The sequence below is a fragment of the Dermochelys coriacea genome, chromosome 1, assembly GCF_009764565.3.
Source record: "Dermochelys coriacea isolate rDerCor1 chromosome 1, rDerCor1.pri.v4, whole genome shotgun sequence".
Lineage (NCBI taxonomy): Eukaryota > Metazoa > Chordata > Testudines > Dermochelyidae > Dermochelys > Dermochelys coriacea.
Window position 1 is genome coordinate 74,068,303 of NC_050068.2, and position 72,089 is coordinate 74,140,391.

Consider the following 72,089-nt stretch of genomic DNA (forward strand, 5'->3'; position numbering starts at 1 on the left):
CTCTACCTGTGTTGTATTGACACTTTGAAATACTTGTTCTGTTTTCCTTTTCCAACTGAAGGTATTTAGGCAAAATAACGGATCAAAATATAGCCGTTTCAAGTAAGACTGGCTAGGAAACAAAAAAATTGTGATGAAATTCAAGGTTGTAAAATTTGTTTTCCTCCACACCAGAATGAAGCTGAGATCTTTTCAGAGCAAGAGTCCCCATCCCAGAATAGCCAATAGCCTGAATACATAGCTGGGATAGAGGAGACCCTGGTTTAAGTTTCTACTCTGCCTAATTGGGTGAGTGCCCAAATCACCAGAATATAGAGCCAGTCTCTCAATCTCTCCTGTTGGAACTGTTCTACTGTGTGTAATGATTAAATATTCATTGGGCCAGAAAAAAAAAAGACTGACTATATTGCCTGATGGTTAAGGCCCTGCCTGAATCAGACAGAGAAGGGACTTGAATCTAGTTTTCCCATATCCCAGTTGTATGGCTTAACCCTTTCCCCCACCTCCTTTCCTCCTCAGAAATTCTGTCCCGGACTTGAGAAACATTCCAGATGAAAGTTTTGTCAAAACTGATCCAGCTCCATGAAAAGTTTCAGTTTTGATTATTTAGAATTTTCAAATGAAAAACTGTTTTACTGAAAAATTCCCAACCAGCTGTTTTCAACATACCATAATGTTTAGTACAGTTAAATGCCAACAACTTAAATGAATTCTGTTACATAAATATGGTACTTTCACATTTTGCTGGCAGAAAGTTGGGATAGGGAGAAGTAGAAGTTGGGGAAGGAACAAGAAAGGGAAAGAGGATGGGATGAAAGGATAGTGTTTTAGATCCAATGTCACTGAAGTCAAACAAATTCATTAGGGATTAGGTCCACTGTCACACTATTTTTCATACTTATTATGTGTCATAGGGTGGCTGGCCCCAGTAAATGAAGTTTGTCCACCTTCCCTCTGTCAGAGCAAGTTCTCCAATTTAGCCAGTTAAGACAGCAGGGGAGTATCTCGGGCTATAAATGATCAGGGAGAGAGCTTGTGAGAGGGAGTCCCAAGGAGTCAGAACTGACTGGTTTAGTCAGGAAGGGCAGGTGAGAACTGCAAGAGACCAGGAAACTAGAGGAGTCCTGAGAGGATACAAAGGTGGTTCCTGGGAGAAGGCTGAAGGCAGGAGAACAGCAAGAGGGGTTTGCTGGCCTGTGCTCCCAAGCCAGGGAGAGGGGCCTGGAGAGGGATGAAGGTAGGAGGTGCATCAGATGGAGTTATCTACTGGCTCTGAGCTGCAGAGCAGAAGCCAAGGGTCAGAGACGGCTGAAGGGAGGGGAGCAGCAGAAGAGCTGACCCACTGATGACTCCAGAGTCAGAGAGATGGATGGACCCAAAGAAACACTGAGAGAGCCAGGATGAATGAGGGATGCTCTTCTGGCAAGGATGCTCTCAATAAAGAGGCCTTGGGGGTTCTTGATGGGAAGAGCAGGGTTGCCTTCCAACTGGAAGGGCTGGGGTGGCTGCCCTGGTGCAAGGACAGCAGAGGACTGACAGAGCATCCAGTCATGGTTGAAAGTGCTGGTGTATAGTATGTGGTGCATTAAGAGATGAGAGGTCTTGGGTTTTAATGACTGCTTGGACTGATGAGAGAAATAGTTAGCCTGCTTGGAACTTTTGTTATGCCCTGTTTGGTCTATGCTGAAATAAACCAGCCTCAAGGAGGGGTAGTTTTGAGACAAGAAAGCCTGAAGTGAAAATATCGGCTCACCTGACAGGGGAAACTGAGACAGCATGACTGTTATGTTGCAGCTTGCTGCAGAGTGGCTTTTCAAGTAGAGCTACCCTATAATAATACGAAACTGAATTAGTGCCAAATTTCAAAACCAGCTTTTAAAGTTATTCCTAAAAATCAGCTATTTAGATATTGAGATCCTGTTTGGATGAAATTCAGCCCAGTCTGAGCCCAGTGTAATCCTTCAGTCCCACTTAATGCTCATCCATGCAAATTATTTTATTTGCACCGATAATCTTGAAAATATGGGAACCAACAAACACATTCCATAGGCATAGATATCAATGGAAGCAGAACTATGAATATTTCTGGGGAAAGTTGTTGGACTCGATCATCAACTTGGGGAAAAATAATTGCCCACATCCAGATCAGTTCATAGCCCTTGTTTCAGGGCTCTGCTTATTGTTTAATACAAAAAAGGAAAACATAGTGTTGATCTTGTCTCACGTATTGTTATAACGTGCTATAAGTAGAATGGCACTACTGGGATACAATATTGACAGGGGTGTGCTCTTATTAGGCTGAAACATATTTATAAGGGGGCAGGTAGGGAACACACATTACTGGATTATTGGGTTTTGCTATGATTAAAAGCTTGTTTTATTGGAATGAGGCCTTGTGGAAATAGTCATGCTAACAACTAAATTTCAGTCAGACGCTTGCAGGCCCAAGAAGTTAAGCCTAGGGTATTAATTCTGCACTCTCATTCTGAGCAGATAAACAAGTAAACCACAAAGGGTACAGCACATTGGAAATTCTGCAAGAAGGGAGTTTTTGTGAAGGGCTGTAGCAATCTGGTTACTAGGCAAAAACTAGGTAGTTGGGCAGCAATAAGTATCGGAATTATTAAGAAATAAATGTCATAGGTTATTAATATTATTAAGAGTAGGCATATTTATAGAGGCCTGGAATGTTACATATGGATAATAGGTAAGTATTAATCTTGTTATGGTAACAGAAATTGATCGAACATTGTGATGTGTCTGTGAAGTTAGATAAAGGAATGGTACAAAAGATACTATTCAGTTCCTCTTTTTTGGGAGCTTTTCAGGTTCTGGAACTAGTATCAGCTAGATCCCTGTCCTTCTGAGGTTCTCCACTTTGTATTCATCTCTTTATTTCTTCTAAGCATTGTAAATAAGCTTTGATACATTTTTGGCATAAAGCTTTTGCTGAGTATATATTTTGATGTGGTTGCTTATATTAACAAGTAGAATTATATGTTTTTTCTGTAAGAGTATAGTTGATTACATATATATATATATCTCACATCACTCCAAACCCATAATGGAAGCAAAACATTTGTAAGAGAAGTGTATGATTATCAATCAACATAATAATTGTGGAAACTTTAAAGTTTCATTATTGACAGGGCTACAATAGAGTGATAACATAAGGTAACAGTCCTATTCCCAACATCCGTTGTGGACTCCGTGGCCTCTGGCAGCTTAGTGGTCAGGGTTTCCACCCAGCCTAGGGATGTCCGCAGGGCCTCCTGTCCCCTTGAAGTTCTCTTCTGCATTGCCTGCAACCTGGACTGCAGTTACAGGACACTGTTCTTCCAGCCCCCGTTCCATGGAGCTGGGGCCCTCAGCTCTATAACATAGCTGGTTGTCATCACACACAACCTGACATTGCCCGGCTGGGTCAGATGATTCCCAGACTTCTGAGCTCCCTCTTCAAAAATGCTGGGTGCTCCCCAAACCTTCTGCCCCTTTTCGGTAGAATGCTCCATTACAATTCCATATTAGGAGCTGGGACTGCTATGGCTACAGTATTGCCAGCTGAATTATCTGCTGTGTGCAATGGAGACATGGAATTTCTGGTGCATTTAGGGCCTTGCATGCCGGCTTAGGTGCAAGGCAAATGTCTGTAAGGCCATGCACATAGTTCCATTATTTTTAACAGGTCTTCTTCTGTGACTAAATACTGATGGAATGGGACTATTTTGGGCCTACCTTTGCAACCAGAAGAAACATTAAAGCTAGAACAATTATTGACTTGAAGATAATTTTTTGGAACCATCAGATGTTGAGAACAGCTGATGTAGAATATTAACTGTGCAGAGGAAAGAAGTTTCCATGCTGCAGGCTGAATGAGATCACAACTGAAATTTGTTGTGAATATAATGATTATTATATTTATTTATTAGTCTTTGTCTCTGTATTTTATTTTGTTCTATGACATGTGACAAGAGACACAAAACCATTATTGTCAGAATTGTACAAATCTAGTTACTTCACGGTACATTGCAAAGAAAGGATGCGCACATAATAATTCTGACACATGTCTAGGTTCAAATGATAAATTGGTTATGAAAGTAAAGATGTGAATTCAGTGAGCTGTGAAGATGTGTATCTGTCTATAAATTTATTATGTATACCATTAAGCAGATAGTAGTTTGAGCACATTAATAATGTACTTGTAAATCAGATAACTGGATTATCTATCTTCACAAAAGAAATTTGAAACACCATGCAAAGAAACACATTCTTTCATTCAAGCCATGGCCTATTTCACTCAAAGAGTTTTAGTGTAAGAATAAAATAAACTACTATGCATGCAAAGTGGTGATTGGCATGCACAATATGTTCCTTTCTCTATTGTGCAAAAGCAAACTGCTTGTTTTGCATGCAAAGTTATTTGTTTTCACCCACACATACACTTTGCACAATAAACCAACTGTTTCTGAAACTGAGATTTTGTTGATCATCTAACCTAGGGCCTTATCCAGAAAGTTTCTGAGTTTCTCTTGTCTGCTGCTCAATATCTTCAACTTCCAGTGATGTCACTGTTACTCAACAGCTCTCATGGGGCACGTACCATCTCAGAGGATCAGTCCCTAATTGTGTAATAATATATGTGCATATATGGCTTGCTTCTACATCTGTTGAAGTCAACAGGTCTGTGGCTATTGACCATATTGGGTGAATGATGAGATCCATTGTGTTTTGCATGGCTTCCAGCATTAGCAATCATTACAGTCCTTCTCAACAGAAGAAAAATGGATGAACTAAACATACAAATTTGAAGAATTGGAAAAAAAAATAAACAGGGTAGATAGCAGTATGCCAAAGTACCTCTTTTTTACACAAAAAGCTAAATGGGCCACATGTCTTAATTGGTACGATGATGGACTGAGCTGCTACTCACCCTCTGACCAGAAAGGTGATGTGTCAGGAGAAGTTACTCCTAAGAAACTCGATGGGCAAGATTGTGCCTTGAGGGGCACCGCCCTGCATTAGCAGGGCTCGAGATACATATTTCGCAGGAAGCGCCAGGATTTACCCTGGAGGACACAGCCAGAATTCTTCCTGGGATTTGCAGCGAATTGCTTGTAGCAGCAGCACGCTATTTTTTTCAGTGGGTGCACTGACCTCTCCATCCTACACCTAGCCCTCTCTAACTCTGGTTTAGATGGTTGTAGGATCACAGACTCACTCTCGCTCCGCTCCTTGGAGGGGGAAGCATGCTGCAGTGACTTTGCTCTCCAGTTGTATTGTGGCGAGTCCTTGGCCAAGAGATGGAGCACAACATAGACGCACCTCGGGACAGAACACTGGATACAATTTTCTAATGATTTGGTGCTTGTCTTTTCAATCTAACTTTCTTTTATTGCGGTTTTGTTGTGTGTCATCTCTAAGTATTCTAAATGTAACAACATTTACACCAGCTGCAGATGTGGCCCATTCAATCTAGCAAGTGTAGAAAACCTACATATACAATTATATTTAACTCTGTGATTTAACTTTGATGAGCATCTGCTACCTGGAAATGTCATGTTCATATAAGAGGGAAATCCTGGCTGATGATTAGCTGGAAATATTGTCGTGTTGAGCTGTCTATCCTTAATATACTCAGATTTCGCAACAGATTGAATCCTGATCAGCTGCAAATGAAATCAGTTAAAGCTGTTGCTCACCACTGATAAGCCAAATAACATGGGCAAATCTTGGCTTAATTTATTGGCTGATCAATAGTTTGCATTTTGCTTCTGCTCAGAGGAACATCAAAGTACATTGGATAGCACATGCCTGAAGCTCACCATAAGAAATCCTACTCTAGGATCACGGATACCTGTTGCAATGGTCCTATCTGCTAATCCTTGCTGCACTAAGCACTTCTGCTATGTGCAGTAGTTAATCCTTAGAATGGATGTAATTAAATTAGCTGCATATAGATATTTTATTTCAGGGAATATCAAGAAATATTTTCCCTTGCGATAACTAAATCAATATTTACCTTTGAGGATAATAAATCTTGATGTTCTTCTCAACACAGTTTACTGTCTAACTCAATGGACTGATCACATACAAGTGATTTGGTCTGAATTTATCTTATTCTGGGCCAATTTTTTGGATTGGATTCTGGGCAATCCTTAAGCTATGTCTATACTACAGACTTTACAGTGGCACAGGTGTACAACTGCAGCTGTCCTGCTGTAATGTCTCCCGTGTAGCCAATCTATGCCGATGGGAGAGAGCTCTCCTGCCAACATAATTATACCACCCCCAGTGAGCGGCGGTAGCTATGTTGCTGGGAGATGCTTTCCCACCGACATATAGCTGTACACACCAGCAATTTTGTCAGTGACACTTATGTCTGTCAGGGGTGTGTTTTTTACACCCTTGACTGACAAAAGTTTTACCAACAAAAGTGCTAGTGGAGACAAAGCCTGACTCACACTAGAAGACCAATGGCATTAATCTGAAAGGGTTGCAAAATTGGGCCCTCTGTTCATCAGTTGTGATATCTGTGAAAATAACCTTGTCAGTCCCAAGAAATAAATAGCAGAGAGTGTGTGCTTTTATTACTACCAGAAGACCTAATTTAAAATTTTAAAACTTAGGTGCTTCAGTTAGGCACCTCAAACCATACTTAGGTCCACACACACATCCCTAGAAAAAAGTGGTCTGATTTTGAAAGGTCCTAGGAATACTCATCTCACATTAACAGAAGTAGGAAATAATGGGTGCTTACTTAGCACCTTTTATAATCAAGCCATTTTTAGTTAGGTGCCTAAAGGAAAGACTCAAGTGCCTAAAGTTAGGCACCTAAAGCTTGAGAGTTTGGGCCTTGAAGGGATATTTTCAAATTGTAGCCTTTGCCTATGACAGAGTTGTCTCAGCTAGCAGGGGCTGGGTTTGATGATCCAGGAGTCCTACATTCCTAGTTCCTACGATTGTTTGTGCATTTAGGGCAGATTCTCAGGTAACAAATTGGCATAACTCCATTGACCTCAATGGAGCCATATCAATTTACACCAGCTCAGGATTTATTCCCAAAGGAACAGTTTATACACACAAAGACATGCATGATTTGTGTATACAAAGAAAATACATGCAAACACACGCGCACCCCAGTTTATTTAATGACCTTCATCTTTCTCCTCCCTTACAGATGAGGGAACTGTAATGTAATGAAGGCACAGAAAAAGAAACCTGGGAATAAGAAAATAAACACAAAACACAATTGCTGAATAGATCCTTCCATTGTTCCACTACCCAGTTTAATGATGGAAGCTATAGTGTACTTGAAAACACTGGGTGGGAATTTAAAAAAAATGTATATTTTATACAAATTCTCATAGAACACACAAAAAAATCCATGAGATTTTTTTTAGTTTATTTTGGGGGAGTGGGGGTGGGAGGGAAATGTCTTCATATTGCAGTGAGAAATCTAGAAACTTTTTCAGCATTTTAGAAATTCTTCATTTTAATTGACTGTGCTCTTTGGAATATGATATTCCTGGTAAGACCTGTAAAGAAGAAGAGTGCATCAGAAATTGTTCTTGCTGTTCAATTGAGTTGATTAAGCAAGGAAAATAGTGTTTACCTATAACCTCAGCAACCTCAAAACCCTTCACCAAGGGGAAAAAACCTCCTTTGAATATTTGCCTTAATTTATTGGTTTATTATTATTATGTAGGAAAATAACAATACATGATAATCACCTTATAAAAAAGTGTGCTTTTCTTCAGAAGAGTTTCATAGTGCCAGTCTTCTGTGCTGTCAGCTGATTTAACTGTAATCCTCCTCATTAAGCATCTCTCCTGTAATTAAGTAGCTTCTCCAAACTGCTTGAAAATGAATAAACTAATATTTCTCAAATTATTTGCACCTAGAGCCTATTAGATTCCAAGCAATTTCAGAAAGATAAAATGGTCACTTCCTAGAAAAAATATGGCTTAATAGTGGAGTAGGGCTGATATTGTATCACATATTTTTCAGAAATTTCATGAGGGCAAGGATAGGATTGGGAACCCAGGTAGCAAATTAGATTGATGTGTTGTCCTCGATATACTGGCATTTTCATTTCTGAAGCCTAGCGAGTCCAAAACAAAACCATTTTTTATATTTGTTCAAAATCCCAAGAGGAATGAGTTCAGGTGGTCTCAGCCCAGTTTCTCATGTACAAGAGGACACATCAAAAAGCTGTCTTGGGTTGATAGTAATTCATCACTCTCAGCTGTGAAAAGCCAGGGGATTATGAGCATAAAAAAAAAGTACTGGTAACAGCATTTTTTCCACCAGGTAGGTCTCGCTAGCCTATGTTACATGAATATATGAGCAGACCTAGCTACAGAGGAAATGAAGACCATGTCTCTGTGATTATCAGGCACTGTTCTTAATTGACCTTCCTTCCTCTATTCCTTGCCTGTGACAGAACATCAATATAATGAGACAAAATCTCAAAAGGACTGTGGAAACTGGAGAGCAAGAACACAAACAATAGAAACTATAATTTCCAAAAGGTCAGATATTGAAAAAATATAAAGCATTGAAGGACACAGATGAAATGTTAAAAATGTAATCAAGCAGCATGTTCCTATGTATTTTGTAGTTCTTTCCATTTCTTAAAACAGCCTCAAGAAACTTAGGGCCCTTGAGAATGCTGCATCCTCAATAAGCCTTTTTCCCTCTGGTTTATCTAGGAAGACAGAAAGGAGATTGATTTGATTATGTTCAAGTTAAAAGATTTCTCTGAGGAACATCTGTATTAAGAACAGTGTTCAGTTTTCAGCAGCATCAGAAATACACTTCTGGAGATGTGGCAATGTCACACCAAGATGTGCAAAACTGTTGGCAGTGGCTGTTTTTTATCCCTGCTGTTCTCTCAGTCCTCCAAGAGTAAGCACATTTCATGTAGCTCTGTTGGAAGGCAAGGGTTTCATCAGCACACTAACCAGAGTGAGAAAGCACTGCACCAATCAAGATTTTCCAAAGCTGTGGGCCAAAACACAGGGCGCAAGCAAACTTATTAAAAGCCTTCATTAAAATGATTGCTATGGGCTTTTGTAATAGAGTGCCTGCTTATTAAGTGAGATTTGTGAGCAGCATCTTATAGATATAATTACAGCTGGGAACTTCTAACTTACACCATTGTTTCAGGATCCCTTCATTTTGGGCACACAAGATATAAGGCTCAGTGTAAGCATCTTACATAGGATGGGGAGGAGGTGAGGTAAAGAGGAAGAAGAATAACCCAAATCCTTAAAAGTACTTCAGCACCTAACTCCCATAGAAGTTACGTTCCAAAGTACATTTGATGATCTGGGTCAAAGTCCTTTTAAGCAAGAATATGTTTTCCTTCAACTGACAACATCATACTCAATGCAACAATGACTTCCCATTAACTAACACAGAAATAGAGAGATGATTTTAACAGCAATGTATTATAGTATCTGCCTGAGAAGAATGAGCTCCACTAATAATAAAACAATGAATGTTTGTTACAGAGACAGAACACTGCATCCAACCCTTGAAAGTGCTTATTCTGACAGTGTGTGATGTTTAGAAAAAGCACAATATAATCTTTGAAAGTATTTGAATATGTGTAAAATGAAGTAATTAATACCCGGTTCACTAAACATGCTTTTCAATAACCAGGATGCAGGCAGTCTTTCTAAATCGTATATTTGAATTAAAAATTCAGGGTTGCTCAGTAGCTTATCAGCAAATAAGCAATTTCCCCAGTAGATAGGAAAGAAATTCTCAGACATATTTTGCAAATAGATCTTGAGAGAAAAGTAATTTTCACCCACAAACACATAAGATGGGGTAAGTAATAATTCTAATAAATTCACAGTATCAGGTATACACCTCTCATGGTAATACCCCTCAAGACGAAACCTTCACATGCCAGTGTCACACTGTCTGGAGTGGCTCATGACCATGAATGCCTATCTCAGAGTAGATTGTCAAAAGCAGGACAGTCACCCCAAACTGGTGCTATGATCTATAATTAGATTTCACCAACCCAGTAACAAATGTGAACTCCTGGATCACTGTAACAGTCTCACCATGGAGTCACAGATAGTCCCCTTGGACTCTCCAATCTATTTTGCCACTCATACAACCTGGACTTAGTGATAAAGGTCATTTATACCCAAAATCACATCACATTTAGGTTGCCAACAATCACAAAATATTCAGGTTGTTTCCAGTCCCAAGAGACCAGTCACTTGCCTCAGACCAACTGGTATCCTATATCTTATCCAAAGACAATACCTGTAGCCAATCCTGTAATTATCTATAGGTTTTTTAACTAGGAAAAAGGCATTAGAGTGATTGAGAGGTTAAAGCAGGTAAAATATATGAACAGGTGAGTCACAATCTAAAATTTCAAAAGGTAGCAGAGCTGTAGTAATCTGCCAGTTTCCCAAAAGTCTTTTAGAGCTACTCAGAGTAACTCTGGGGATCTCAATCTTCTTCTTCTTCAGTTATTCTGCCCTGTTAGAATTCAAGCTGTCGAGATATAAGGAATTCTTCCTTGAGTTGATATAGCTTCTTCTCACAGAACCCAAGCTGACAGAACAGTTCCCACACAGGTCCCTTCTTCATGGATGGAGAGGGAAGAACACACTTAAAAGTGTCTTTTGTCCTTGATCTCGCACACTGGCTCATTTGCGTTTAGTAAGCAAGGTTTAGAATCTTATTGTAAGAGACCATCATTTGCATTAGACAAGACGTCTTTCTTGTTTGATGGGTTAATTAATTATAGGGGTATATACAATGCAAATGTTTGCTGTTACATTATAACAATACATGTAGCATCCTACAAACATTTTACAAATGACTAAACACATTAGTATCAACTTAACATCTAATTTTTATTTTGGTAATGCTAACACACAGGTAAGCAAGACTAGCTTTTAGCTATGCATTTGTAAGTGTTCAGTGAGGCCTGGGGCCTTGGCATGGTCTACTCGTGTCACAATCAGTTTCTCAATGGACTAGTATCCCAAGTCAGTGTGATACAAAGAATAAGACTTGGCTTTTTTATAATCCAATGCATTTGACTATAACCTTTTTTTCTTCTTGTAACCCTTTTGCATTTTAATGGTTTTGTATTTTTTTATAGTTAACAATAACTCCCAATCACATCCCTTTCTCTTTCTTTCTTTCTTTCTTTCTTTCTTTCTTTCTTTCTTTCTTTCTTTCTTTCTTTCTTTCTTATTTAAGGCTATTTACTATTATTATTACTAATACAAAGGAACTAAAAATGGTGAGCATATTTCACACAAAAAAATGCAACCAATTGTGAAGAAGAGAGTGTGTGTGCACGACATGTGCACACAAACACAAAAGCACACAAAGTATTTGCTTCAGGTTGGGGGACTATAAGCGAGGACTGGTCTGTTTCCCAACAGGACAGGCCCAACAAAGAAAATAACAGAACGCAACTAGATATCACCTTCAGGCCCCAACTAAAACTTTTCCAGCGCATCATCAAAGATCTACAACCTATCCTGAAAAATGATCCCTCACTTTCACAGATCTTGGGAAACAGACCAGTCCAGATGGCAATTCACAATTTAGATACTGAACTTAGGTAAGAGTGGACGTACTGTGCCACACCAATGATTCATGTAGCCCAGGTCCATTTATCTTCTGACAGTGGCTGCTGCTAGATGCTTCAGAGGAGTTAACAGAACAGGGCAATTTATCCAGTGATCTATCCCCTGTTGTCCAGTCCCAGCCTTTAGTTGTCAGAGGTTTAGGGACACCCAGATCATGGGGTTGTGTCCCTGGTCATCTTGGCTAATAGCTATTGATTGACCTATCCCCCATGAACCTTTTAACCCAATTATACTTTTGGCTTTCACAATATCCTCTTTCTAAAAGGATGGCTGCTGCTACTAAGCTGGATGTCTCTCCACTGAAACTCAAGGACCTTTTAATTTTCACTTTCATATTAATCTGAAAGGGCCTGCTTCTGCTCCCCATGGAATCAACAGTACAATGTTCATTGTGAGTCTTGCCAAATCTCACAGTTTTATCATGGGTTTAGCAATATTCTGTGTTTTTCCATTAAAGTTCTTCCGGAGTAATGCCAAATCTCAGCTTTGCTTTTGTAAAGAAAGATAAGTTTTTATCATTCATTGTTGCAGAGAAAAGCTTCAAAACAAAAACCTGAAAATGTGCAAACCAGAAGATAAATCAAAAGGACTCATCAATATCCTTTTTTAAATCTCATGACTCTGAGGGACCTGACTCATGATTTTTGAATGTTTGGGATTGATAAAACTTCCTTAAGTGTAGTGAAAACTAGAGCCGGCTTCCAGAAAAGAGGAAATTTGGGTAATATGGGGAATAAAGGTACAGGAGAAAATTAAAAGAAAGAAAAAAAATGAAGGGATGTTCCTAAGGTCTTGCGTTATTTTATGCCCTGATTCTATCAAGGGATCTACATTGACACACCATTCTATTCATATAGAGATACATTGACTTCAAAGAGTCTTTATGTAGGTATAAGGAAACACTTATGTGGATCACTTTGTAGTACTGCGGCCTAAAACTATACAATTAAAAATACACATTTTAAATAAGAAGATTATACCAGAGAGAGTGTAAACAACTTAATATATTTTATTTCTAGTGTTTTATTTATAAACCTTCCCACTACCAAGTTATGTACTTAGTAATAGGATAACTATACAAATATCAGCGTTGACAATTGTATTTAAAATAGTATAAATACTTAAAAACATGTAATTACAACACATTTGTCTGTGATATGTGATAGTGCAGTGATGACGTGTCTGGACCTTGTGCATAATTATGCCCCAACCACAGACAAATCATTAGTTCCCAGTAACTGAATCATAGAAATTACTGGAAGGGACTGGAAGGGAACTCAATAAGTCACCTACTCTAGTCCCCTGTACTGAGGGAGGATTAAGTATTATCTAGACCAGTGTTTGGGTTCCTCGGCCCGTGCCATTTCCCGCAGCCCCCATTGGCCTGGAGCGGCGAACCACGGCCAGTGGGAGCCACGACTGGCCGAACCTGCAGATGCGGCAGGTAAACAAACCGGCCCGGCCCGACAGGGGCTTTCCCTGAACAAGCGGCATCCCAAATTTGGGAAAGACTGATCTTGACCATCCCTGACAGGTGTTTGTCTAACCTGCTCTTAAAAACTGCCACAATCAGTGACAAAGACTCCACAATCTCCCTAAGTTATTTGTTCCTGTGCTTAACTTTCTTATAGTTAGGAAGTTTTTTGTCTAACCTAAATCTCCCTTGCTGTAATTTATGCACATAACTTCTAGTCCTGTCCTCAGTGGTTAAGGAGAACAATTTATCACCCTCCTTTTTTAACGTTTTACATACTGTTACCATGTCCATTCTCATTTTTCTCTTCTCCAGACTAAATAAACCCGTTTTTTCAAACTCTCCTCGTAGGTCATGTTTTCTAGATGTTTATTCATTTTTATTGCTGTTCTCTGGATGTTCTCCACATTTGTCCACATCTTTCCTGAAGCGTTGCACCCAGAACTGGACACAAGTCTCCAGCTGAGGCCTTGTCAGTGCTGAGTAGAGCGGAAGAATCACTTCTTGAGCCTTGTTTATAACACTCCTGTTATACATCCCAGAAAGATGTTCTTTTTTTTTTTGCTACAGTATTACATTGTTGATCCATAGTTAGTTTGTTATCCACTATAACCCTTTAATCCTTTTCTATAGTACTCCTTCCTAAACTGTCATTTCTTATTTTATATTTGTGCAATTGATTATTTCTTCCTAAGTATAGTACTTTGCATTTGACCTTATTGAATTTAATCCTATTTAATTCAGGCCATTTCTTCATTTCTCAGGATTATTTTTAATTCTAATCTTGTCTTTCAAAGCACTAGCAATCCCTTCCAGCTTGGTATTGTCAGCAAACTTTATAAGTGTACTCTCTATGCCATTATCCAAATAATTTATGAAGATATTGAATAGAACTGGACCCAGCACAGATCCCTGCAGTATCCCACTCAATAGTCCCTTCCAGATCAATTGTGAACCATTGATAACTACTCTCTGAATATGGTTTTCCAGACAGTTGTGCACCCACTTTACAGTAGTTCATCTAGGCTATTCTTCTCTTGTTTGTTTCTGAGAAGCTCATGTGAGACAGTATCAAAAGCCTTAATAAAGTTGAGATATATTATATCTACCTCTTTCCTCCTAACCACAAGGCTTCTTACCCTGTCAAAGAAAGATACTAGGTTGTCTTGACATGATTTGTTTTGACAAAACCATGTCAGCTGTTACTTGTTATCTTATTTTCGTTTAGGTGCTTACAAATTGATTTTTGAATTATTAGCTCCATTATCCTTCTGGGTACTGAAGTTAAGCTGACTGGTCTCTAATTACCTGGGTTGTTCTTACCCCCTTTTTTACAGATAAGTAATATGTTTTCCCTTTTTTCAGTCCTCTGGGATCTCTCCCGTCGTCCATAAGTTCTCAAAGATAATCGCTAATGGCTCAGAAATCTCTTCAGCCGGTTTCTTAACTATTCTAGATATATTTCAACAGGCCTACTGACTTGAAGACATCTAACTGGTCTAAGTAATTCTTAATTTGTTCTTTTCCTACTTTATTCTCAGATCCTACCGCATTTACACTGATATTCACTGTCAGTCATCCAATCACTGTTAACTTTTTTTGTGACAACGAAAACAAAAGAGTCAGTTAACACTTCAGCCATTGCTTCATTTTCTGTCATTATCTTTCCCTCCTCAGTTAGTAATGGGCCTACCCTGTCTCTACTATTCCTCTGGCTTCTAATGAATTTGTAAAATGTTTTCTTGTTACCCTTTATATCTCTAGCAAGTTTAACCTCATTTTGTCTCTTGGCCTTTCTAATTTTGTCCCTACATGGTTATTTTATATATATAAATATAAATATATTGTGCGTGTGTTAGAGAGACCCTTCTGCCAGGCAGAGCAGGCAGCAGCCAGGGCAGGTTCAATATCTAGGGGTTCCTTTTCAACAATACAACACAGAACTGGCTTGAGCCCCCACCCAGGAACCTGGGAAAATTACACATGATCCTGGGCACTTCTGAGAGCCAATACTTCCCCACTCGCAAGCACAGTGTCTGAGTGCAGAAAATAAACTTTTAATGAAAGGAGAGAAGTCACCCGACATTAATTAGGGAAAATTCCGCAAGCAGGATTCATAATAATAAAACTGTGAGCAGGGTACCCACATCCAGAATGTATGGGGCAGAGTCTTCTGCCTCATGATCTTGAGTTCCACAACCAAAAGTTTCTTTACTGTGCCCCTCTTTGTTCCCTCACCACACCCCACTCAAAGTGATTGTCCTTGATCAGAGAGGACCCAGGGTGCAGAGCTACATCTGTGTGAGTTCATCTCCCACCAGGGGAAGAAGGTACCTTGCTTGCTTCACTATCTGAACACTTGCTCTTGCTGGCCACTCTGCCAGTTGCAGTTCCTCTCTGCTGGCTGCCCCGTCAACCATGGTTCCTCTCTGGTGACCTCACCACCCTGCCTGCTGCTGTTCCTCACCACCTGACCACCCTGCCAGCTGCTCCTACCAGCTGAATAATTGTCACTTTGCCTGGCTCCCTGCCTCTCTGCTGTGACCTCTGTAGGTCAGTCTCTTAGTGATTTTTAGCTCTCAGCAGGCTGGGCAGAAACACTGCCCCACCACAAGTAATTACAGCTCTTATTGAGTACTTGAAACAAGAAAAGGCTCCTGACAAAGCCTATTTAGCTATATCTTTGAACATTGGGGAGGAACGGTTAAACCAGACCAGGAACCCTTAGGGAGAGTCCAGAACTCCTGGCTGGGACACCAGTCCCCACCCCTCTTACTTTCACAGGGGTCTGGCATTAGAGACCCGGCTTAATGAGGACCTTTCATTCGGGACATGTTAAGCACAGTTCTGCCCCCTTTATTCATACAATAAAGACAAAATTGACAATAAAATTTCACTACCGCTGAATTCTGTACTAAAGTGATTTGTAACCCAGCACCAGCCAAAGTTAATCACTTTGAGTAAAACAATTCTATCTGCTCCTGAAGTCTCTTCTCCTCCCCAACTAGCTGTCTGAGGAGAGTTCATTCAGACACTGCTTTTATATATATATATATATATATATGTAAATTCATCCTTTGTAATTTGACATTGTTTCCATTTCTTGTATGACTCTTTTTTGAATTTCAGGTAATAGAAGATCTCCTATCTTTCCTATACAATGGTATAGTTTGCTCTTGTGTCTTTAATAATGTCTCTTTAAAAAACTGCCAACTCTCCTGAACTCTTTTTTCCCCTTAGACTTGCTTCCCATTGGATCTTACCTAGAAACTTTCTAGTTTCCTAAAGTTTGCCTTCTTCGAGTCCATTGTCTTTATTCTGCTGTTTTCCCTCCTACCATTCCTTGAATCATGAACTGAATAACTTCATGTTTCAGAGTAGTAGCCGTGTTAGTCTGTATTCGCAAAAAGAAAAGGAGTACTTGTAGCACCTTAGAGACTAACAAATTTATTTGAGCATACGCTTTCGTGATCTACAGATGAAGTGAGCTGTAGCTCATGAAAGCTTATGCTCAAATAAATTTGTTAGTTTCTAAGGTGTCACAAGTACTCCTTTTCTTTTTGTGAATAATTTCATGTTCACTTTAACCTAAACTGCCTTCCACCTTCAGATTCTCAATTAGTTCCTCCCTGTTCACCAGAACCAAATCCAGATTAGCCTTTCCCCTAGTCGCTTTCTCAACCTTCTGTACTAAAAGTTTGTTTGCAATGCAATCCACAAACTTGTTGGACAATCTGTGCCTTCCTGTATTATTTTCCTAACAGATGCCTTGGTAGTTGAAGTTCCCCAGCACCACCAAATCCTGTGTTTTGGATGATTTTGTTATTTGTTTTTTAAAAAAAAGTCTCATCCACCTCTTTTTCATGGTTAGGTGGTCAACAGTAGACTCCTACCATGATATCACCTAAGTGTTTTTACTCCTTTTATCCTTATTAAGAGACAGACTTTCAACAGGTCTGGCTCCCACTTCTATCTTAACCTGAGTACAAATGTAATTCATATCTTTAGATGTACTATTGTTTAATTGAAACAATGCCTAGTTTTAAATTTCTTTTATTCATTATTCTGTATTTCAGAGGTAGATGCTGATGTGGAAGGTTGAGTAAGGCACAAACTCGAGAACAAGGGGACATCAGAAGTAGGGAAACAGAGCAGGAATTGTGGAGGAAAAATTACACACACACAAAATAAAGTAGCAATTCCTTTTCAAAGCAATTTTCTGTCAGGAAGGTGTGGATTTGCAAATGTTAGTGATAGCATGAGTGTCACTGATTGTATGAAACTGCCAGTGGAACGGACACCCAGTGTTACAGGACAGACTTAGCTGTGATTGTGTTAACAACAAAACGAGGTGTCTCTTTTTCGCTACTTATTGCTATCAAAATATATTTGATCCTAACCTGTCCATTCAAACAATGAATAACCCTGTACTGTAGTTTTGAGAATATGTGGACTGTGTCTTTCAAATGGTAGCTGGAAGCCAGACAGGATAGGGAGTGGAGAAGGTTCTACGCTGTAGTTCTTCATAGAAAGAGTGAGGGGGAGGCTTTAGAGATAGTCATTTTCTTCTATCACTGAACATTTATTATCATGGAACTTTATTAGAATGAGGAAAACAGTACTGTCTGTCATCCTTTAATAGTCATTCTTTAAACTTTACTTTTCATGGCAATCTGAAATGATGTCAGAAGCTGACTTATTTTAAACAGCATAACTAAGAAAAGAAAATACCCAACTTCAATCCTCAACCAGGTTTGTAGTTTGATAATCCTGCTGTTTGGTCTGAGTGGAAGGAGCACTTCATCAGATACTGAACTGCAGGAAAGCTAACCACACATGCTGACAGAGACTCAGCTAGTGTAAATTCACACCTGAGACATCGATCCTTTCGTCAACCCATGACATCCAAGCACCCTGCTGCCCCAATGCAACACATACAGCTCTGTCCTGCTGCAAGCATAACTTATCACATCAACTCTCTTACATTGTCACTGGCTCTGCCTGTAAGTTAAAGAAAAAGACTCACACATTATTTAAACATATTAAAACATAGATCTCTGGTCACAATGGGTACCCACACTACTGTAGTGATCCTAGCACTACCCCTGGAGCTTGGGCTGCCAGCAATTGCTTGGTTTAATATTGTTTTAAAACAAAATGTTAGCAATCACCAGTACATTGGGGAATGAGTGGTGGGGAATTTATCATTACAGAGCTATCACACCCAGTCTGGGGCGAAGCATCTTAATAGAAACTTTTGAATTTGTACACTTTATTTGGAGAGTTTTATGCACTTTGGATTCAATAAAATAGATGAGAATTGTAACTTGTCCTCTTTAGAATAAATTCCTACCACTCTGGTGTTCCATTCTTTCAGGCTCTGGCACCCCTGTATATTATCTGCAACCTTCACCACAGACTCCCAAGTCACACTGCCTCAAAAGTCTCTCAGTAAACCAACCGGCACACTTTTACTGGCTTTACCCGCACAGTCGTCTTCTTGATCAATACAGTCTATTCTCTCCTACAAAGAAAATGTGTAACCATAACCACCTGACAGAAAATTGCTTTGAAAAGGAATTGCTACTTTATTTTGTGTGTGTGTAATTTTTCCTCCACAATTCCTGCTCTGTTTCCCTACTTCTGATGTCCCCTTGTTCTCGAGTTTGTGCCTTACTCAACCCTGATTCTTAGCTTATTCCTGCTGAGCAATGTCAGCTTCTAATGCACAGGAACCTCTCCCATAGAGACTGCAAATATGCACCAGAGTGCTAAATTGTACTGCTGCTATTGGCAGTACACTTCACGCTTCAGTGCCAATTTTCATTCCAGAAGAAACAGATTGATGATAAAAACAGACTGATATGCAGGTAAACATACAAATTAGAGCACAAAATAAAAGTGGAGGCTAAACATATGAATCACCAAAACCAAACACTCCTGGTTAAACACATTATATTGTTGGGGCCTGGAATCTATCTTAAAGCAGAACAAGTAATTACAAAGCTAAAAGGAGAAATTTCTAAGTGCTCTGTGCTCCCCTCCACAAAGCAAAGGGAAGCAGAGAAAGTGAAAGAAATAAGGAGAACCTACATAAGACCCTCTGTCCTGACACTGTGGTTAGGAGTTTGTGGTTTTATGGGTGAGAGGAAGGGGTAGGGAGCAGCTACTTTATACTCCACTTTGCCCAGGAATCCTTTGGAACTTTTTGGCTAGATAAGGCTAATGCCATTACGAGGTTTACTTTTTTTCGGGGGGGGGGGTGTATGAGGTGGAGAGGAATTAGGCTACAGGAGTGACTAATGACAGCCTGATTCCTGAGGACATTGCCTGGGGATACGGGGGAGAAAAGCTTGGAGAACAGTGTGGAGGGACAGGACTTCAAGAGGGTTGCCCTGAGATTGGTTGGGGCTTATTTTTTCTGTTGGAAAACTATGTAGTGAATTGTGTTAGTCAAATACATATATTAAACAAAGTTAGCAAAATGAATATTACATATACATATATTAGAGAAAACAATAAAGGAATTTTTGCATCTGCATGTGTTTCTGCCGATGCAGCACTCCAGAACTTAGCTAAAACAGCTTCAGGGTTGTATAAATCAAGAAGCCTGGTTTCTCTCTCTCACCTTGGACTGCGTAAATTGCAGGGTGAAACAGTATCATAAGGGAATTGTTAACATTAGGTGCCCCCCAAGACAAGCTACCAAGCAAAAGCCCAAGGCCAAAATATGGACCAGTAAGATAAATATAACCGGAAGGAGCTGGTGGGATTAACAGCTGAGAACAGATGATAGAAGTACACAGATAAAATTAAGTTTTAGTAGGGTAAGCAAAAATGTCTCTGGGTTTGGGTTTGGATTAGTTATTGTGATTTATGCATAAAAATGTGTAGTCAGGGGTTTAGCATGGATAGGTAACAGATGAGGTAGCTTAATAACTGAGTCTGAGTAAAGTTACAGAACAGGATATAAAATATTGTGATTGACAACAAGAAAGTGCAGAAGACATATAGGAAGAACGAGTAGTGGATTAGCCACTGGGCCAACAGGGACCATGCTCAGGGCCCTGCGCCCATTGAGGGGGCACCTGGAAAAATGGACACCCCCACACCCCAATCCACTTCTGGGAGAGCAGAGGGACTGCGGGTAGAAGGGGTGGGTAGGGGCTCCCACTTGCTCTGGCCCTGGGCCCCATAAACCCCTAATCCACTTCTAGGAAGAACATAGCAGATACCAGATATTGAAAAACATCACCTTCTCCCAGTGATGAGCTGCCAAAATCTCAACAACCAGTTCCCTCCTCACCCCATGAGGGGGTTGTGGCCCACCCCCCGCCCCCGGAACCCCTGCCCCATCCACCCCCCGCCCCTGACTTCCCCCCAGAACCGGGCAGGAGGGTCTCATGGGCCATGGTAGTGGGTGCCGACCCCGCCCCTAAGAACCAGAGGGACCTGCCGGGGGGTGAGGTGGGGAGTCCCGGCAGTGCTTACCTGGGTCAGCTCCTGGGAAGCATCTGGCAGGTCCCTCTGGCTCCTAGGGGTGGGGTAGTGAAGCTGGGGGTGGGGACAGGGAGAGCAGTCACTCCCCCCACTGATCACATCAAAAGTTGTGCCTTAGGCACCTACTCCATGGGTGCTCCGGGGCTGGAGCACCCACGGGGAAAATTTGGTGGTAGCAGAGCACCCACTGGCAGCTCACCACTCTGCGTCCAGCCTCAACTCACCTCCGCTCCACCCCCGCCCCTGAATGCACCGCCCCGCTCTGCTTCCCTGTGCCCCCACCAGCTTCCCACGAATCACCTGTTCCTGTGGGAAACCTGGGAGGGCTGAGAAACAGGCAGTGGCTTTGCACTCAGGCCTAGGGAGGCGGAGACGGGCTGGAGCAGGGAGCTGTTCCCCTGCGCGCCCCCCAGGTTACTTGCTGTGGTGCGGGCAGCCCTCCTCACGCCACCCCCCCCCGCCCCAGCTCACCTCTCCATTCCACCTCTGCCTCCGCCTCCCTGGGCCTGAGCACGAAACCACAGCTTGCTTCTCAGCCCTCCAAGGCTTCCCCCGCCAACAGCTGATTCGCGGGAAGCCGTGGGATGGAGAAGCAGAGCGGGGCTGCGCGTTCAGAGGAGGAGGCGGAGGCAGAGCGGAGGTGAGCTGGGTCCGGGTGCGGGGCGGGGAGCTGCCGGTGGGTGCTCTGCACCCACCAAATTTTTCCCGTGGGTGCTCCAGAGCCTCGCGAAGCAGCTGAGCGGCAGCGAACCAGCGGAGCAGCGGGGACAGCAGAGCAACTCACAGCAGGAGTTTGCCTGGGAGTTCGCCTGGAGTGAGCCCAGTGAGGCTTACATCTTGCCAACGTCTCTGAGGAAGCTCATAGTAGGTAGGTGATATGGAAGGGGGGGGTTCAGCTGTTGTGACCTGCACTGGATGTGCCATGTTTGTCTTTCTTCCACAGGACAGAAGCGACTTTGTCTGTACAAAGTGCAAGCTGGTCTCCATATTGGAAGAGAAGATTGAAGGTCTGGAGCAACAGGTAACGACCCTGCGTTGTATACGAGAGACTGAGGATTTTCTGGACCAAACTCAGGATAGGCTTCTAGGGGCACAAAGCTCTAAAGATATAGAGCAGGTTGCACAGAGGAGCCAAGAGGCCAGTGAAGAAGCTTGGCAACATGTGACCTCCAGAAGAGGTAAGCGGAATGTCCGGGTTCCAGTAACACAGACACAGGTAACTAACCGCTTTCATGTTCTCTCCACAGGTACCATTGCGGAGAGTGGACCAGATGATAGGTCTGGGGGGAGAAAGCAGAAGGAGACTCCGCTGGTTGGGAGGCATGAGATGCGATGTCCTGAGGTTGGGGGTTCCACGACCACCACTCTCAAGAGGAGAAGGCGGGTGGTGGTGGTCGGGGACTCTCTCCTCCGGGGGACTGAGTCATCTATCTGCCGCCCTGACCGGGAAAACCGAGAAGTCTGCTGCTTGCCAGGGGCTAAGATTCGTGATGTGACGGAGAGACTGCCGAGACTCATCAAGCCCTCGGATCGCTACCCCTTCCTGCTTCTCCACGTGGGCACCAATGATACTGCCAAGAATGACCTTGAGCGGATCACTGCGGACTACGTGGCTCTGGGAAGAAGGATAAAGGAGTTGGAGGCGCAAGTGGTGTTCTCGTCCATCCTCCCCGTGGAAGGAAAGGCCTGGGTAGGGACCGTCGAATCGTGGAGGTCAACGAATGGCTACGCAGGTGGTGTCGGAGAGAAGGCTTTGGATTCTTTGACCATGGGATGGTGTTCCATGAAGGAGGAGTGCTGGGCAGAGACGGGCTCCATCTTACGAAGAGAGGGAAGAACATCTTTGCCAGCAGGCTGGCTAACCTAGTGAGGAGGGCTTTAAACTAGGTTCACCGGGGGAAGGAGACCAAAGCCCTGAAGTAAGTGGGAAAGCGGGATACCGGGAGGAAGCACAGGCAGGAATGTCTGTGAGGGGAGGGCTCCTGCCTCATACTGGGAATGAGGGGCGATCAACAGGTTATCTCAAGTGCTTATATACAAATGCACAAAGCCTTGGAAACAAGCAGGGAGAACTGGAGGTCCTGGTGATGTCAAGGAATTATGACGTGATTGGAATAACAGAGACTTGGTGGGATAACTCACATGACTGGAGTACAGTCATGGATGGTTATAAACTGTTCAGGAAGGACAGGCAGGGCAGAAAAGGTGGGGGAGTAGCACTGTATGTAAGGGAGCAGTATGACTGCTCAGAGCTCCGGTACGAAACTGTGGAAAAACCTGAGTGTCTCTGGATTAAGTTTAGAAGTGTGTGCAACAAGAGTGATGTCATGGTGGGAGTCTGCTATAGACCACCGGACCAGGGGGATGAGGTGGATGAGGCTTTCTTCCGGCAACTCACGGAAGCTACTAGATCGCATGCCCTGATTCTCATGGGTGACTTTAATTTTCCTGATATCTGCTGGGAGAGCAATACAGCGGTGCATAGACAATCCAGGAAGTTTTTGGAAAGCGTAGGGGACAATTTCCTGGTGCAAGTGCTAGGGGAGCCAACTAGGGGGAGCGCTTTTCTTGACCTGCTGCTCACAAACCGGGTAGAATTAGTGGGGGAAGCAAAAGTGGATGGGAATCTGGGAGGCAGTGACCATGAGTTGGTTGAGTTCAGGATCCTGACGCAGGGAAGAAAGGTAAGCAGCAGGATACGGACCCTGGACTTCAGGAAAGCAGACTTTGACTCCCTCAGGGAACAGATGGCCAGGATCCCCTGGGGGACTAACATGAAAGGGAAGGGAGTCCAGGAGAGCTGGCTGTATTTCAAGGAATCCCTGTTGAGGTTACAGGGACAAACCATCCCGATGAGTCGAAAGAATAGTAAATATGGCAGGCGACCAGCTTGGCTTAATGGTGAAATCTTAGCGGATCTTAAACATAAAAAAGAAGCTTACAAGAAGTGGAAGGTTGGACATATGACCAGGGAAGAGTATAAAAATATTGCTCGGGCATGTAGGAAAGATATCAGGAGGGCCAAATCGCACCTGGAGCTGCAGCTAGCAAGAGATGTCAAGAGTAACAAGAAGGGTTTCTTCAGGTATGTTGGCAACAAGAAGAAAGCCAAGGAAAGTGTGGGCCCCTTACTGAATGAGGGAGGCAAGCTAGTGACAGAGGATGTGGAAAAAGCTAATGTACTCAATGCTTTTTTTGCCTCTGTTTTCACTAACAAGGTCAGCTCCCAGACTGCTGTGCTGGGCATCACAAAATGGGGAAGAGATGGCCAGCCCTCTGTAGAGATAGAGGTGGTTAGGGACTATTTAGAAAAGCTGGACGTGCACAAGTCCATGGGGCCGGACGAATTGCATCCGAGAGTGCTGAGGGAATTGGCGGCTGTGATTGCAGAGCCCTTGGCCATTATCTTTGAAAACTCGTGGCGAACGGGGGAAGTCCCGGATGACTGGAAAAAGGCTAATGTAGTGCCCATCTTTAAAAAAGGGAAGAAGGAGGATCCTGGGAACTACAGGCCGGTCAGCCTCACCTCAGTCCCTGGAAAAATCATGGAGCAGGTCCTCAAAGAATCAATCCTGAAGCACTTAGAGGAGAGGAAAGTGATCAGGAACAGTCAGCATGGATTCACCAAGGGAAGGTCATGCCTGACTAATCTAATCGCCTTTTATGATGAGATTACTGGTTCTGTGGATGAAGGGAAAGCAGTGGATGTATTGTTTCTTGACTTTAGCAAAGCTTTTGACACGGTCTCCCACAGCATTCTTGTCAGCAAGTTAAGGAAGTATGGGCTGGATGAATGCACTATAAGGTGGGTAGAAAGCTGGCTAGATTGTCGGGCTCAACGGGTAGTGATCAATGGCTCCATGTCTAGTTGGCAGCCGGTGTCAAGTGGAGTGCCCCAGGGGTCGGTCCTGGGGCCCGTTTTGTTCAATATCTTCATAAATGATCTGGAGGATGGTGTGGATTGCACTCTCAGCAAATTTGCGGATGATACTAAACTGGGAGGAATGGTAGATACGCTGGAGGGGAGGGATAGGATACAGAAGGACCTAGACAAATTGGAAGAATGGGCCAAAAGAAATCTAATGAGGTTCAATAAGGATAAGTGCAGGGTCCTGCACTTAGGATGGAAGAATCCAATGCACCGCTACAGACTAGGGACCGAATGACTCGGCAGCAGTTCTGCGGAAAAGGACCTAGGGGTGACAGTGGACGAGAAGCTGGATATGAGTCAGCAGTGTGCCCTTGTTGCCAAGAAGGCCAATGGCATTTTGGGATGTATAAGTAGGGGCATAGCGAGCAGATCGAGGGACGTGATCGTTCCCCTCTATTCGACACTGGTGAGGCCTCATCTGGAGTACTGTGTCCAGTTTTGGGCCCCACACTACAAGAAGGATGTGGATAAATTGGAAAGAGTACAGTGAAGGGCAACAAAAATGATTAGGGGTCTAGAGCACATGACTTATGAGGAGAGGCTGAGGGAGCTGGGATTGTTTAGTCTGCAGAAGAGAAGAATGAGGGGGGATTTGATAGCTGCTTTCAACTACCTGAAAGGGGGTTTCAAAGAGGATGGCTCTAGACTGTTCTCAATGGTAGCAGATGACAGAACGAGGAGTAATGGTCTCAAGTTGCAATGGGGGAGGTTTAGATTGGATATTAGGAAAAACTTTTTCACTAAGAGGGTGGTGAAACACTGGAATGCGTTACCTAGGGAGGTGGTAGAATCTCCTTCCTTAGAGGTTTTTAAGGTCAGGCTTGACAAAGCCCTGGCTAGGATGATTTAACTGGGACTTGGTCCTGCTTTGAGCAGGGGGTTGGACTAGATGACCTTCTGGGGTCCCTTCCAACCCTGATATTCTATGATTCTATGATTCTATGATTCCAGCCCCGGAGCACGCACAGAGTCGGTGCCTAAGGCACCACTTTCCAGTGAACCGGTGCAAACCAGCTCCAGCTCACCACTGCCTTCTCCGCAGGAGAGGTAACTTGAGCAATTATTTTCCCTGAGATATCTCTTTTTGCATGTACATATAACTCAGAGATGATAATAGTACTGACCTAAAACCTACAAAATAAAGGCTACAAGAAACTGTTTAAGTTTAAATTGGAGTGGATCTCGTTTGTCATCCAGTGTTTTTTCATGGAACCTTGGGGTCCATGGGGCTTAGGGACTTTTCCCTCACCCTGTGTAGGGAGCATTTGGTGGAAATTTTATGTTACAAATCTTTCAGGGGCTTTGGAATCCATTTCCCCTCTCCAAACTAGTGTTACCACAGAAATTTAGGATTTTCCTCTAACCTTATTCTGAGATTCTATTTTCATCTATACAGCATGGTTTGCAATGGCTAAACTCCTTTTGGGCTTGGTGGGCCTCACACAGGCTAATACCTAGCTATTTACAGAATAGTTTATAAAAACAATTAACAGCCTGAGGGTTTTTCTTTCCCTCCCAAACTGCCTACTTTCACAGTTAGCTATTTGTTATTAGAGGGGTGTCATTAAACACCCTTTAGCACATGGTATTCTTGCTACTCTACTACTGCATAAGCGCAACTGTTGAAGTAAGGCAATGATGAACGATGAACAGTGGATAGCTGTATGCATTTTCAGACAAGTAATCATTCATGCCAAACATTTCTGAAACTTTTGAGAACATTTTAACGTTTGTACTGATGGCCCTCTGTATACTTTCAAACAATGAATGAATAATACGTCTCATAAATGACAGTGAAGTGAACTTGCCACATTTATCCATGAGAAGATTCAGAAAGCTTGTTTTGTGTTATTTATACAGCTCTAATCTGTAAAAGAACTTTCACTTAAGAAAATGTTCAAATAGAAAAGTTTGGAGTTTATGGGGGAGGAGGAGACATGACATGTTGGCATGTCGGTTTGTGTGTGTGTGTGTGTGTGTGTGTGTGTGTGTGTGTGAGCTACACATCTTCAGACAACAGCAGGAAGGTAGTGGTGATTCTACAAAACCTGATAGCAATTAAAACTCTGCGATACCAAGATAATGTTTTCAGATATTTTATTTTGCTTTTTTGAAGCATGAAGCATCAGATGGATATGTTTTCCACATGGTAGAAGACTTCACAGCAGAAGATCTGTCTGTCTTCAACCTTAGGTGTGGTGATGAAATATCTAAAAAACAGGTTAGTTACCAACATAAATACCTGTAACAAAGAGTTCTAGGAGGAAGTGTTGAATCTTGTCAGAGCCTACATTGCCAAGGTCTTTAGAAACCAAAAAGGCAAGCTTAAAGTCAATTCATCATTGTACAGTGAGCCAATTTAAAGAATACATGGTCACAGCTGCTCCATCCTGTTAGCATGTATGTTGCTGCAATCTGCACTAGCTGTAAGTGGCATAGAAACTGCACTGAGAGCCCTGCTGAGAATCAGTTGCGATAACAGAACCTCACAGTTGTGACATATGTATTGTTGTTGTGCAGGATAAATAAGTGGGCAGCTTGATCAAACGACACAGCTGGAAAAAAAAACCCCAAACCATTGACAGATTGTGTCTAAACCATGGCTTTTCAGAGAAAAGGGTGTGGCTGAAATTAACACCAAGGTTTTTAGCCTGACTCACTGCTTCTACATGTGCCCTCTCATTAAGAAGGGATACCAAAAAACAAAATGCCTCCTCATACTAATGATCCTTATCCTCCTATAAAGCTACTGACACATTCAGTTCAAGTATAAAAGTGTCTTCTAAACAGCTGACACATCCAGGCTAAGGACTATCCTAGTAAACTTCCTAGGCAGAAGTTCCATGGGAGCACGATTAGCATCCTACCTCTATCCACAACTTGCCAATACTCAGCTCTATTAGGCTGTAGAATATTCCACCAAAGGAAGTAGTGAAAATTCCAACACTTAGGACATTTTCAACTAGACTGGACAATGAACTGGGGAAAGTGTTTTGTCAGATCTTGCTCTGAGAGGGGAACAGGCTGAATGTCCTAATACAGTAGGTCTTTTCCATCCATTGTGTGATTTTATCAATTGATTTGTCCCACCAGCAATTTAAAGACATCAAAGACATTAAAGATAGCTTTAAAGACATCATCAGTTTTAAAAAAATCACACTTCTGTCAGAAATATTTTTACCTACTACTGACACCTAGAATTAATATAACTGACAACATTTTCTCCATAGGCAGTTTCATTAATTGTTATAAGCATTTCCCCTTGTTGTTTGTGTGAATCTTTCACACTGCATCTGGGGAGAGGAAAACATTTGTAAAACTAGGAAGAGGTAATAACAGGGAACTGTGGGCAAGCATGCTACCCTAAGCTACTTTTAACTCATTTTCTGAAAGGGCTAGATTTCAAGTTGGCACTGTCCCTTTAAATTAAATACAGCCTGTGGTGCTTATTCCATCATGTGGTAGTAGTTCCTTTTCTATTTTCATAGATTTAACTGCACTTTAAAGTGCATTTCCACCACTCTCTCAAAAGAGATCATTTAGGCCTTGATATTCTTTTCACTAAATACATTTTCATTCCTTAGACATAGCTACTACTATTAATATATTAATACCTTTTTACAATCTTTTCTCTAGGTTGGGTCTTTCATAGATATTGCAGTTCTGACACTCATGATTTATTCCCCCTTTTATTTTGGCCATGTACCAAAAGTATATCTTAGATTCATAGATTCATAGATATTAAGGTCAGAAGGGACCATTATGATCATCTAGTCTGACCTCCTGCACAATGCAGGCTACAGAATCTCACCCACCCACTCCTGCAATAAACCTCTCACCTATTTCTGAGCTATTGAAGTCCACAAATCATGGTTTAAAGACTTCAAGGTGCAGAGAATCCTCCAGCAAGTGACCCGTGCCCCATGCTACAGAGGAAGGCGAAAAACCCCAGGGCCTCTTCCAATCTGCCTGGAGGAAAATTCCTTCCTGACCCCAAATATGGTGATCAGATGAACCCTGAGCATGTGGGCAAGATTCACCAGCCAGACACCCAGGAAAGAATTCTCTGTAGTAACTCAGATCCCACCCCATCTAATATCCCATCACAGGCCATTGGGCCTATTTACCATGAATAGTTAAAGATCAATTAATTGCCCAAATCATGTTATCCCATTATACCATGTCCTAAATAAACTTATCGAGTTTAATCTTGAAGCCAGATAGGTCTTTTGTCCCCACTGCTTCCCTTGGAAGGCTATTTCAGAACTCCACTCCTCTGATGGTTAGAAACCTTCATCTAATTTCAATTCTAAACTTCCTGATGGCCAGTTTATATCCATTTGTTCTTGTGTCCACATTGGTACTGAGCTGAAATAATTCCTCTCCCTCACCGGTATATATCCCTCTGATAAATTTATAGAGAGCAATCATGTGTCCCCTCAACCTTCTTTTGGTTAGGCTAAACAAGCCAGGCTCCTTGAGTCTCCTTTCATAAGACAGGTTTTCTATTCCTCGGATCATCCTAATAGCCCTTCTCTGTACCTGTTCCAGTTTGAATTCATCCTTCTTAAACATGGGAGACCAGAACTGCACACGATATTCCAGATGAGGTCTCACCAGTGCCTTGTATAATGGTATTAACACCTCCTTATCTCTACTGGAAATACCTCGCCTGATGCATCCCAATACCGCATTAGCTTTTTTCATTGCCATATCACATTGGCGGCTCATAGTCATCCTGTGGTCAACCAATACTCCAAGGTCCTTCTCCTCCTCTGTTACTAATTGATGTGTGCCCAGCTTATAACTAAAATTCTTGTTATTAATCCCTAAATGCATGACCTCACACTTCTCACTATTAAATTTTATCCTATTTCTATTACTCCAGTTTACAAGGTCATCCAGATCCTCCTGTATAATATCCCGGTCCTTCTCTAAATTGGTAATACCTCCCAGCTTTGTATCATCCACAAACTTTATTAGCACACTTCCACTTTTTGTGTCGAGGTCAGTAATAAAAGATTAAATAAGATTGGTCCCAAAACCTCTCTCCAGCCTGACAGTTCACCTTTCAGTATGACCCGATGTAGTCTCCCCTTTAACCAATTCCTTATCCACCTTTCAATTTTCATATTGATCCCCATCATTTCCAATTTAACTAATAATTCCCCATGTGACACTGTATCAAACGCCTTAGTGAAATCTAGGTAAATTTGATCCACTGAGTTTCCTTTGTCTAAAAAATCTGTTACATTCTCATAGAAGGAGATCAGCTTGGTTTGGCACGACCTACCTTTTGTAAAGCCATGTTGTATTTTGTCCCAATTACCATTGACCTCAATAGCCTTAACTACTTTCGCCTTCAATTTTTTTTCCAAGACCTTGCATACTACAGATGTCAAACTAACAGACTTGTAGTTATCTGGATCACTTTTTTCCCCTTTCTTAAAAATAGGAACTATGTCAGCAATTCTCCAGTCATACAGTACAACCCCTGAGTTTACAGATTCATTAAAAATTCTTGCTAATGGCCTGCAATTTGATATTCCAATTCCTTTAATATTCTTGGATGAAGATTATCTGGGCCCCCCGACTTAGTCCCATTAAGCTGTTCACGTTTCGCTTCTACCTCAGTAATATCTACCTCCATATCCTCATTTCCATTTGTCGTCCCACCATTATCCCTAAGATCCTCAGCCTCATTAAAGACTGAGGCAAAGTATTTGTTTAGATATTGGGCCATGCCTAGATTATCCTTAACCTCCATTCCATCCTCAGTGTTTAGTGGTCCCACTTCTTTCTTTGTTTTCTTCTTATTTATATGGTTATAGAACCTTTTACGATTGGTTTTAATTCCCTTTGCAAGGTCCAACTCTACTTGACTTTCAGCCTTTCTCACTTTATCCCTACATGTTCTGACCTCAATAAGGTAGCTTTCCTTGTTGATCCCTGCCATCTTCTACTCCCTGTATGTTTTCTGCTTTTTCTTAATCACCTCTCTGAGATGCTTGCTCATCCAGCTCTGTCTACAACTCCTGCCTATGAATTTTTTCTCCTTTCTTGAGATGCAGGCTTCCGATAGCTTCTGCAGCTTTGACTTGAAGTAATCCCAGGCCTCCTCTGCCTTTAGATCCATAAATTCTTCAGTCCAATCCACTTCCCTAACTAATTTCCTTAATTTTTGAAAGTCAGCCCTTTTGAAATAAAAAACCCTAGTCATAGATTTATATTTGTTTAACTTCCATTCAGTTTGAATTGAATTAGCTCATAATCACTTGAACCAAGGTTGTTCCCTACAACCATTTCTTCTATGAGGTCCTTACTACTCAGCAAAACCAAATCTAAAATGGTATCCCCTCTTGTTGGTTCATCAACTACTTGATGAAGGAATCCATCAGCTATCACATCTAGGAAAATCTGAGTCCTATTATTATTATAGTAGCACTGGTCCTCCAGTCTATGTCTGGGAAGTTAAACTATCCCATGATCACACAGATTAGTATTTACTTCATTAAAAACATTAAAGAGAGCTCTATCCATACCAAATGATATGCCAGCTGTCTACAACATACCCCAAGCACTGTCACAGGGGAGGCTCTAGTAGTTTTCTTCCACAATATGATTTTTGCCCAGACAAACTCTGTCTTATCCATTCCATTGCTTCTCATTTCTTTACATTCTACCTCATCATTGATATACAATGCTACTCCACCACCTTTACCTTTATTTCTGTCTTTCCTAAACAGCACATACCCTTCAATACCTGTACTCCAGTCATGACTACTATTCCACCATGTTTCTGTTATCTCTATAATATCTGGTTCTACTTCCTGCATTGGTAGCTCTAGTTCCTCCATTTTGTTACCTAGGCTTCTCGCATTGGTGTACAAACATCTTATTTTTTGCTGTTTGGCCTTGTTCACATTCTTTACCCGATTAGGCACGGACATTATACAGCCAGTATGACCTATTAGACTGGTATCTACACTGCCCTTCCTCCTTATATCCCTTCCTACCCACCCTACCCTACCCTACCCACGGCTGTATCCTTTCTTATTTTGTTTTCTTCCCTCTCATTGCTAAAATCCGGAGTGGAGATTACCTGGACATCTCCCAACCATCTCCCCCAAATTCCTAGTTTAAAGCTTTCTTAATCAATTGTGCCAGCCTCCATCCTAGAAGTCTATTTCCTTCCCTACCCATATGAAGTCCATCCTGAGAGAACTGTCCTCTGTCCATGAATGCCTCCCAGTGACCATACATCCCAAAGCCCTCCTTATAGCACCACTGTCTGAGCCATCTGTTGATAGTCATAATTTTGTCACATCTTTGTTGCCCTTCTCTAGGAACAGGCAGAATCCCACTGAAGATCACCTGAGCCTCGATTTCCTTAAGCGTCTTCCAGCCTGGCATAGTCTGCCTTGATATGTTCCAGAGAGAACATATCCAGATTCCATAAGAATCTACCAGTATCATTTGTTCCGACATGAAGGACGATCAATGGATTCTTTCCCACTCCCTTTAGGATCCTTTTCAATCTCAGGTCCACATCCCATATCTTAGCACCTGGAAGACAGCACACCCTTCTATTCTCTGGATTAGCTCTGGTTACAGGCCTATCTATTCTTCTCAGTCCCTGATCACCTAGACCTGCCTTTTCCTGGTGATGGTGTGATTCTCTGGTCTATCCCCTGTTCCCTGTGGCTGCAAGTTCTTTCCATTCCTATTCTCCCTTTTAATCCTCTTCAACCCATCCTGTATCATCCTGGGGCTCATATTTGGTGTAGTCTCCATTACTCTTCCCCTTTTCTTATAGGACTAGCCTCTCTTCTCTTCTTCCTTGCCCTTCCACCTTCAGTGACCACCTGCTGAGCCCCTTCTTATTTTCCAACTCTGCAAACCTGTTCTTGAGCTCTATTACTCCTTCACTAGCCCATCTTTTCCTGTGCCTGGTTCTCTTAGTCACATGCTTCCACTGTCCATTTTCTTCACCCAGCAGCCTCCCCTCAGAATTTTTCACTCCTGCTTCTATCTGCAAGTCTGAGCTTTTCCCTTCAGCTGCCTCATGTCTTTGCACCATAATCTGCTCGAACCCCCTTCTAAACTCAACCAGACTTTCCACCTACATATCCAATCCTTGGATCTTTTCTTCCATCAGCTCATGCAGACGAAACTCTTACCAGGTCCCCCCTCCAGGATCATGTACATACTGCAGCTTCCACATCAAGGCAACCTCATTGTGTCTTCCACTACATGGGTCACTCCCACTGCTGCCTCTGTATCTGTCATCACCTTCCCACCTAAATCCTGTTAATCTGGGAAACACAAACCACACCACAACACCCCAAAACACCAGCACAGCAAAAACAAACCCCCAACGAGCGCTGCAATACAAACTCCCCTTTCAGACTCCCCTGTTTACAGCTCTCTCTGTGCTGGCTCCTATGCTGCTGCAGCTGTCTAACAAATGCTCTCCTTGGTCCATTTCCAGAAGAATTCACACTATCTCTTTTCCTCCTCTGTCAGACTCTTCTCTCTAATTTTATTGGTACCCAAGTTTTAGAATAACCTGCTTTCCAGCAATTCTTTCATTTTGTTCTTCGACCCAGATATATATCAACTCTATTGTTTCTTTTTACAATTTCAGAGCCTATTCTCCGAAATTTGCTGAATGGAAGATTTTGTACCGATAATCTCTTTGCTTCTAGTAGCATCTCCCACAGTTTTGAAATACTCTTCTCCACACTGCAGCTCAATGGAGATGGTCCAAAGTTGCAGCACTGTGTGAGCTGGCCAGTCACCCTGCACCTGCTTGTTGCCAGATGTGTTATTCTAAAGCTCTGCAGAACTCCTAGAAAGATAAAAGTAACTTAAGCAGGATCACAATAACAACAGCTATGCATAACTGGCATAGGGCCTGCATCACAGTGGTCTAACACAAAGAAAATCTCTGAACCTTTGGCATAATGCCATCCAGGCTGGGTAGAATTGTGGGAGACACTGCTAGCAGAAAGGAGACTGTCACTAAGACATCTTCCATTCTGCAGCTCAGCGACTCCCACAATTCTGAGACATCTGGGAAGTAGTGAGTGGAGTTCAGGATGTAAGGTAAGAAGGTCAGGAATAAAAGGAAAAAGGAAAAAAAAAGAAAGAAAGAGCACCCTCGGCCTTCCAGACTAGCATTGGTAGTAGGGACAAGAGGATCTGGAAAGCATAGGGGCAGGTCTTTGCGGACATTCCATTGACAGTTCACCACTCTAGGGATCTGAGTACCTGGACTGACATTCTCACTTGGTCTTTCGTTAGTTAGAGGCACCTGATGTTCGGACTTGCCTACAGACTGATTCCTGTACAAAAGTCCAGAAGGCCCAGAAGCTGAAGACATTGTGCTATAGTTTGGAGTAAAGTAATAAGATCCTGGATCTCCTGGAAAATTTCATGTGATGGAAACATTTTTGCTATCAGGTCCACTCCCAGGTGAGAGATGCTGGTTGAAAGATTCAGGAATCTCTTTTTGAAGTTGATGATGAAGCCATGAACTCTTGGGAGATCCAGAATCCAAGGTGTAGCTTTGTGTCACAGTTTCAGGGTTAACTACATTTTTAACCACCCACCCCAAGTCTCGAGGGCAACTTCTTAAGGTTTCCAGCTCTCAGGCAACACCTCTCCTGGGCAGGGACCTGTGTCTCACTCCCTCCTGACCAAGAGTTTAAAGGTTGCACAGCTTCTTGATCTAGAGTGTGATATCCCCAACAAGTCAGTCTGGCTAAAAGGTCATTGTGCTTTGTGCCGGTGCTTTGCTTTCTCTGTGTCATCTATGACTTGTGTATTGCCAGCAGTTGCAAGTTACCACACAGCACTTTCTAAGCAAACACATTTACTCTTCAGGTAAAAGCATTAAAGAAAAGATATAAAAACAATACACGTTCCTGTATGCCCACTAAAAGCTCACCTGAGGTGACCCGTTCATCTCGTGGGACCCTATCAGGCTAAAGTCTTTCAACCCTTCCACAAGAATTGTCAGTCCCCCCCCCGCCACCCCCCTTAGACAAAAAGTCTGACCTGCCTGCTGGATCAGGAAGAAGAGCCATGAGCCAGTTTAAGCTTGGGCTGTTTATCCAAAAGGGATTTCTTTATTGGTCTCTGGAGAACCAGAGTACTAAACTTGTACTTGTGAGCATACCAGGAAGTGGTACCTCCTTGGAGGTGTTGTAACCTGAGCAACTTGCCCTAATCATACCTTACTGTTTTATCTTCCAGAGAAGCAGTGGTAACCCTCCCCTAGAGGAGTGCATGCAATCCATTGTCTGCAATGATACATAAACCATTCATATGTTTAAAACAATATAGTCTCTCAAAGATATTGCAGGAAGTTGTTCTATTTGTCAGTTTGTGTGCCTCAGCTTGGGATGGGGCTCTGATCAGAATGTTATTGAGGATGTGGGTATAGGTGGAAACCTGCACTCTACGTCTGGCTATGAACGCTACCATCACCTTTGTAGAGACCCTGGGAGTTGAGGAAAATCTGAAGGAGACAATTCAGTATGGTAATGCTTCCTGCCATAAATGAATCTCAGGAGTCTGTGGTGTCATGGCCTTATGGAGATTTGGAGATAGACATCTTCCAGATCCACTAATGTCAGGAAGTGTCTTTGAGATAAGGAAGGACACCATTGAGGCTAAAGTTTCCATAGAGAACATCTTATTCATTCATCTGTTGAACTTGATGATAGCTCTGATCCCCCTGCTCTGATCCCATGCATTTCTGGACAATAAAGATGAGTAAAACCCACAGAATCTCTCTTCTGAGGGCACACTTTCTAATAATCCCTGTTTCCAGAAGATGAGAAATCTCATTCTGGATCATTTCACATTTTATGGCATCACTGGAAATGGAAGACTAGATGAAGAAAGGATGAGATGGAGCCCCCATTTTTAGTGAGTACTGGCTCACTATCTCCCTCCCCAATTTATCTGGTGTGGATGCACACTGCTTTTCTGTGAAGTTGGAAATTCTACCTCCTAGCTTGAGCTCTGGGCATAGGCACATTTGATCACAGTCTGAAGGTGGTCTTGGAGGCTGCAGAGCTGCGACTGTCTGGACTTTCCCCAAGAAACCTGAATTCCTGGGCTTACCCTTGGAGAATCTGCTGTCCTTTTACGGTACTTCTGTGAGAAAGATGGACAAAAGAAGTGTCTCTATCTGAATGTAGCTTTGTATTCTCTCCTAAAGACACTTTTCTGAGGATGGGAGGGACTGCTTGTTTTCCGACACCATTTTGTCCAGCTTTTCCCCAAATAGGATGGAGCCTGTAAATTTTCCTGAGCATAGATCCAGTTTAGAATGGGAATCCACCTTACAAGGGTAGAGCCAAACATGGCAACTGGCCACCGAGAAGGATGCCATGGCTTTGGCTGAAAACCTCATTGTATCAACTGCAGCATCAGCTACAAATGCTGGTGCTAAGAAGATTTCTTTTTTTAAAAAAGAGTAAGGCTGAAATCAGGATGATCCCTGTCCCTTAGGACTGGAGATCCTCCACCAGGAGAAAGATACTTTGGCAAAACATGTTGTTGTGAGAGAATCCGTTTAGGTAACTGAAGAGGCCTCAAAATCTTTGCTGAGAGTGGCCTCCACTTTTCTATCTATCTGGTCCTTAGGGTAGAATTCCCTTTCTGAGGGGATAACCTTGTCCCTTGCTAGGGATGAAACAGTAGCAGCAACCTTTGGGATCTCAGCAATGGAATTCTTGGCTCTTATAGCCTGTAGAACCTCAGGTCATTTTTGCTGATATGTTTGTCTGGCTTGTCCCACTCCTTTCTGATCATATCCTCAAAGCAAAAGTGCAGTGGAATTGCAGCCTCAGGGGAAGATTTTGAGGGAAGGAATTTGCTTTGAGGCTTACTGCCACGAGACTGTTCATACTGGATATATATGGTGGCTACAACCTTTCTCTACATAGCCTCAAACTTTTCAGGGGGGAAGAAACCTTGTTTAGTCTTCCGCTGATCCTGACCAGATTCAGAGCCCCTTAAGGGGTGAGGAGGAGTAGGAAGAGTCCAAGGGCACATGCCTCCTGTTTTTTTGTTGTGTTTTCTGTGCCCCTTTTTGCTCATTTATTGGTTTCTTTACCATTTTAGCCCACCTTACAAGTGAAGGCATCTTGCCTTGGCTCTAGAGAGTTTTCTGCCTGATTCCTTACCTGCAGGATCTGAGTCTCCTAGATCGGGGAGAGGGATTTATTGCCCAAATCCTCCAGATTGAAACAGGAGGAAATGAGGCCTTTTATGAGCCCTGCTTCTTTCCCAAGGCATTTAGAGTGGGGTGTGTGGAGCTGTCAGTCCTGAAAGCTTGTTCTCTTTAGAGTTCAGAATCACCCTGAGACTTACGCCCTTGGCGAGGTGGATGGGTCTCCTTGTCCTTCCAGCTTCTCCCTGGTCTGTTCTGCGGCTCTAGATCTGGTTTTCCCTTGTTGGAGTCATGGCAGCTTGGGCAGGTAGGGGAACCCATGTGCCTGTTGAGCATGCATATCTGTGCCCTAATGGACGTAGGCTTGGTTATCTGGGTGCAGGCAGGGCACAACTTTCCACCTGCTGAGCACGGGAAGGCTGTCTCACAAATAGAGCACTGTTTGGACTTGGCTGCTCTGCCATGCCTGGGAGGGAGGCAGAGGAACTGGCAGGTATCATATGACTGGGGCCTGGGTGGTTGTGCCTAATGGTCAGAGCAGGAGTCAGGACTAGTGGTTAGAAAAGGAATCAGTAGCCAGGAATCAGAGCCTACGATAAAAGCTGGAGTCAGGAGCTGGATACCAGAGCCAAGAGTCACAGCCAAAGTCAGAGGTGAGGAATCGGTGCTCAGGGTCTGAACTGGGTAATCTGGAATATAACAAGGCAGGGGCCAAGGAAGGAGAAGGGCTGGGTGAAAGGCAGGAGCAGGACTGGGAACAAGCAGCCATAGGAGATATAGTGCTAAGGGCAAATGCTTTGAGCAGCCACTACTGTTGCTGCAGCAGGTCTGCTTGACTCTTCCAAAGAATCAGGTGGAGTAGCCAACCAAGCAGTCTGCTATAGGCCAGGTTTGTTTGTGAGATTGCCCAGAGATTGGCTCTAGTGCAGGACCTCATTCCTCACAGCAGGGAGATGCTTCAATGGCAGTTCCTGGTGGACTAATCACCAAGCTGCTGAAATTTGAGCCAGGGAGGAGGAGGAAGGGTTAAGAAAAACATCCTGCTTGCTACTGCCTGAAATTAGAAAAGCAAACAGGGGAACAAGAGAAAGTACAAATAGCTAAAACCTTGGGCTGACTACTGGTGTGGAGGCAGAGAATATGTTGGCAAGCAGGAATGGAAGGGGGTCTGGCCAGTGCAAAGGTTGCAGCAATTTTAGACCGCTTCCATGAGCTGCCGTGTGGAAAGGAGCAGCCCACATGTCTCACAATTTTGGGAGATGCTAGGAGGCAGAAAAGCAGTCAACAACTCTCTTTTGACATCTGCTTTCTTTCCACAATGGAAACCTAATAAATGTGCTGCAATCTGGACTCGGTGATACAGTCCCTGGGCCACTCTAAAGAAAGAGATACTCCGCCAATTGTCATTCGGTCCAAATCTGCTATTTTTCCTCTGCCATTGGTGTCTCTACAAATGCACAGATTGCCAGTGCTTAAGATGAATGAATAATTGCTGAAAACATACATGCTCTCTATGCTGCTTCTAATCGCACCAATTTTTCAGTAACTTTTTTATATTTACATAGTTTCCATGTTGTTATAATTAATATAGCTAAATTAATTATATCTGGGATGTCATTTGTGGTTCCTGCTACCACACTAATTGGATTCCATGAGTCTCCGCTGTTCAATTACTTTTTCCTTATGTCAACTTCCAAAAGTCTAAGATAAGTGATTCCCTATATCTGTATCCCTCCATTGTCCAATCAGCCCAAGCCGGGCCTCTGAGCTGCCATAATAGTGAAAAAGCACTCTTGGAGTTGAGACAAAAAGATGGCCCACAATATTTTATAAAATATTGTGTATCTCTTTTTTCTTCCTTTCTGAGGATCGGAGGGAAAAGTAGTGGAACTAAGTATTTAGTCAGCATAAGATCTCAGATTTATTTCAGATACAATTAACAAAGTTAGTCACATTCTGAATGCTTCCATGTTTTTCTTTGAATAAGCAGTGAACCCAGTTGGTATCAATACAGTATTATAGATACCTAACACTAGTAACATTAAAAGACTGAGTGTTTGAATAACCAGCACATTTCCTCAATCTTTCATGAGCCATTTAAAACACTTTTATTACCCTATAGTTTAATAAACTAACAGAATTAAGCTTTTGTGTGAATTCACCCTTTGAAATTCTTACCAGAAAGCCAACATCCATTAACCATTGTATGAATTAGGAGACCTCTGTGGTAGAGAACAAGCCATTAGGAATTTGCTCATTGCAAATGCAATATGCATGGTAACAGGAGTAGTCTTATTTTTGTTCTTATTGACATGAGCTGGCTACTGTAGGTTCACAGCAGGCCAAATCCTGCAGTCCTCACTCAGGCAAACAAATTATTGAAACCATTCAGTGTTTTGCCTCAGTGAGGACTACATGATTTTATACAGCAGAAGTATTATTTAGTTTAAATAGGCTAAATTTTGGACTCAGATATATGGGCACAACTACCATTGATGAGTGTGTGGAAGTTGCATATCTGAGGTCAGAATTTGGCCCTAATAAGACTCCATTTGTTTGGAAAGCCAGGTAATTCTCTTTCACAGAGTTCAGTCACAAATGCTTAAATTTCTTTCTGATCAGATGTATCAAAGTTAAGTAGCTTGAATTCATGGAAGCAAACTGGTCACAGACTATGTATGATCTCCAGGCTGGGGCAGTGCTCCAACAAAGATTTTGTTTTATGTTTTATGCTCGTTGGTTCTTCTACTTAGAATACAGCTAGATGTGGTGCTTTGTTTGCCAATGTGTCTTCTAGAACTGCAGCAAGGCATTCTACCAAAATAGGATGCAGTCAAAGGATTGTTCAAGTGCATCTGGATTCATTTTTAATGACCTCTCACTTTCACCTGACTCCCTTCACTCCTAGCAGAAGATAAGAGACACCAGGAGGAAGTAGAGAATGCCACTGGAGGATGCCAGTGCACGAACACCCTCATTTTCTTCAGGTCATTACCATCTGAATCATTATCAGCTTCTTCTCTTACAGAGGAGGTGACCCTGCTTCCTGATAGTGCATGCAATTTCTTGAGCAGAGGACAGATGTTCTACCTCTGATGAAAAAGACACAGAAGAGCCTCAGTGGTAGGTTCAATGAACAGCATGTGAAGCTATTAGTAACATACATATACAGCATTTAAAACAAGAAGTCTGACCATTTACTCACCCTGTCCTCACTTGTTATGTCAACAGAGGACCCACAGCACTGGAGTTACAGCTTCACTCTGAGCCAGATTTATATCTGACTACACAGACTGAGCAACATGTTTTATTTCAAACATTGGTGAAAACAGCTTATTATTTTGAAACTGAAGATTGCTGCAGAAAAATGTCAGTGTTTTTAAATTCTGATTTTTGACTTCCCCCTCCCCGTCTCCCACTCCCCAAAAATTCAAAACCATTGATTTTTTAAATGATTTTTCCTTAAAGTTTTTGGTTCTCCCCCCTTTTTCCCTCTTCTGTCCCTTTCTTCCTTTTTTTCCCCCATTTTGGCAGTGGAAATAGGAAGGGGAAATATGAAAAACTGGAAAGCTAAAACATGTTCAAAAATGTTTTGTTTTTTTGTTTTGCAGAATGGTTTGAATGTTTGGATTTTTTTTCAAAATCACAAAATAGACTTTTCTTTAAACCAGCTCTGCATAGGACATCAGCCTCGGCTTTCCCAAAGACTGATTTGTTACATATATGGGACCTGATCTTCTTGCAAACATCCATGAGAATTTACTCCCTACCATGGGAAGTCCCACTGCAGTCATGGAGTAAACACTGCCCTCCAAAGTGTTTGGACAAATGATTTTGAGGATCACTCTCAAAAAGTCATTTTTGTTCAACTACTGTGGGCTGTCCCCATGTTGGCTGAAGAGAAAAAGGGAAATACCTGCCAAGTGCAATATCTGTGCACTTGTGACACTAGTTAATCTCTCAGGCCTACATTCTCACTCAATAAGCAAATGCAAGCCAGGATGGACTCCTGGTTGTACACTGAAGAGTTCCATTTAAAACTCATCACACCTTTTTAAATTAGGCTCATCAGCATAAATACTAGAGAATGCCCCCATGGCCTGATGCTTTAGGGGACCACAAGAAGAGCATTATTCTTTTGGGAAATAATGGCATTAAAAGGCCATTGAGCCCTAATTGCCTTCCTAACCAGCAGATATTTGGTTCAGGGTGGATAATTAGTTTCCTGTATATCCATCCTACAGATTGTTCCCAGAATAGCATAAGTGCTGTGAGCATGCCAGGCCTCATCATATTAAAGGAAAATTAAAGATCAATGAAAGGATGAAAATTAAAATTACACAGGACTGTCATGTCTTGTCACCCTCTTTGTAAGAACCATAACCATAATGAGTAATATCAGTGGCTTTACAAGTTTCTTACCATTATTCTTCTGTCTTCTTTGCCAGTGATACTAGTTTATACTAATTATCGGTTTCATGTCAGACTTGTTAGATCTCTTCCACCTTCATTTCCTCTCATTTAATGGACTTCTGAAAGAAAGTAAAGTTAAAAACTTAAACTATTTCATATACTTTGATATCTGATGAGAGTTTGAATATTTGTAAGTTATATATTCAAAAGCAAAGGCAGCAACTAGAAATATAACAAAGATTCTTTCCTTCTAATGGTGTTGCTTATTAAAATTAACACCCCAAAATGCACTGCCTGGGGAGAGATGCTGATGACAGAAGCATTTTATATTTAGAGTACCTACAGATTTATTGTCCTTTTTGCTTCCACCTTATGCTGTGAAGGAAAGGGATTGTAACTACTTTTTTTTTTCGATGCATTCTCTTCTCACTGCATTGAATGTATTTCTGATCAGTTTTAGCTGGAAGTTTCCTGCACTTTGTGGAAATGTGCAGGTTGTATTCAGATTTTTCCAGTTTGGGATTTGCAATCCTTTTGCTTTTAATGGTGGGTAGGTAGTAATAAGAATTGTGCAACTTTCGGTGCAAACCTCAGTGGGATCTATTTACACTGGGTGGATGGGATTGTTTTTCTCTGTCTCCCAGTGAAATGATGGATAAGGGTGAAGAGCCTTTGTTCCTTTTGGATCTTATGATTTCCAGACCAGATCAGGGTGGTGGTCAGTGCAAAAATGTGTCTTTTACAGTTTTTCTCTGAGATTTGTGCTTGAACAAAACCAAAATCTGAAAGTGAAAATCCACTAAAACCACTGGATTCTACCAGGTTTCATGTTAAAACCATCTGAAACGTTTAATTGTTCATGTGTTGTGTCTGAATGTCAAGTAGTAGGAAAACACAAAACAGGAAGGTTTCATGTGGTTGGGGGTTTTACTGCAGGCATGTTGTACAACCTTACTAGTATTTATTAATTATGTATTTTTATCCATAGATAGCTCTGACTTGGTTCCCATTCTAATCATGCTGTGCAGAGATATCATTTCTAAAAGTACCTCCTTCTACTTTAAATACTGGAATGGAATGCTAAATATGACCTTTCCCAACCAGTGGGATAAATTTAGGAGTAAGTACAGTGTATGCTTATAAGTGTTAGAAGACCACAGACCTTTCAACAATAGGTCTCAGATCTGCTCGAATTTGTGCATTCTCCAGTATTGTCTGTGTGGTATCCGGTTATATTGTTTGTATATAATCTAATATTGGATAGGAGATATTCATATAAGCTGAGCAACAGCCTCTCTTTAATAAATAATGAACCTTGAACAAACAATGTCTGGTTCATCTTACTTCAAAATCCCACTCTACTACACTATTCACATGTACTCAGGTACCTATCTTAGGTTCTTATATGGCCTCCATCAACTTAGTGTGTAAGTGCCTCATGGTCTTTAATGAATGCATTTTCACAACACGCCTGTGAGGTAGGGAAATGCTATTATCTTCATTTTACAGATTGGGAATTTAGGTACAGACTAAGGGCCAATTCCACAAAGATATTGAGATGCACATAAATCCACCACTGACATTTTCAAAGAAACTTCTCAGCTGCTGCCTCTGAGGCAAACCCTTAGCCAGACCAGAGCTGCTCACTCAGCTAGGACTTATCCCCTCAGTACAGCCTGGAGTGGCCCATCACTCAGGCAATTCAGCTGCACTGACTCATCCCTCAGGTATACTGCAGCAGCACCTCCCTGGGCAGCACCTGAGTCAGATGACCCCAAGGCATAGGTATTTCACCCTCACCACCAGAGTTTCAAGTTAGTCTTTGCAACAGCACCACATGGCTAGGAACTATCCTGCAGCCTTGTGGTGTTTCAGACTGCCTAGGCTACCAGTCTGCTCTTGAGCCTTTATCTGATCCTACCCAAACTTTGTCCATACCCTGTATCAACAACAGGTTGATACAGGATACGGACAAAGCTTGGTTAGGAACAGCAACAGGCTCAAGGGAAGGCTGGTATCCTAGGCAGACTGTAACACCACAAGGCCAGTTTCAAGTCCCAGCAACACTTGAAGTAGGCTTATCTTTTGAATTGCAATTTCTGCACTGCCCTGAGCCCATTCGTGACTCTGCCTGGCTGCGACCTTGGTACTTGTTCTTGACCACCACTCCAACCAACAGAAACTGACTGCCTAGAACCAAGAGCCGGACATTGCTTAAGCCTGTTCAAATGTCCATGATCACTTATGTTTCCACCAGTAGATATGTGCAAAACTACCTAAGCACTTTTGCTGCCCCACAGCTAATGAGATATTTGAGCCCTCGCTGAAGCTGAAGACCAACAGTCCTGAAATAGCATTCTGAAAGTAGGTGATCCCCACCTATTTGGGCAGCAGGGCCTGATCTTATAGACCTGCTCAGAGCATGTCTAAGCCCTGCCACCTGCCACAAAAGACAGCTAGGGGCAAGTAGGTGGGAATCTTTCAGGGTGTGTGAGTCTCCTAATGGCTAGGGCCTGCAGGTGGCAGGTAGGAGACCCAAGTCTGAATCTCTGCTCTACATTAGGCAGTGCAGAGAATTGAACCCAGGCCTCTATAATTGGATGTTAATTGGGCCAGAGCATGAAATTCTGACTCTACAGCCCAGCTCAGATTAGGGCACTGCTGTGGGAGAGCCAGGTTCAAATCCCTGCTCCAACTAATATTTATAAAAAATAGAGCAGCTTTAGCAAGAGAAACTGAGAGAGACTCTACCCCAGAGTACATTGAGAATTAGGGCACACACCAGGGGTGTATGTTCAAGTTGCTGCTCCAAACCAGGCAGAGTAGGGACTTGAAATCATCATTCCTGATGAGTGCCTTAACAAGTGGGCTACTGGCATCAGCCTTGCTGGCTTTTCATGAGTAAGGCCTGGATTTTGCTACTAGGGCCTGGGCCCCTAGGACCCATCTCATTGGGTGTCAATCACCTAAATACCTTTGAGGATCTGGCCTAAGCTGTGCCCCTTTCCTGTACATTTCACTCCTGTCTAGCTTTGTCAGCTCCCAGCTTAGCTTGCTGTCTTCTGAGGACCTCATCCTTAGGCACCAAAATACAGAGCTTGGGGAGCCTGGACACCTGAATCAGGGGTGAGGATTCCACTAGGGGTAGGTACTGAAACTTTTGTGAATCTGGACCTAAGTGACTGGGCTAAAGTAACAGAAGAAGTTTGTAGAAGCATAAGGTCTTGATGCCAAAGAAATTCCCCAATCCACTATGCCAGTCTTCATTTCTATAGTGTAGTCTCCCCATGTGTGAAGATACCTCAAACTTTCAGTAAGTCCTCTTGTTAAATCTCTACTTCTTGTCTTTGGCAGACTGGACCCTGTCCACAAGGAATCATATGTGGGGTACAATGGAATTGCTAAGGAATAAGAAATATATTGATACTGATTATGGTGACGCTATGGTTGTGATGGCCAAGGGAATTACAATCTTCCTGACACTTCAGCCAACAAACACCTGGGGGATAAAAAATATTCACATGCAAATGAACTTTATTCTAGCCACATTATATGTCAGAAGGTTATCTATTTTTAATTAATATTTATTCAGATTCAAAAGGACTTTTGTAGGGATGATATATGTTAAGTGAAAGGAAATGAAAAAAAAACCTAGCTGTGTAGGGAAGCATATTTCCATTCAATATTGAATAAAAGGGATATCAAATGGAAGAGGGGATATTTGGTCTCAGTGCTTATTCTATGACCTTTGCTTGATTATTAGTCACCAGTAATAGCAGATGTTCACACTTAAAAGATCAAAGAGACCTGACAGAATAATGGAAAGGGTTCCCTTAGACAAAATGCAGGGTCTCTGCCTCTGAGAATCTGTAATGCTAAGACAAATAGGGAGAGAACTTGTTAGCCTGGGACACACTGTTATACAGACCTCAGAATGAATCTAATTTGATACCAATTATATATCTTTAAGTCAGTTTCTCTTGATATTCCAATAAGCATTACTTTTCTTTAAGATGCATTTGGGCTGAGAGTGATAGTGGAGGATCTTCTGCAGACTGTTTTCACAGACAAATAAAATGAACTTTTGAGCTCTGGCAGACGATGAGCTCTACTTCAGAGGCAACTGACCTAGAGCACTTGGTCAAAGGTCCGGGCCAGAATACTACGTATTCTTATACGGTGCTACTGACAAACTGATCACATGGAGAGAGCCTGGAATTATGAGGAGTGGCAGCAACAGGGGATTTCCTTTCTCAAATGCTTTTGACACTCTGATTCATGCCTTCAAGGAGTTTCCAACTGACGTGACTATATTCAGCAACTCTGGATATAATAAAAACACAGAAGACCTGGATTGACTTGTGAGGTGTCTCTGTAATTGATTCCACCATCCAAAAGGCAGCCTCAGGAGAGGCATGACATCAGCAGAGCCAAAGAAATCTGTAAGGACTATGTTCTCAGTTCTGTGGGAATAATGCAGAGGCTTTTCTGTGTTCTATTACCTATTGTTAACTTGCTCTAGTTACATGCTGACAACTAATACATAAAGGGGAAGGAAAACTATATCATTCAGACTGCATAGAATAAAATGACAGGTTTCAGAGTAGCAGCCGTGTTAGTCTGTATTCGCAAAAAGAAAAGGAGTACTTGTGGCACCTTAGAGACTAACAAATTTATTAGAGCATAAGCTTTCGTGAGCTACAGCTCACTTCATCGGATGCATTTGGTGGAAAAACAGAGGAGAGATTTATATACACACACACAGAGAACATGAAACAATGGGTTTATCATACACACTGTAAGGAGAGTGATCACTTAAGATAAGCCATCACCAGCAGCGGGGGGGGGGGGGGAGGAGGAAAACCTTTCATGGTGACAAGCAAGGTAGGCTAATTCCAGCAGTTAACAAGAATATCAGAGGAACAGTGGGCGGTGGGGTGGGAGGGAGAAATACCATGGGGAAGTAGTTTTACTTTGTGTAATGACTCATCCATTCCCAGTCTCTATTCAAGCCTAAGTTAATTGTATCCAGTTTGCAAATTAATTCCAATTCAGCAGTCTCTCGTTGGAGTCTGTTTTTGAAGCTTTTTTGTTGAAGTATAGCCACTCTTAGGTCTGTGATCGAGTGACCAGAGAGATTGAAGTGTTCTCCAACTGGTTTTTGAATGTTATAATTCTTGACGTCTGATTTGTGTCCATTCATTCTTTTACGTAGAGACTGTCCAGTTTGGCCAATGTACATGGCAGAGGGGCATTGCTGGCACATGATGGCATATATCACATTGGTAGATGCGCAGGTGAACGAGCCTCTGATAGTGTGGCTGATGTGATTAGGCCCTATGATGGTATCCCCTAAATAGATATGTGGACAGAGTTGGCAACGGGCTTTGTTGCAAGGATAGGTTCCTGGGTTAGTGGTTCTTTTGTGTGGTGTGTGGTTGCTGGTGAGTATTTGCTTCAGATTGGGGGGCTGTCTGTAAGCAAGGACTGGTCTGTCTCCCAAGATCTGTGAGAGTGATGGGTCGTCCTTCAGGATAGGTTGTAGATCCTTGATGATGCGTTGGAGAGGTTTTAGTTGGGGGCTGAAGGTGATGGCTAGTGGCTTCTGTTGTTTTCTTTGTTGGGCCTGTCCTGTAGTAGGTGACTTCTGGGTACTCTTCTGGCTCTGTCAATCTGTTTCTTCACTTCAGCAGGTGGGTATTGTAGTTGTAGGAATGCATGATAGAGATCTTGTAGGTGTTTGTCTCTGTCTGAGGGGTTGGAGCAAATGCGGTTATATCGTAGCGCTTGGCTGTAGACAATGGATCGAGTTGTATGATCTGGATGAAAGCTAGAGGCATGTAGGTAGGAATAGCGGTCTGTAGGTTTCCGATATAGGGTGGTGTTTATGTGACCATCGCTTATTAGCACCGTAGTGTCCAGGAAGTGGATCTCTTGTGTGGACTGATCCAGGCTGAGGTTGATGGTGGGATGGAAATTGTTGAAATCATGGTGGAATTCCTCAAGAGCTTCTTTTCCATAGGTCCAGATGATGAAGATGTCATCAATGTAGCGCAAGTAGAATAGGGGCATTAGGGGACGAGAGCTGAGGAAGCGTTGTTCTAAGTCAGCCATAAAAATGTTGGCATACTGTGGGGCCATGCGGGTACCCATCGCAGTGCCGCTGATTTGAAGGTATACAGTGTCCCCAAATGTGAAATAGTTATGGGTCAGGACAAAGTCACAAAGTTCAGCCATCAGGTTAGCCGTGACATTATCGGGGATACTGTTCCTGACGGCTTGTAGCCCATCTTTGTGTGGAATGTTGGTGTAGAGGGCTTCTACATCCATAGTGGCTAGGATGGTGTTTTTAGGAAGATCACCAATGGACTGTAGTTTCCTCAGGAAGTCAGTGGTATCTCGAAGATAGCTGGGAGTGCTGGTAACGAAGGGCCTGAGGAGGGAGTCTACATAGCCAGACAATCCTGCTGTCAGGGTGCCAATGCCTGAGATGATGGGGCGTCCAGGATTTCCAGGTTTATGGATCTTGGGTAGCAGATAGAATACCCCAGGTCGGGGCTCCAGGGGTGTGTCTGTGCGGATTTGTTCTTGTGCTTTTTCAGGGAGTTTCTTGAGCAAATGCTGTAGTTTCTTTTGGTAACTCTCAGTGGGATCAGAGGGTAATGGCTTGTAGAAAGTGGTGTTGGAGAGCTGCCTAGTAGACTCTTGTTCATACTCCAACCTATTCCTGATGACGACAGCACCTCCTTTGTCAGCCTTTTTGATTATGATGTCAGAGTTGTTTCTGAGGCTGTGGATGGCACTGTGTTCTGCATGGCTGAGGTTATGGGGTAAGCGATGCTGCTTTTCCACAATTTCAGCTCGTGCACGTCGGCGGAAGCAGTCTATGTAGAAATCCAGGCTGCTGTTTCGACCTTCAGGAGGAGTCCACCCAGAATCCTTCTTTTTGTAGTGTTGGCAGGAAGGTCTCTGTGGGTTAATATGTTGGTCAGAGGTGTGTTGGAAATATTCCTTGAGTCTGAGACGTCGAATATAGGATTCTAGGTCACCACAGAACTGTATCCTGTTTGTGGGGGTGGAGGGGCAAAAGGAGAGTTCCCGAGATAGGACAGATTCTTCTGCTGGGCTAAGAGTATAGTTGGATAGATTAACAATATTGCTGGGTGGGTTACGGGAACCATTGTTGTGGCCCCTTGTGGCATATAGTAGTTTAGATAGCTTAGTGTCCTTTTTCTTTTGTAGAGAAGCAAAGTGTGTTTTGTAAATGGCTTGTCTAGTTTTTGTAAAGTCCAGCCACGAGGAAGTTTGTGACTGGGAATGGATGAGTCATTACACAAAGTAAAACTATTTCCCCATGGTATTTCTCCCTCCCACCTCACCCCCCACTGTTCCTCTGATATTCTTGTTAACTGCTGGAATTAGCCTACCTTGCTTGTCACCATGAAAGGTTTTTCTCCTTTCCCCCCCCCCCGCTGCTGGTGATGGCTTATCTTAAGTGATCACTCTCCTTACAGTGTGTATGATAAACCCATTGTTTCATGTTCTCTGTGTGTGTGTATATAAATCTCTCCTCTGTTTTTTCCACCAAATGCATCCGATGAAGTGAGCTGTAGCTCACGAAAGCTTATGCTCTAATAAATTTGTTAGTCTCTAGAATAAAATGATCAGACGAAACAGCGACGGCTGAGAAAACAAATGAGACAGGCAGATGAACATGACCAGAAGAGCAACGAACTAGCTGGAGAGAGCAACAAGAAGCAAACTAAGAACAAGCCAGAGCAAGATGGATTCATGCCTATGATTCAGGACCAAGCTGTCAAATATATTTAAAGAAATTTCCTGGAGGGAAATTGTTTCGAGGGCCTACTTTGGAGAAATAAAGTGTTGTTGAATTACAAAAAGGCCCTCTCATATTCCTACAGAATGGAAGAATGAAATGAATGGAATAAAAGAGTTCCTTATCCTATTTAAAGGAATATTCTGGGTTGTTGCTGGTTTTGTTTTTTAAAGGGAATGTAGTGCTATAAAATGTGCCAGCCCTGACGACTAAAATTCTTCACTTATGAACACAAGCACACACATCTGCAGAGTTACTTCCCCCATGATGGCATCCTACCCATGTATCTTAACTCCAACCCAGATGGGTTACAGCTAATAGTGAGAGGGTAGTTAAGACATCATGTTAGTCTTCATCATCTTAGTAGACTGCTAATTAGTGGCTGTTGTTGTGTTTTGGGGTTTTGTGTGTGTGATGTGCGTACTTGTCCACAGGGATTTGACTAATACTACCAATTTATATTTCACCTATGGTAGGCTGCCAAACAGCTGTCTGGTGGTAAAAATTTTCAGTCATTGCCACTCTCAGCCAGACTCAATCTGGAGGTGAGAGTCTCCATATCCTGACTTGTGTACCACTTGATCCCTCACAGCAGTCTTATTCTTCCTGAGTATTTCTCTGAAATACATGGTTTGCAGTAAGTTTATGCAAGGCAACCAGAAAGATAAACAAAATAGGGAAGCACAGTAATTAAGAAGCAAACCAGAATATTGCCAATTTATAATCAGAGTTGTTCAAAATATTCATTGAGATATTGAAAAGACTTAAGATTTGACTATCTTCATTTTCACTGATCTGCCATGAAAATGCAGAACTTGGTGCAAAATTTTCATATCCAGTGAAAAATTCACCAAAATTGGGTACACATTTTTACATTACAAATATTTTCAATTCACCTTTTCTTCAGAGAGCAAGGTTAGTTATGATGTGTCCTTTGTTTGAAGTCACATGAAGTCATACTCTACAATTGGCTGTAGCTACCTCACATACTCAGGAAAGTCAGCAGAAGCCATTTTAGCTTTTTTTCTCTGGGCCATATAGATGTTGTATGGCAGAGGATGTATGTCTAAAAGATACAAGGAGTGAAATGTGAAACAAGTTTGTTATGTACCAGTGATTCTACTGGAGGTAGCAGGCCAAGATAAAATAATTTATAAGAAAAAAAAGGTAAAAGAAATACAAAAAGGAAGAAAATTCTTGAAGAGGACATCTTATTAAGGACAAATTCTATAGTTAGTTAAACCCATCAGTGGCATTACTGCAGTTTGACATTGAGTTACGTGAGAGTACAACATGAGTACAATATTCAAAGAATTAGATGACTAATAAATATTTCAAGCACTGCAAATGTCAGAAGAAATGAATTTTGCATTGTTTTCATGACCTAGTGGAAACAAAATCTCTTTTTAAAACAATTTATCTTACTAGCTGTGTCATGTCTCTGCCAATTAAAAGATATATTTCTGTAGTCCCTCCCCCAAGTTGTGGCTTAAACCTGCTTTCCAGTTCTAGCTACTTAGAGTGACTTTGCCTCTTTCCTCTCATGGATTGGGTGCTGGGTTCCTTTTAGTGATGCCTGGTGCTTCCACCTAAGGTGACACCGCACTGTGACTGAGACACAAGGAATGCATACCTTGGGAAAGTGAGTAACTACTGGCAAGGAATATGAAACCCAGGACACAAGAAACAATAAAATACCTCTATACAATTCCCAGCAAAGAAATGACACACCCAAAAATAACAATACACCAAAAGGAGACTTTACTGGGAGCAGGAAAATAGGATCTGGGGAAGGAAAGGAACAGGGGGTTAACTAATAAGTACCAAATATCAACAAATTTCCCACCCCTCCCACACACTTCCCATCCCCCAGTTCACTCCCTGGCCCCTTCTCAGGCAGATGGAATGCCAAGGATGAGTCCTGAGATAAGTGTTGCAGCACTCTTAATGTTGGCCGATTTAAACAAAAAGGGTCTGGAGTCTGGCAGATCTCAGATGGCTCTTGGTAGCTAGCATTGCATCAGATCTCTGCCACTTTGAAAGCTGGACTCCACAGGGCAGGAACTGCCTAACCCATGCATCAGATACCACAGCAATTCAAGAGTTCTTCTAGTCCATTCTGACCCCAGTCATGACTCCAAGCATGCTGGGAAATGGTGTCAGAGGGCTCTGGTAGCCATTATTGTAATAGTTCATAAGATAGGATACACTAGAGGCTCAGTCTCAACATTCCAAGATCTGGCGAACTCCAAGAGGGGGTTGTGACAGAGTCCCCAGGATATAACCCGAAACTGTAGGACTGCTGTGCCCCCTTATTTCTCCAGTCTGAGTAGTCTTTCACAATGCTGTGCCAGTGACAGGCAGCCAACCCCTTCAGATGATGTGATCACTCAGTATGTGGAGACTCATACACAGTGAAATTGCATGAATGCTCTCTAAGCAACTTGTGAATCATAACAAGAGAGGTACCAGCCAATCACCCCAGCCTTGCACCCAAGAAATATACTCTCTTATTCGGCTCAAGACTCCCTTGGACAATGCAAGCTCATTAATTGGTTCTCCACTCCAACAAAGAGTAGTGGACGTGCAACAGCCCTTGTTACCCTGAGCTGAGACTCCCCAAGAACTTCAAATAAAGGAAAATATAAAACAGATTTATTAACTACAGAAAGAGAGATTTTTAAGTAGGGCTGTCAAGCGATTAAAAAATTTATTGTGATTAATCGCATGATTAAAAAGCTAATTGTGATTAATCGTGTGATTAATCACACTGTTCAATAATAATAGAATGCCATTTATTTTTATATTTTTGGATGTTTTCTACATTTTCAAATATATTGATTTCAGTTACAATACAGAACACAAAGTGTACAGTGCTCACTTTATATTTATTTTTTATTACAAATATTTGTGCTAAAAAACAAAAGAAATAGTATTTTTCAATTCACTTCATACAAGTATTGTAATACAATCTCTTTATCATGAAAGTTGAACTTACAAATGTAGAATTATGTACAAAAAATAATTGCATTCAAAAATAAAACAATGTAAAACTTTAGAGCCTACATGTCCACTCAGTCCTACTTCTTGTTCAGTCAGTCACTCAAAGAAGTCTGTTTACATTTGCAGAAGATAATGCTGCCCGCTTTTTGTTTACAATGTTACCTGAAAGTGAGAACAGGTGTTTACATGGCACTGTTGTAGCCGGCGTCACAAGATATTTACATGCAATATTTGTTAAAGATTCATATGTCCCTTCATGCTTCAACCACCATGCCAAAGGACATGCGTCCATGCTAATGAGGGATTCTGATCCATAAGAATCCAAAGCAGTGCAGACTGATGCATGTTCATTTTCATCATCTGAGTTAGATGCCACCAGCAGAAGGTTGATTTTCTTTTTTGTTGGTTCAGATTCTGTAGTTTTCACATCTGAGTGTTCCTTTTTTAAGACTTCTGAAAGCATGCGCCACACCTCATCCCTCTCAGATTTTGGAAGGCACTTGAGATTCTTAAACCTTGGGTTGAGTTCTGTAGCTATTTTTAGAAATCTTACATTGATTCTTTCTTTGTGTTTTGTCAAATCTGCTGTGAAAGTGTTCTTAAAATGAACAACATGCTGGGCCATCATCCAAGACTGCTATAACATGAAATATACGGCAGAATGCAGGTAGGACAGAGCAAGAGGCATACATTCCGATGAAGTGAGCTGTAGCTCACGAAAGCTTATGCTCTAATAAATTTGTTAGTCTCTAAGGTGCCACAAGTACTCCTTTTCTTTTTGCGAATTCTCCCCCAAGGAGTTCAGTCACAAATTTAATTAATGCAATATTTTTTTAACGAGCGTCATCAGCAAGGAAGCATGTCCTCTGGAATGGTGGCTGAAGCATGCAGGGGCATATGAATGTTTATCATATCTGGTTTCAGAGTAGCAGCCGTGTTAGTCTGTATTCGCAAAAAGAAAAGGAGTACTTGTGGCACCTTAGAGACTAACAAATTTATTAGAGCATAAGCTTTCGTGAGCTACAGCTCACTTCATCTGTAGCTCACGAAAGCTTATGCTCTAATAAATTTGTTAGTCTCTAAGGTGCCACAAGTACTCCTTTTCTTTTTATCATATCTGGCATGTAAATACCTTGCAATACCAGCTACAAAAGTGCCATGCTAATGCCTATTCTCACTTTCAGATGACATTGTAAATAAGAGGTGAGCGGCATTATCTCCCGTAAATGTAAAGAAACTTGTTTGTCTTAGCAATTAAAGTAATAAAAACAATAATATAAAGTGAGTACTGTAGATTTTGTATTCTGTGTTGAAATTGAAATCAATATATTTGAAAATCTAGAAAAACATCCAAAATATTTAATAAATTTCAATTGGTACTCTATTGTTTAACAGTGTGATTAAAACTGCCATTAATCATGATTATTTTTGAGTTAATCACATGAGTTAACTGTGATTAATCAATATCCTTAATTTTAAATGATTATAAGTATCAGGCATAGAGATCAAAGTTGGTTTGATAGGAAATAAAAAATCAATTTGCGGTCTAAATTCTACAAACTAAGTAGGATTTTGATCAAGTAGTTTCTCATCCCACTCGATGTTACAGGCATGTTACCATTCTTAATACACAAACTGGATTCCTTTCCCAGCCTGGGACTGATCTCCCCAGTTAAAAGTCTTTGTCTTCCAGATGATCTTCCAGGTATTGAGATGGGGAAGAAGAGAGGCCAAGTGATGTTGTCACTGTCCCTCTTTTATACTTTCTTCCAGCTGCTAGAAAGATCCTTGCTGTGACCTGCGGGTTAGGCAGTCCTCAGGGCATGCATGCCCTCTCTGAGAAGTCTCTCTGAGAGTGGATTTTTCTTGATGGATCATCAACACCTGTCTGGCCAGTGATAGTTGTTCCTTTGTTGCTTCTGAAAGACCAGCTGTGGGATTCTTCCAACCATACAACATATTTCAGTAACACATATAGCAATACCTCCTAACTTCACATACAATGATAGTACATCCAACAGGCTACTAATGTTCAACAAATCAAGACTTATTAAAGAATACCTCACAAGGCATACTTTGTGCAAAACATATCACGGTGGTGAATACAGGGGTTTCAGAGTGCTATTTTGAGATGCAGAGTGTCACAGGGGTTACATTTCCATTTGTGCATTTCTAAACCACCTATTCCCCTAATACATAGACTGTCAAATGGTTTGCATTTCCTTCGGTGGGGTTGCCACTGAACCTGGTTTTATTGTGCAGGACTAAGCACAGCTGGCTACACTGCCCTGATTGTAGTGCTGTGGTCAAGGCAGTGATCATCTCCCACACAACAACTGGGATCATGAGTCTTCTTCTCTATAATTTGATTAGAAATAAAGCAAAACTTTGTGATTTTTGTCATTTTGTCATGCTGCTGTGCAGATCCATGGAGCCACTCCAGTGATACTCTTTCAAAGTAAGGTTCCTTTCAAAGAAAGACAGGAAGTCAGCATGACATGGTTAGCAAGCTGGGACCGGGGCAATGTAATCCATGGTTAGCATGAGGTACTCTAGTATCACATAGATATGCAAGAGGCCAAGGGTAGGAAATGCTACTGCTTTGAGGCCTGTGTTCACTTGTAAACACACTCAGGATTGTTCTTTTTCATCAAATATGCCATTGTCATCTGAAGCCTTTTACAAAACAAAGGAGTTGTTGCTGGCAAATGTCTAACCCACTGCATGACGATGTAGTACAGCATATACAATTCCTAAACAGAGTAAGGGATATAATATAGTGCCCCAGAGTAATATTTCTCTTTTGCAGAGATTGGCAGGCAGCCAGTTAGACACTCAGTAGAGTTTTCCATTGATCCTTTTACCGTTTATGGAATACCTAGACACTGAATTTGGAGCAGTCTAATTCTGTTGCTAAGGGTGTGTATCCCAAGTAGGCTTTTATAAAATATTAATCTTAGATATATTTTTTTTAAAAAAACACTAAATATTGTTCCAAGTTCAGATAGCAGAAGCAGACCCACTACTATACTCTTGTATAGAAATAGTTACAGCTAATTGAAAGATTTAACTTGAACTGTTTTTTTTTTTTTTTGTAAAAATATGCTGTTTTGTCAAAATCATGATGTTTCACAGGAACATTTTGATTTTGACAAAATGTTTCAATGGAGAGAGTGGTGGTGGTTGTTATATTCCTTCCTACTGTGGTTAGTGCTTTTCTTCCTGTCACCAGACCAGGGTTTCCCCCACCAACAACTCCTCCCATCATCTGCCAGGGGATTTCCCCACATTCCCACCTCCATCCTGCCACCAGCCCAGGGCTTTTTCAGGGTGGAAGGAAGAACACAGGGACTTGGGACAGATGGTGAGGGTGGCAATGGTACATTCCCAAATTGGAACATTTGCTTTTCCAGGAAATTCCAAGGGTCAATGTTTCATTCCAATTCAGAACAAAACAAAATTTCAAACATTCAGAATATCCCCAGGACAGAGGTTATATTTTCTACCCTACTCTAGTATTTATATGCCACAATACTTAGTATTTACATTTCCTTAATAAAAGTGCCTCATAACTAAGAAATCACTAACATTCCTTATTTTCAATCACCTTTTGCTTTCCATATTAAAAAATGACAAAATCATCTAATTAAAATCTACTTTATAATTTTTTGTAAGAAGAAAATGAAAATGAGACTCATAGATATTAAATAACAGTCAGGGGACTAAATCAGCACTGTGTCACTTTAGTTTTGCACAGCTGTAACTCCATTAATTTCAATGGAGTGCTACCGGCATAAAACTGGAATAACCCAGACATAATTCAGGCCCCTGGAGTGGAGTACTCTGTTTTCTAATTTATGCAGTACAATTGCTGTGAGGAAATGCTGCTTTTCAGTCTAAGAAATGCTGTGTTTCATTTGTAGGATTTATATGGTTTCCATAGAACAATGGGCCCAGACTTTCATGTGGAGGTGTGTCTCCACTACTCCTGTTTCACACAGATAAATCATGGTCTTAGTACAAGTGTTGTCCTGCTCCCCAGGACATTATTAATTGTTTGCCTTTCAATTGTGCCATGGACTCTGGATAGAGGTTTTTGCTATATAGCCCGATTCATCACTTATGGGGGCTGTTCCCATCACAACCCACACTGGAATATTTCCCTTGGGGTGAAAGGATTCTCTAGTGGAAACAGGTTTCAGAGTAGCAGCCGTGTTAGTCTGTATTCGCAAAAAGAAAAGGAGTATTTGTGGCACCTTAGAGACTAACAAATTTATTAGAGCATAAGCTTTCGTGAGCTACAGCTCACTTCATCGGATGCGTTTGGTGGAAAAAATAGAGGGAAGATCTATACACACACACACAGAGAACATGAAACAATGGGTTTATCATACACACTGTAAGAAGAGTGATCACTTAAGATAAGCCATCACCAGCAGCGGGGGGAGGGGGGAAGGAGGAAAACCTTTCATGGTGACAAGCAAGGTAGGCTAATTCCAGCAGTTAACAAGAATATCTGAGGAACAGTGGGATGTGGGGTGGGGGGGAGAAATACCATGGGGAAATAGTTTTACTTTGTGTAATGACTCATCCATTACCAGTCTCTATTCAAGCCTAAGTTAATTGTATCCAGTTTGCAAATTAATTCCAATTCAGCAGTCTCTCCTTGGAGTCTGTTTTTGAAGCTTTTTTGTTGAAGGATAGCCACTCTTAGGTCTGTAATCGAGTGACCAGAGACACTGAAGTGTTCTCCAACTGGTTTTTGAATGTTATAATTCTTGACGTCTGATTTGTGTCCATTCATTCTTTTACGTAGAGACTGTCCAGTTTGGCCAATGTACATGGCAGAGGGGCATTGCTGGCACATGATGACATTTATCACATTGGTAGATGCGCAGGTGAATGAGCCTCTGATAGTGTGGCTGATGTGATTAGGCCCTATGATGGTATCCCCTGAATAGATATGTGGACAGAGTTGGCAACGGGCTTTGTTGCAAGGATAGGTTCCTGGGTTAGTGGTTCTGTTGTGTGGAGTGTGGTTGCTGGTGAGTATTTGCTTCAGACTGGGGGGCTGTCTGTAAGCAAGTACTGGCCTGTCTCCCAAGATCTGTGAGAGCGATGGGTCATCCTTTAAATCAGACATCAAGAATTATAACATTCAAAAACCAGTTGGAGAACACTTCAATCTCTCTGGTCACTCGATTACAGACCTAAGAGTGGCTATCCTTCAACAAAAAAGCTTCAAAAACAGACTCCAAGGAGAGACTGCGGAATTGGAATTAATTTGCAAACTGGATACAATTAACTTAGGCTTGAATAGAGACTGGGAATGGATGAGTCATTACACAAAGTAAAACTATTTCCCCATGTTATTTCTCCCCCCCACCCCACCCCCACTGTTCCTCAGATATTCTTGTTAACTGCTGGAATTAGCCTACCTTGCTTGTCACCATGAAAGGTTTTCCTCCTTCCCTCCCACTGCTGGTGATGGCTTATCTTAAGTGATCACTCTTCTTAAAGTGTGTATGATAAACCCATTGTTTCATGTTCTCTGTGTGTGTATATAAATCTCCCCTCTGTTTTTTCCACCAAATGCATCCGATGAAGTGAGCCATAGATCACGAAAGCTTATGCTCTAATAAATTTGTTAGTCTCTAAGGTGCCACACGTACTCCTTTTCTTCTAGTGGAAACAATTAGGTTTTTTTGTCTTGTGTGGATGGAAAAATTCTCACCATTTTATCTCTCCTGAGTGAGAGCATTGAGAAAAGATAGTATCTGTACTAGGAAGCCATTTAATTTCTTTGCTGGGTATTTACCCACTACCTTGCTTCTTGCCTCTACACAAGTTAGAAGATTGGTAAGGAGATTTATGAGGTACAAATTTCTGGCCACACCTTCACAAGAGTGTTCTCCACAGAAAAACAAAAATCTAACCCCTAAAATACAGTTCCTGCAACCCTTCCCCAGGCTCAGCTTACACTTACCCTATTATGTAAGGTCTGAAGCAGGACTTCCCCCCTCCTTCCATCTTGTTAAAATCCCCAGCATGAACCCCAAACAAGAAGTAGTACTGTCACTGGGCCTCCAGGGGTCTTCCTTCCTCAACTCCAGCTGCCATATCACCTTCCAGGGTTCCCTTATTGGAGAGACTCACCAGCAACTTCTGCTCCTGGAAGGACTGTCACTTTTTTGGGCTGCAGCCAGCTCTTTATATATATATATATATGGTTCCTTCTCTATCTACATGTGATCCAGGACTACATTTCCCATTAGGAACCACTAAGGAACCACTATATTCCCCAAAATTCTTCTCCTTAAAGGGCAAAGATCCTTAACAGGAGAACTGGGATGTTCCCAGGCATTCCCAGAATGAAGGCCCTGTTACAATATCACAGTGATATAAATCTTGGTTATATTTTGTTAAAGTATATGCATTTTAAGGGTATTCTGATGCTTTAATATACACTTTAATATTTTCAGTGTTTTTAACTAAACAGTGCGGATTAGAGTACAGTCAGGGCTAGTTACAGAGGCAGAAAAGCAGGGAGGGTGCCCTGGACACCAACTTCCAGGAAGTTCTGTATCATTGTGCTGCTTGGATTTTTGTGTTTGTTTTGTTTTGTTTTTCTGCTCTGCTCTTATTGGTGGTCCATTTTTACACCACTAATTGGCAAGCTTTTCTTTCTTTCTTTCTTTCTTTCTTTATTTCTTTCTTTCTTATACGTGGTTTTTGTTTTCTTTTTTGTTTTTATTTAGCTTGGCAGCTTGTGGAGTTGTGGAGGGGGCGCCCAAAAGATTTTCCTCATTGGCTGGCAAAATGGCTAGGGCTGCTTCTGAGTACAATTTAATCTGATTTATGTTTTTCTAATAGCATTAAAATACATTACAACTACTGCAATTGCTTTATTTCATTAACAGGTTTTTCATGGCCTAAATTAAGAAAAGTGGTTGATGTTGTACATACAACAACTGGAGAGTTGCCATCACCAAAGTATGCAAACTACAGTAAAATGACATCTAAACCGTCCATTAGATTGAAAGATTCCTGGAGATAAATCTAATTTTGTTTTGTTTTATGCTTGCAATAGTCATTGATAGTTCCTTTTTATATGGTTCATATACATCTCACTGTTTAGCTGGGTTGAGGCCATTTGATCAATGGAAAAGGCTCCATATATGCACTGACTGCACCATTTCTTCCACAAATGAATCAGAGATCTTTTGCATTAGGTTTTAAATATCCCTGAAACAAACTTTGTATAATGACAGACAGGGAAATACAAGTTTAGTTTATAGCAAGGCATCTATATTTTGGATGAAAGATGAAAGAAAGTACACATAAATACAATTTGAGAACATTGTCCCTCTGTCAGATTATAAAAAATAAATGAGTAGGAGATCAAATAATGAATTTAAATCCCCTTCCCCCGTTAATGTTTTTTAAAGTAACTTGGTATTTAGCTATTTTTCATCATTTTACCTAGATTTGAGTTTTAACATTTTATTTATATAACACATACACACACTTATATATTCATATATATGTATATATTTAAAGACTGAGACTATAAATTAATGTATTGCATAATAAAATAGAAATCCATACAAAATTCTCAAAAAAAATCTTGCTAACTCCAATATTCCCCTAAATGGACTAAGCAGAGCTAAAACATAAATAAGATGCTCACAAAATTTTACATGAATATTTGACCTGTCATTTGTCTTCACAGAGTGTGTATCACACACAGTCACCTTTCCTAAAAGTACATGTTTTAAATTCTGCTAAGGAAAAATAGCTGTGTCTCATGCTCATTAAACACATTTTTTTCAATCTGTAATAAAATGAAGCTTAGCAGGGAACAAAATATTAACATTAATTCATAATGAAACAATCTCAGATTTCAATTTCATTGATATTTTTTATCTAAGATTTTATTGCTTGGTCTACATTAGGGAAGATGTGTATTTTTTCTCTAGAAAGTTATGCAGCAGTGCCATGACACTTCCAAACCTCAGACATAATAAAGCCTTTGTAGTGAAATGAGGTGAAAGTTATTATAAGAATATGATATAAAGCTGATTTAGGTGATGACTCCTCTGGTACTTCGAAGCTACACATTTAAATGGAAGGCTGCAAGCTATAGCTATCTGCAAATGTGGATTAATTTTTTTCTGAAGAAAAGATTCTATCATAGGAGGTAAGCATCCTCTCACACCAAACCTTCACAAAAATCCACTACTTAAAGATTGCAATTGTTAAGATTATTTTCCAGAATTTCCATCTTTTGTTGAAACATAGCATTATCTCTGATAATGATTTTAGAACTTTCACTCATTTATTACAATTCAACCAACATTCCTAAAATTGTATAATATGATGGCCAGATTGCTAAAGATATGGAGCCAATTATATCATTAGAATAAAATATTTGAGCTGGTAACCAACAGAAACCATTAATGGTCATTGCAGATACTGATGGGAAAATAGAAAAACAGATGACAAGTACTAATGGGTTGTTAGCAGTTGACACTCAAGTCCTTATGCTCACCGAACTCAAATAGCCAAAGCATGCTCAGGATTTAGGACAAATAAATCATCATGTGATGGGTAGAGATGGCTCAGAGTTGAGAATTATGCAGCAGCCGAGGGTCAATGGTTAGATATAGTTTGGCAGAACAATATAAACACAGAGGGAGAACTTCTATATAAATACAGAGGGAGAACTTCTGGCCTCACTGAAGTCAGTGGGAGTTTTGACATTCATCCAAAGTTGTTTGGGGGGGGGGCAGGTTTTAGCTGGAGATGTGAGAATGGCATTATGTCTATGGAAACCTGGTCACTGCTTTTGCAATTTGTATCCATTGTTGCTGAAATCAAAAAAAGGAACTGTGTGCACATGACAGGTTTCAGAGTAGCAGCCGTGTTAGTCTGTATTCGCAAAAAGAAAAGGAGTACTTGTGGCACCTTAGAGACTAACAAATTTATTAGAGCATAAGCTTTCGTGAGCTACAGCTCACCTCATCGGATGCATTCGATGAAGTGAGCTGTAGCTCACGAAAGCTTATGCTCTAATAAATTTGTTAGTCTCTAAGGTGCCACAAGTACTCCTTTTCTTTGTGTGCACATGGTAAGTTAAAACTTTTTTTTTGTCTGATCATTTCTCTCTTACCAAGAAAATGCCCCTCCCCCACAGTTATTGGGAAGGAATTTTGATTGATTGCAGGGGAAGGACAAAGACACAGCAGTAAGGTAGGGGGAGGGTGAAATGAGAGTGTGCATTGTTGGGCTGGGGGTTTGCTGCCCTCTATCAGGTCCGCAGCCTTCCTTTAGTTGGAGGTACAGGCTAGGAGATTGGCTCTTGTGAGTCAAGACACCACTTGGCTACTTATGTTGGCCCAGGTTTTTCAGAGCTTAAGCTTCTTGTTAGATGCTCTCAATACAAGTTTGTTGAAGAGCTATTGGCCCAACCCATATCAACAGGGTGGAAAAACATGTGACCTGTGAAACGGCCAGGATAATTCTGGGGGTAGATAGTTTAGTGATGGCACACAAGGACATACAATATACTAAGCACAAGCTTTTTAGGGATGATGGAGTGCAGGTGCAGGGGACTGACATAGGACTCTGTGACCTTAAGGAATGGATCAGCAGGAAATAGCTACTGGGCAGTATCGGTGAGGGTGCAAAGATACTAATTGCTGGTGCCCCTAGTGGCCAGAGAGTATAAGGAGAAATTGGTATAGTTCTCAAAAGTAAATAAGACCCAGGAGTATGCTTGTCATCTTTTTGCTTATGGGAAAAAGGAGATCTGAAGTCTTTATGGACTGAGATCCTCCCCGGGAACTTTTTTCCCCACCCAGAAGGTGGAGAGGATTCAGAAGGGAGCTGAGTTGTAGGGGTGGACCCAGGCAGGTCTACTCTGAGTTACTGATTGTATTCGCAAAAAGAAAATGCATCCGATGAAGTGAGCTGTAGCTCACGAAAGCTTATGCTCTAATAAATTTGTTAGTCTCTAAGGTGCCACAAGTACTCCTTTTCTTTTTGCGAATACAGACTAACATGGCTGCTACTCTGAAAACTGATTGTATTGTGAGAGTCCTGAATATGGCAGTGGACCCAATTAAATGCCTATTAATTTAGGAAGGTGGGGTGTATGATGACATTCCCAGTATAGAATAAAGAAAGTTGTGATCTGCTACTTAAATCCATCCCATTTGTCTTTCATTCATTTGTCTGCATGTACTGATCAATTACTTATGGATTTTAGATATTGAGTTTAGTTCGGAGAGCCTTAATAGCCAAAATTTGTAAATAGTGAAATCTCTCCAAGCTTAGCAATTTTTAGGTCACTGGATGATTTAACCATACCTGTATTACAACATGTTCCTATTGTGGCTTCCCTGGGAAACAAGAAAAATGGTGGAATTGTTTTAACAGTCAGAGTAATTAACCATTGGAACAATTTAGCAAAGGTTGTGGTGGATTCTTATTCATGGAAATTTTAAAATCAGGATTGGATTTTTTTCCTAAAAGATATGCTCTAGTTTAAACAGGAATTAATTCAGGGATGTCCTCTTGGGTCATCAGGGATGTTTTATAGGGCCAACGGAGTTCAGACTAGATTATCACAATGGTTCCTTCTGGCCTCAAAAATTTATGAAATTGACATAAATATTCAGTCATGTAGTTTGTCTATTTGGTTTTCTGAAGTGCTTATTGCCGTAGTACATGAGTGACTCATGGACAATAATGAATTGTGGTGTGGCAATGACTTTGCCACTGCCTCATTTTCTCTGCTCTGGTAAAGTCTTGTACTTCCTTGGCAGTTCTCTGGCTCCTGGCCTTTCAGTCTCCTACTCAAATTTGATGATGTCATTGTCAATAAAATTTTGGTAATCAGTTTTAGCATTTATAACTTTCTTTTCCTTTACACTGGCCAGGATGAGGAACCCAGAAAAAGAAAATGTTCTTGGAAGAGATACTGGTATGGATGGAGAAGGGGAGGATCATTTATTCCCAGATTAATTGTTTTAAGAATTGTACTATCCCAGTACCTTTACAAAATTCACATCTATCCCGTCTTTATGTTGTAACTCTCAAGTTTTTAAGAACACCCATTTTTGATGTGTTTGAATGTTACTTCTACAATAGGTAGACCTCCACCCTTATATTATATAAAATACACTGAGTGACATGTTGTGAATGTGATATAAAAATAGACCCCATATTCTACCACTAGCTGTGTATATCCTAGCTTTCTCTCGGCATTTTTATGTGCTTCTTTGCAGTGTCTAGACATGCTGAGGGAGAAGTCTCCAATAGATCCAAGGTCACTTTCAAAGTTCTCTTGCTCTAGTTCAGTTGCATTCATTCTGTGCTTGACTTTATGCATTTTGAATCCTGGGTGCATTAATTTATATTTGTCAACATTAAATTTCATTCTCTTTGTCAGCCCATTTATAGAGTAAATCCAAACCCTTTTCAATTTCACTTACTGCTTGCTTTGTGTTCACTTGCCTCCCTTCCCCCTAACACAATTCTCTGTTATCACATCAGCAATTTAATTACAATACTTTACAAATGGCTTTTTGTGTGTTTAGGTAATTAGATTAAAAGACAATTAGTCTAAATAACAACCCTTGGATTTGGAACCCTTTTTAATATACCTTAGGAGTTGGACAGAGCTCCTCTTACAAATGGTCCCTGAACTTTTAAAAAAAATCTTGCATTAATCTAGTAATTAGTAATGCCATTGTCCTTTCCTGATTTCATTCCATAGTTTATCATTCAAATGGGTAACAAGAAGACTCATATTTTCAAAATGATATTCACTTAACTTAAGCAGAAAGTTAATTTGTTTCCGCTTGGACCTTTGTGGTAATTATGCACAAAGGGTCATTTGCACCTCAACAATAATAAATATCTGGGGATGAACAAGTCAGACAAAAATCTTGCATGTAATCCATATTTTATACATAAAAAAGAAATTAATACAAAAATAGCTACAAAATAATACTGTATATTATATACAGTGCCCTTATTAATATTCTGAAAAAGGAAATTTAAAAAAATAGGAAAAAGTTTTCATTTCTGTATTAAGAGTGTGCTAGCTACCTCCTAATGAATTGTTAGAACATGTAACACTATTGACTCTGTTATGACAGTGTCAAACTATTAGTGCTACAGTTTCTTTTTAGAAGCTACTTCAATTATGTCCCCATTTCTAGGTGCATTCATATATTACGGGAAAAAATTACACTGGACTGAAATTTCACACACATAGGCTCAGAAGAAAAATTTGGAAAGTTTGCTAAAATTTTGTTTGGCTGTTTGGACATCTAGTGGTATGAAAGAATGATATTTTGGGGACTTACTGTATTGTTTGTTTCTTTGGTTTGATCTTTACACATGGCTATAAAAAAATAGCAGTGTTTAGAAGCCTAATTTTTAGAAACAAATTGAGCACACAATAGCATACCTGCATTGTATCTGCATTATTGCATGTAGTGAGTTTCTATGTATCTATGTCTATGCAAGCATCTATCTTGCCATGTGCATGTATAAAACCTGATTTGTGTTCTAAATAGAGATGTACTTGTGCAAGTTTATGTACAAACATTGCCTGAAAATAGAAAAGGAGTACTTGTGGCACCTTAGAGACTAACAAATTTATTAGAGCATAAGCTTTCGTGAGCTGTACAGCTCACGAAAGCTTATGCTCTAATAAATTTGTTAGTCTCTAACGTGCCACAAATACTCCTTTTCTTTTTGCGAATACAGACTAACACGGCTGCTACTCTGAAACCTGCCTGAAAATAAGGTCCTTCATTGTCAAATTTGCCAACGACAGCTCACCACTTAACTTATGATCTGACCTTGTAGTCCTTATTCAGGCAAATCTTCTAGTAAGTGGGAGCATTGTGCAGGATTGGGCCTTAGTGCCTAAATAAAATTTAATGGTCAATTTCTGCTCAATGAGATGTTGACCATTTAACATGTTCGACAAAATTTAGTTTAGAAGCAGTGAAATGATAGGCTGTAGGTTATTCCTGTATTTTTAATATGAAGTATGTGATTTTTCCAGTTTTAAAAATAAATTATGGGAGTGTGATGCTCCAGACAAGCTATTCTATGTGTTCATTTAATTAGAGTCATTAACACTAACTGGTCAGAGCAAAGCCGTAATGACGTATCTTAACCTCGAGCACTCTAAACATTCACCTCCCGCATCTTCTGACTTCCCCTCTACATCTCATCTTTGATCAGTAATGTCCCTCCTGGCATTCATTATCAATGACCATGTGTATATTCATTTCAAATATCAGGAATTCTGGGGGGTTCTGGCACACTGTGAAACTCAAAACTATTGAAAACACCTATTTTTTGGCAAAAATCACACTTAAATGTGTTTATACATAATGTGAGAGAAAAGGACAGAGGCCATGACTCTTGGGGCCAGATACAGGCCTCCCATAGGCCGCGCATTGCCCACTGGAGTGCTATCAACAGTCTTAACCCTGGCACAGCTTATGATCTGGGCCATGGCCTTTATAAAAGAAAAGTTAGACAGAGTGAGAAACAGAGAAAGGGTTTCAAGACAGTTCTTTTGGGCTGTTAGATAACTTTAAATTGTATACATGGTGGGATGAACTAATTCAGAAAAAAATAAGATCCTTACTCTTTGCCTCAAATACAAAATAAATACTTTTCCTTTTTGTTATTTATATGAACATGTAATACAAAGAATAGTTTATTCAATAGAACGTCATTGAGAGCCAGATGCTGATACCTTCATACATGTTAAAAGGTATCTCATTTTACAAATAGCCACATTGATTTTATTTGTGGAGAAAGGAGGCTAGCTCACATGAGTATGTTTATCAGAATCTGGCTCTAAACTGAGAAACAAATACAATGAATGATCAGTTTTATAAACCACAATTAATAAGTGGAAGACTAAGAAATATATATTTTACATATAATATAAATTAAACAACAATAGATCCCACAACACTAGCTTTTTCACAATCCATATGAAAAGGCTATCACACAATAACATTAGAGAGAAAGCTTTATTAAAATCTGATAAATAAGAATTTTTGAAATATCTTTATCCACAAAATTCAAAATCTGTTATCCTTCTACTTCCTTTTGGCCTTTGGGTGTTAAGATCTTAACCTCTAAAAATCTTTTAACCTCAAAGTCAATGAAAAATAAAAGATTACCCTTGAAAATAGCCTGGAACTTTGGAAAGTAAAATATGGATGCTTGATATTCAAAGTTGTCCTTGCATCTTTGGGATAACATATGTATATCACTTAAATACACCTTTTCTTTGCTTTCACAGCCTGCAGAATCCATTCTTTATCAAATACAGTGAAAAGGAAAATGAAGAAGTGACAGACAATGAGATAGATCAGAAGGTTGCTTTATTTCATCTCCATCTTGAAAGCAATCCTTATTATTTATATATAGACATGATATTTAAAAAAAAAATTCAGTCCAATTTGTGAATCAGATTGTTCATCCAAAATTTTCTCCAAAAACTCTGGGGCCTTTAATAGAAACTACATGTTTGAATCTCTCTCCTGTGTATTCTCTTTAATTAAAGACCCAGAGGCTGATTTTAGAATGTCAAACTCAGATTTAATAGTTTCTTGATCTTTAGTAACAAATTATAATTCACTTTGAAATTGTTCAACACATCCTTCAATTTTTACAGCTTTTTAAAAAAGCCTTCACCCATCCCTCATTATCTTTTATGTCATTTAATATAAGCTCCAAAGAGACACTGAACCTCTTCCCTCTTCAAATACATTCTCCAATCAGACTAATTCAATGTTTGGGGAAAGAAACCTGCAGTGCCTTCCCTCATTCTACCCATTGCTGACTGGAAATATTAATATAGGGAGTTCTGTTGGATCTATCTATCTATCTATCTATCTATCTATCTATCTATCTATCTATCTATCTATCTCTCTATCTATCTAGGGTTTGCTGCTTCCCTGAGTATTTTTTAGTGTACTGCTAGCACATATACTCTGTACCCATAATGAATGTCCACATATGCTGAGCTAGGCATGGGCACAGACTGTGCACAAGTATATACCAATGTTCACACTACCCCTTTTCAGTATGTAATAGTAGTGTTATCATTTCAGGGATAGTACCCCAGAGTCATGTGCATCACAGGAGATGCTCTAGGTACTCCCTTGTTGCATGTTGCTGGTACTGTACACTGCCATCACACATTTGGTGATGGCAACTCCCAGTCATCTGCCACACTGTGTTGGAGACATGGAGGAAGCATAAGATGATGTGGTTCTACTCCTATTACTGATCGCTGTACAAATGTTCATGTGGTGCAGTACTAGGTACTGGACGGATATGGTCCAGAAAACATTGAGATGGCAAAGACAGCTGACTCAGAGTGGGAATGAAAATCCACTGTGGTCCCAAAGAACGACAATAACTCAAAATGTATTGAGTGCCCGGATTACAATGGTATGCCATGCTCTGGCTGGGATTGTAACACAGGAACACTGCTTCTGGTCCCAGAAAGCATGTGGTGGGACCACATCGTCTTGGAAACAGGATGGCAACTAGTGGCTGCAGAACTTCAGAATGAGGAAGCAGATCTTCATCAGTTGTTCAAGGAATCTACACAAATCCGCCAGCATCATTTCAGAAACCCATACAAGTGCAGAAGCAGGTGGCTATCACCCTTTGGAAATCGGCAACACTTGACAGTTACTGGTCAATTGCAATCCAGTTTCAAGTGGGGAAATCAGCTGTCAGGGAAGTGGTTGTTCAGGTTTGTCAGGTTATCTATATTTGTGATGTACCCAAGCATGGTTTCCATAAACCATATCGCTGAAATGATTGTGGGATTTCAGAAGATGGGGTTTCCAAACTGTGTGATGGCCATCAACAGAACACACATCCCTATATTTTGCCTGCCAAAACAAGCTAGTGAATATGTGAACCAAAAAGGTTACTATTAATTGGTTCTTCAAGGCTTAGTGGTCCACAGGGGTTGTTTCATGAACAGAAATATTGGACACATGGGGATGTACAAAAGGAGAGAAGAAAGGATTTTGTTCTCTTAAAATGACATGATTATAAACTGTGTTTCTGTGATTATATTTCTTTTGAGGGACCCTACATACTCATTCCTACCTTGGCTCATGAGACTGTGTACTGACATCACCATCCCAAGAGAAAGTGAATTGAGCTACAGACTGAGTAGTTGCAGAATGGTGGTAGAGTGTGTGTTTGGGCATCTGAAAGCCCACTGGCAATTCTCCAAACCTGTCTGGCTTCCTTTGTGGCCAACACTGTTTGGATTATCATGTCATGCTGTGCCTTGCACCACATATGCACAACTTTTTGTATGATGAACAAGATTTTTAGTAATCCTCATCATATTTCACTTGGCCATCTGGGTGGGAGCTCAAGGCTGGGTTGCTTTAAGGGAACTGTATTTCTGGCTTCTGGGTAACCAGTAAGCTCTTTGTAGAAACTGTTTTGTTGCTGACTTGATGAATCTAAGTTTTAGAAATAACCAATGGGTTTGGGGATTGTCTGCCTCATTCTTTGCAGTTTGCCCTGATCGAGTAATCTCCTTGTGGCTCCCCTTGAACACTGGGCACACATGGTTTTATACTGAGGAGAGTTTTAATGCACTTTAAGTGAATTGCTGAGGAATATTTTTGTTATATGTTAACTGCTCTGTTTCAGGTGGTTTTATGGGAAGCACTTAAGCATTGTTAAGTAATTAAAAAAAAAGTTCTGTCAGGGACTTCCCCTATTACTTCCTCCCAATGTTTTCTGACTGTGTTGCTTACAGCACTTACCAGGTGCTATGTATGATTACTCCCGTGAAATTAGTACTCACATGGTTTCCAGTGGTGACTGTTTGGTGGGGTAGTGGAGAAGGGATCATAAAAGCTCCATGTCTCCCAGAGCTTCCTCCAGTACTTCCTGCGAGGTCTCTGCTGCCTCCCTCACCCTGCCCCTCATTCGCATCCTTCATACGATGAGGCGAGTGGGGCCAAGAAGGGAAAGTCATGAGTCATTTCAGGCTCTGCACTGGCAGCCCTGGACAGCCCCCCCCCCAGTTAATTTTAGCAAGGGCATGTGCTAGTCCCCTCTTGCCGTGATTATTGCAGTTTGATACAGGAGCCTGAGGGGGTTCATGCACTCCTGGCACTGTTATGGAGCCTGGTGAATGCCTGCTTCCTTTCAGGAGAGTATTTCCAATCTGGTCAAAGTCATGGAGTATGGTGTGCACTGACCACACATTAATCCACACCCAAGTGTGCTCCAGAGACCAGGAGGCTGGTCTTGGTCCATGTGCACCTGTACTGATCAATAAAGTTAGCAGAAAACTGTTCTGAAATGCTCAGAGCAGGTTGCTATTACAACTGGTGAATTGGGAGTCCAGGACCTTTGGGTATGGTTCAGGCAGCAAAGCGATCAGTACATTGTGGGAATGGCCCTGGAAGAATATTGATATATGTGGTCTGGTACATGCCCCTTGTCCGATCCACACTGCACAGTAGAATGGGTGCATGGACAGGACCATGCCACCGTGGAGGTGTGTACAGAGCAACACCCCTGATGCATGCTACTTTTCATGCACTAGACTGTCTCTCAGGAACATGCCACAGGACTTCAGATGTGGACAACATGGGGGTTATAGCACAACAATGCTCAGGTAACCATGTTCTGTCACAAGACATAAATGCAGCCTCTCTGGCTTCTATTACTGTAGTATCTGAGCACAATAATTAATGCGTTTATCCTAAAAATTCTCCTGTGAGGTAGGGGATTTATTATCTGATGTAACCCTCCTATTGTCCACATCTGAAGCCTAAGGCACAGAGAGAAATACTTAAGGAAGAGATTTTCAAAAGTTGAGTAAACAAGTTAGGTGCCTAACTACAACCGCCTTTCAATGAGAGTTAGTCCGTAACTCACCAAGGCTATGTATACACTACACCTATGTCAGTAAAACTTATGTCACTCAAGGGTGTGAATATTTCACCTCCCTGAGTGATATAGGTTACACTAAAAGAAAAGGAGTATTGTGGCACCGTAGAGACACAAGTTCACCTTTTCTTTTTGCAAATACAGACTACACGGCTGCTATTCTGAAACCTGTCATAAGTTACGTGACATAAATGCTAGTATACACGATGCTAGTTGTGGGAACATGGTGTGTTTGTGAGATAGTTAAGAATGTTTATGAGCTAGTGAAGGTCGCGGTGAACCTTTGATGACCCTTTAATGAACCTTGAGAAAGAGTTACAGGCTGGAACGTGACCCAGACAGACTGGCAACACCAGATCCTGTTGACAACAGATAGCGGACAGCTGTGCTCCAATCAAGAGGAAGAATGCACGTGTACAGCCCGGGCTAAGGCTGCTCAACCAACAAAATGTCTCCGTGACCGGATGATGGACTTGGGAGGGGGTTGAAATTGTTATGTAAGAGGAGTGTATAAAAGCAATGAGGAAATAATAGATAAACGGCTTTGCTACCAACCATATTGGCTGATGTGCTTTGTCCGGCTCGCATGAGAACCCCAACAGCTAGTGGGAGAGCTTCTCCTGCCAACATAGCTTACGTCGCTGGCAGTGGTGGTTTTTTTATGCTGATGGGAGAGCTCTCTTCCATCAGCATAGAGCATCCTCACCTCACGTGCTGCAGCAGGACAGCTGTACCAGAGCTGTAAGTATAGACATGCCTTTACTTGCTGTTAAAAATCCCACCCTAAGTCACATAACCATGGCTCACAGTGAGTCTATGAAAAAGTTGGCTAATGAAATTTCTCCTGTGAGGCAGATCCTGACACCCATACTTAACTTGGGTGGTGTCTTGCTTCTTGAGCAATCTCACTGAAAAGAGTGGAACTACTTGTGAGTAAAGCATATCACTTGATGTCAGTAAGAGAGACATCATCGGCGCAGGTGTGAATTTCTTTTATTGGGACCCATTATTATGCACTTGCTACAAAATCAAATCAAACCAAAACCCTGAACCTTATCTCAAACACAAAAGAAGAAACTATCCTGTCATAAAAATGAAACAACTCTGAATCATTCTAGTGACACAGAGAAAACAAAAACCAAGAAAACTTTCTTTCAACTGATCTCACCCTCTCTTAATGTCTCTGTCATTTGTATAAATTTCATTACCTTACAAAGAATAAAGAGAGAAGTTTTCCCCACACTGTGCTACATTTTTAATGACGGCTTTTAATTTTGTATCTGAATTTTTACAGCTACAATAACTCGGAGGTGCACATGCTAGCAATTATATAGTTAAGCATATCATATTAGACATCACACAGCTACCCTAGCTTCTAAATCATATCATGGGCATACACTTCAAATGCACCCTCAATTTTACATCCACAGTTGGTTGAGGCACTTTAAAAATGCTTCAATACTGTTCTCTCAACCTTTTACATCTAATAGATTATAGAATCAAATTAAAGTTTAGGCTTTAAACTATCATAATTCAGAGAAAACAAATGGGAAACAGCAAATCCTGTTTTGCTGTTGGATGGTAAAACTCCTCAGAGAAGAATTCCCAAGTAAGTTCTCGCAGCCTCTGCAAACAAATGTGCTCTTTGCAAAGTTAGTGCATGGTATGAACTGATGATATCCTCTCCTGACTAAACACAGCTACATCTACAGCAGTCATCTGCTAAATATCCAGGAGGAATAAAGAACTGACTGTTTCCTCCCCACTTCCTCCTCTGAACTGCTGCTACTGCCAAAAATGCCCCACCTGTCATGATACTTGCTGTGGCTCCACCAATCACGATGACCGGCAGCCTACAGTAAAGTCATCTAAAATCCTACTTCCCATGCTCCTGCCAGGGCTCAGGTGGGGTCGTGATACAGGAGTCTCCATGTTATGGTGGGAAGGAATGAAAAGTGCAATATTATAAATCATGCACAAAAATTAACATTTTAGCAACTGGGTACCCTGGTGATTGGGTGTTTTAAAAACATGGAGAGGGAGAGAGAACATTCTGAAACTTCCCCTAGCAATGTTAACTATGCAATTCATGTTATGTTTGTGGT